We start from the raw sequence: 72,089 nt of genomic DNA on the forward strand, positions 1-72,089 counted from the left end.
GAGAGCTTTCTCTAATCTCAAATAGTCTGTTTAGTTACATAGATTATGTCACCACTAATGCTTCCAGTACACCACTTGTCTGTCAGTTTGTCATATTGTGGTGGGCTGTGGGTTGCTATGATGCAGGAAAGGATGTCGCTGATATTTCATACACCAGCAACATCACTCATCCTGAACAGATGAGGAAAAAGGAATGGACTATCCATTTCAGAGAAATTAGTCACTGAAAACCTCATGCATAGTTGAAGACCATTGTCAGTTACTGAAAACCTTATGAATATAAGCAGAAGATGACCGCCTCAGGTTGGAATGCATGAACAATATCACTGCTGAAAGTTTGGCTTCTCAATAATGGAGTGCCAGTTGTAATAGTTCAACAAACTGATGAAGCACTCATTCCTTTGTGCCAAGAAATTTGGAAGACCGCTACTTGGCCAACTGACTGGAAGAAATCTATACTTGTACCCATTCCAAAGAAAGGTGGCAATAATGAAAGAGAAAAGTATAGAAAATATCATTTATATAACATGCAATTAAAAGTTTGTTGAAGATCATCATACAATGGTTACAGGAGTGTATTGACATGGAGCTTCCAGAAATTCAGGTCAGATTCACAAAAGGACATGACATAAGTTATATCATTGCTGAGATCAAGTAGATCTTGGTTGAAAGCAAAGGATACCAAAAAGAGGTGTACTTGTGTTTTATGGATTGTACAAACACATTTGACTCGGTGTGTGGATCATGATATACTGTAGATCACCTGGAGAAGAATGGAAAATCTAGAATACTTCGTTCTCATGAAGAACCTGTTTATAGATTGAGAGACAGTTGTGTGGACAAAATGAGAAAATACTGTGGGTCTTAAATCTTGAAAGGTGTGCATCAGGGTTGTACACTCTCACCCTACTTATTCAACCTGCAAACTGAGCAAATAATCAGAGGAGCTGGAAGATGAAGAAGAATGTAGCAAAAGGATTGGAGGAAGGTTCATTTAACAATCTGTGATGCACAGAAAATGCAATCTTGCTAGTTGAAAGTGAGGAGCACTTGAAGTACTTGCTGATCACAAGGATCCCAACCTACAGTACTGTTTACAATGCCATGTAAAGAAAACCAATGTCCTCACAAATCATCAATGGAAAAAAGATTGAATAAGGAAGACTGAAGAATCAATGCGCTTGAATTATAGTACTGGTGAAGAATATTGAAAGTACCTTGGATGGGCACAAGAACAAACAAATCTGTCTTGAAAGGAGCACAGCCAGAATTCTCCTTAGAAGTGAAAATTCCACCAACTTTGCATGTGATCAGGAGACACCAGTCCCAGCAGAAGGACATCATGCATCATAAAGAAGAGGGGTGGCAAAAAGGAGGAGCCTCCTCAACTAGATGACTTTACATACTGGCAGCAACAATGGTCTCAGACATAGGAACAATTGTGAAGATGATGTAGGACGAGGCAGTGTTTTGTTCTGGTGTGCATAGAATCACTGTGTTAGACCAGGTTGACTAGAGAAATAAACCCAAGGACACTCATACATGTGCAAGAGAGAGGTTTATATCAAAGAGTAATTGTATATTGTGTAATCATCCCAGCCCAGTCCATAACAAGTCTTTATGTCCAATATAAGTCCATATGTCCAATACTAGTCTTTTACTCTTCAGACTCACACAGCACATGCAATGATGCCAAATGCAGGAAGATCACAGGCCAGTGGGTGAAAAGTCTTATAGAGCCAATGGCAGTGGAAGCATCTCAGTGCTAGCACGGCGTCTCTACGTGGGCACTCCTTCAGTTCTCTGAGTGTGGCACTTCAACAGGAAGATGAAACAGAGAAAGAGAGAGAGGCCTGCCTCTTCTGATCGCAGAATCAAGAGAGAGGACGTTGCCAGAATCCTCAAGAAGGCCATGCCCACAAGGAGAGATCATCAGGCTGTGACCTGAATGACAGGCTAGACTCCACCCCTACACTTATTTATCAACTTGACGTGAAATGATGTAACTACCACAGTCCCAATGTGTTGGAACAGACTTGATGGCACAGAACAACCTCAACAACATAGTGGTCTCATTCTCTTTCCATGGCCATCAACTGTCAACATTCACACATACGACAAGCACACACAAAAGCCCAGCCCCATGCTCGTGATAAACGGATGACGCTCATGTTTTTCACTTAATTCAGGACACAACCCTGCTTCACACAAACTCCAATGCAAATGTTTACTTTTATTTCTGATCCGCCAAATCTTGTCCATCCTCCAAGTCCATTTTTTCTGGCAACTTCAGATTTTTTTTATCTCCTTTACTCTTATGACATTGCTGGATTCACAGAGAGCCCAGAGGACTGTCATATTCCCAAGCAAATTCCAACTGACTAACTTGTTCTTTATTCCCTTTTTGTGTGTATTTCTTGCCCCTGACTCCCTCCAGCCTACCCTCATGATTGGTTTCGCCACAGTCAACGATTCCAGGAGTTTTATATCTACTCTTTGCTTAACTTTGGACATTTACTCTTTTGCACCATCAGCAAAATTCATTTATTTTATATATACAGCCCAACTGCCAGTACTTATGATCTAAAGCCTTATTAAACCCTGCCTTTCTCTAACTATTAGCAAAATTTGTCTTCTCTTCCTCTGGCCTTTCAGGCCACAGATCCATTACAACACATTTCTCCTTTTTTAAGATTTTTCTCCTCTCTCTCTTAAGTGGACTGTAAGCTCCAGAAGAGTCAAGATAATCATATTGACCTTCATTATCCTTTTCCAAACATATGCCTTGGAGATAGTAAATACTAAATAAACATTTGATGAATTAATTAGGCACTAACAAGAACTCTGAGAATACTCATGATTGCCTATTAAATATTGGGAATAAGCTCCAGCATAGCACATTCAGGAAATATGTGTATTATATTAAATGCAAGAAACTCCAATGTGATAGAGAAATTTACATCATAGCTTCAAAAATATCAGAAATAAAAGTAGAATTTTAAAATGAAGCTCAGCTTGGAAATTATGGGTAAGACATTTTAATGGGAAGGAAAAATACAATCATCCAGAGGTTATAATACAGCTGGAAAGTAGTACTACCATCACCATATGGTAGAAAGCAAATTAGATAAAAGATTATAATGCTCATCAAGAAAATAAGTTTAAAACTTCCTGCAATTTTGTGCTAAAATCAAAGGTGTAATCTCCCCACCCACTTCCTGTCAAGGCCATGCTTGAAGGACATATTCAATATGAAGAAAATCATATCAATGAAACCTCTCATGATTTTGAAGCTTTTTCTTTTTTTAATTAATAAATCTTTTTATTGGGGCTCATACAACTCTTATCACAATCCATACATACATCAGTTGAGCAAAGCACCCTTATACATTCGTTGCACTCGTCATTCTCAAAATTCTTCTTCCACTTGGGTTCCTGGAATCAGCTCGGTTTCCCTTTTTTCCCCCTCCCTCTCCCTCCCCGCTCCCCCCTTCCCCCTGGTGTTTATAAATAATTAATAGTTTATAAATAATTATTTTATCTTATCTTACACTGTCCGGTGTCTCCCCCACCCACCTTCCCATTGCCCATCTCCCAGAGAGGAGGTTACACATAGATCTCCAAGATCGGTTCTCCCTTTCTACACCCCCTTCCCTCCTGGTGTCGCCACTCCCACCGCTGGTGTTGAGGGGTACGTCGGTCCTAGATTCCCTGTGTTTCCAGATCCCTACTGCACCGCTGTGCATCCTCTGGTATAACCAGGTCCACAGGTAGAATTGGGGTCATGATAATTGGGCGGGAAGGAAACATTCAGGAACTAGAGGAAGATTTTGAGTTTCATTGTTGCTACACTGAACCCTGAGTGACTCATCTCCTCCCCACTACCCCTCTGCAAGGGATGTCCAGCTGTCTACATATGGGCATTGGGTCCCCATCACGCACTCACCCTCATTCGCAGTGATGTGATTCCCACCAACCCCCGCCTTTGTTGTTTGAGACCTGGTCTCCTCTGCCCTTCACGATCACCCATGTTGGTGTGCTGCTTCCGTGTGAGTTTTGTTGCTTCTGGGCTAGATGGCCGCTTGTTTGCTTTCAAGTCTTTAAGTCCCCAGATGCTATATCTCTCAGTAGCCGGGCACCATCAGCCTTCTTCACCACACTTGCTTATGCACACCTTCGTCTTCAGCGTTTATGTGAGGAAGGTGATCACACAATGATTGTTTTTGTTCCTTGGTGTCTGCTACATGGTCCATTCAACACCTTGTATTCGCTTAGGCCGTGTGCTTCTTCTCTGTGGGTTTTGTTGCTTCTGAGCTAGATGGCCGTTTGTTTGCCTTCAAGCCTTTAAGACCCCAGACACTATATATTTTTGATAGCCGGGCACCATCAGCTTTCTTCACCATGTTTGCTTACACACACATTTGTCTTCAGTGATCATGTCGGGTAGGTGGGTATCATGCAATGACCGCTTAGCTGGACGAGGTGCTATTGTATTGGGTGAGTATGCATGAGGAGGCCCAATGTCCATCTGCTACCCTACTACTCAACCTATAAATATATGCACATAAGTCTATTTCCCCCATAATCATAAATATATTTACATATGTACATGTCTGTATTTAGGCTTCTCCATATGCACTTTGCCTCCTATTCCTTTCCTCTATTTCCTTTTGCTTTTTCTGACCAACCTCACTTCATTTAGTCCACTCCTGATTCTACATTCAATCAGTGTGTGTGTGTGTGTGTGTGCGCGCGCGCGCGCGCGCGCGCACATGCACCCACACATGCACGTGCAGTATAATGGATTTCTCTTTATAGATGGCTTTGGTTTGTAATTCGGTGAAATGATTTGCTAGGACACAACCTTGCTAATATAATGGACAGTTTACCATGAAACTAATTTGACTGTGGTTTACCAAGGGGACTGGTGAATTTGTGACACTATTGGAATAGACAATGGGCTTATAAAAATGCCAGTTCTACTAAGGTTGAGATGGACTCACTACCACAAAGAAGAAAGTCTTGGAGACTGAACATAGTCTTTAGATCCAGGGTCCCTGTGATAAGAACTTTGTAGATATAGGAGACATAAATTTGTAACACTGGAGATAGCATGAGACAGCACAGGATGATGGTACAAAGCTATGAACGTTATTATGAGCAGTAAAAATCAGGAGACTGACACAAGAGGGTCTGTGGTGGGCTTCCCATTCCGCAAAGCAAGGTAGCTATAATAAGCTCACTAACTGCCTTTGGACCAAAGGCTTGGTGGTTGAGTTGAATGTTGCCAGGAACTTAGTGGGGAAGCAAAAGAGTTATAACATTTGCCTGAGCAGGCCCAGCAAGAGGCCAAAAGGTGGCTTGCCTGGGCACACAACTAATAATAAATTGAGAGTTGTCTTGGTGGGAGAGAGCCTGCTTAAAGAAGTGTGTCTTAAGCTTTTCCTGTGAGTTCTGGGGGGACAGACCAATGAATTATCACACCCAACAGAGAATGAGAGTGTTACAGGGAACACAGTTGGTGCCAGAACTGGTAGTCCAACTTCCAGGTCATAGGAATAAGCTTTGGCTTAATAGTGACTCTTGTCATCCCCCCTCAAGAAGTAGAAGACCTCTGGCATTGCTGCAATACAGTGTATGTGTCTTTGCTTTTGGCTATGTGGATGCACTCCAATTCATTCAGTCAACAGTATATTTTGTATGGCCATGGTGCCTGCTTCTTGAGGTTACAGAAAAAATTTCTCAGAAGAAACTCAAAGATCCAGGTGTAATTTAAATTGGGAGTAGGTTCCCCAATCTAACCCAGATGAAGTCAAAATACCACTGGATTTCAATAATAGTCAAAATGTAGTCACAGCATTACTTGCTTGAAGGTGTAGCAAAAGAACTTCCGTTTTTAACAATCCCTTGTCCCTCGACACTTCCTAGATTGTTAGAAGACATTGAACTAACATATTTTTAGGGAGCATTTATTTTACAAACCCTTTTGCCACGAGTCACTGCAAAAGGAAATCAGCATGTGGTTTCTGCTATCAAAATGTGGTCAGCTGTCGACTCCGGCTAACCCTTGACGTGTGTGTCATATCCGGGAACAGGAGTCAGCTACAGAAGCAAGGATCCTCAGAATAATCACAAAACATCCTTGAGCATTTGTCCGACTCCAAGTTCTCCCAGAAAATAATGTTTGCCTTTATATAAAATGAATGCCTATAAGATAGATGACTATATGTAATAGATGTAAACAAAAATTAAAAAGAGTCACATTTCAGAAATGAATGGACCTGCCACAAATTTTCCCATTACAGAATGCTCAAAACTAATCCATTTCTCAAAGTCATCTCATGAAATTCTTTAAACATTTACTGATCTTTGGGTTCTCAGTCATAGTTCTTTCTTCTGAAGTCCATCAGCAGGTATGACTAAGTTTTGAGGTTAATTGCTCACAAGCATATAAGGCCTACTCATTTTTCATGTCTTCTGCTTCAGCATAGTGTTGAGACTGCCCTACTAACTGAAGGTTAACATTTCTCACCCATCCCCTGCACTTGAAGAGAAAGAGGCCATGGTGCTTCTTTAAAGATTAAAGCCTTGGGGATTCTATGAGGAAGTTCTTCTCTTATGCAAGGCCACACTCACCTGTATGGCAATGGTTTTATGTTTGTTATTAGAGGGTAAACGCCCTGAAGGAAATCATTCTGAAACAGACACTTCTCTGTCTTTTGAAAAAGTCATTCAATATCTCACAATCTAGTTGTTCATCTCTAAAACTGGGAAGTTCCATGAAATATGTCTCAAACCTGTTCCTGATGGAAACTCTGCTCCTTCATCTTCATAGTTATCTTCAAGTACATAGGAGGCACTCAGACTTTATTTGATATTCTAACCCAGGGTCACTCAGTTAATTCCAATTGATGACGATTCCATGTGTGCTAGAGTACAACTGAGCTCCCTAGGACTTTCTAGGCTGTACTCTTTACAGAAGCAGATTGCCAGTATTTACTTCTGCGGCACTGTTTTTTGGTTAACAGCCAAGCATAAACATTTGGTATCACCCAAGGACCCTTGCTCTTTTTAAAGACTTGTGCATGGATATGAGGTGACTGAAAAGTACGTAGAATGAATCAGCTGCACCTCAATCATCAAAATAGCATCTTTGATTTTAGAACTTTAAAAAGATATTTTTACAGTATATTTGTGTAATGAGACATATCATTGGATGTCTCGACTCCCACAAGGCACTGCATGAGGAAGAAAATACAAATATACTGCATGGTTCACCTGTAGGAAAAAAATAAGCTAAATAAAAGTATTCATTGTCAAACCCCAGTATTCTGATTGTAGTATGATTAGGAGCAAGGATTCTGAAGTCAGACTGTTCAGGTCCCCATTCTAGCTCTGCCACTTATTAACTAGATTTTTCACTTAACCTCCCAGGGCCTCAGTTTCTTCATCTGTACCACCTGAATAGCAATAGTGCCTTCCTCATAGGATTATTGGGAAGATTAAATTAACTAATATAGGCAGAGCACTTAGAAAAGACTTATGGTTATGTGTTCACTATTAATAGTTTTACTTTTATTTAAGAATACAAATCTCGAGGAACTTTAATCTAAGGTAAGTCACAACAAAAATATGTGGCACAATAGAAATCTGAAAAGGTTGATAAATGATCACAGGGGAGAGTAAGGAAAATCACCTAGAGCTGGTAACCTGAAAGCAGTGACTTAAAGGTGGTGGAATCATCCCCCAGAACAAGAACAAGGGATCAAGACAGATCTAGAAAGGTCAACACAAGAACAATGTCAGTGAGAAGGATACTTCAGGGAACAATTAAAAGATGGTTGTGGGTTGTTGTATAGAGAAGTGAACCAAAGCAGATGAGGCTGGAATGTCAAACCGTAGAAGAGCCAACATAGGAAACTTAGAGACCAGGACAAAATCAAAACAGATCTATGGAGTATCGGAGTCATGGAAGCTGAAGGAGGAAGGACTGTGGCAAAGAAAGAAAGCAGTAGTGGACCCATAGGGTCAATGGCACCTCGCTATGTGTCCATGTAGAACTGGGCTGCAGAGGGTTTTCACTGACAGATTTCTCAGAAATAACTTACCAGGCCTTATTTCTGATGTACCTCTGTATGGACTAGAACCTCCACCCTTTGAATTAGTACTGAGAGCATTAACTGTTTACACTATCTCAGGACTCCAGGGATCAAATAAAATAAAGGCTAAAACTGCACACTGGATTTAGCTATTAATGGTGGAAACTTCAAGCCTCCCAACTAAGCTCCATTTTGATCTTGTTACTCCTTTCTCTGTATTATAGTTAGCCTAAGCCTTCCATTAAAGTGGAAATTATTTCAGTTCCTTAAAATTACACTGTTTCCCATGTCTTTGCATGTGCTATTCCCTCTAACAGTATTATATTTTCCCCCCTTTCACCGGGCTCTGTCCCTGGACTTCAACTTAACAGTCTTCTCCTCCATGAAGCCTTTCCAAACAAGGTTAAAGGGACCCTTCTTCATGCTTCCACAGCATCCTGTGTCACCCATCCAATTGTGTTTATTCCCTTTGAAAATACTTGTTTAATTGACTTATTTTATTTATTTACAATAAATTTCAGAAGGGTAAGGATTATCTTCTCTTGTTAAACAACAAGCATTAAACTTGTAGGACAGTTCTTGGCACACAGCAGGTGATCAATAAATATTTATGGAATAAATGAATGAACTAATCAGTGGGAAAGTAAGGGTTAATCAAGAACAATTATATTGATCCAAAAATTTCAACTTAGGAGCAATATTCTAATCAGTTAATGATTAATGAATATTTTATTTATTCATTTAATATTTATTAAGTGCCTACTATGGCAGGCAGGAGGAATACAAAGATGAATGAGACACAATCCCAACTCTCGAGCAGCTTACAGACAAGTGTTTGATAATTAATGGACATCCACTTCAATATATTCTCACAGAGTAACATTCACTTCCACAGCATCTAGACACCCCACGGCGAATTTAGCGCAGTTGAGGGGTCTCAAATCAACTTGGGCTGAGCAGCATGGGCAAGACAAGTGTCACACACACTTCAAAAGAGCCTAAGTCAACAGGGAATCCCAGGAACACAGTTTTCACCAAAAACAAGGCTCATTGAGGATCTGGCTATGCCTGCTCCTACAGAGCACCTGTGTTTTTTATCTTAACAGTCTCTAATCCAGACACTCACCACAGGCTGAAACCTGCTTAGCTTCAGGGATCTGATGAGCTCACAGCTGGAGGAGTTTGCCTTCATCAGCCTTCACTGATAAGCCTTGAAGAATATGTTTCCCTTTTTACCTCATTACTGTGCAGCCCTACCACTGTCAAGCTGTTGGCATCAATATGAGCTATTTTTCCCTCACTTATAATAACCTCATTCTAGTTTCTTCTTCCTGAAGTAGTTATAGTGTAATGATGTCATGTATTTAAACTTGATAAACATAATTACTATCAACATTTAATTGATTCTTGATTACAATCAATTATATTTCTGAAACAATCAAGCATCCTACAATTAAAAATAATTGATTCATTAGCACACCCCTTACTTGACAATTACACAAATGCATTATTTATGTAATTAGGTACATTTACAGTTCATCATTCCACATTTTATGCTATTGTTACAAAGCTAGTAAACTCTCCATGTTACTTTTTAATCTTGCTTTGGCTAATACTAAGAACACTAGGTTTATTTGAACAGATCCAGTTAAAAATTGGAAGCTACCTAAAACAGTAAAATTAAGTTATAAATCAAAACCTTGAATAGCATTTTGATTCCAAATAATAATTAACTAATTTTCCTTCCATATTTTCTAGGATGATATAGAGACCTATATTACTTTGGATGCAATCATTTGTTTTACCAGTAAGGCCCAATAATTACTTTATTGGGGAAAAATCTTCATAATATGGTAAAAGGTAAAAAAATATTGAAGACAAAAAGAAAAATATTAGCCATTACTAACCTAATACAAACCAAATAGAATTGATTCCAATTCACTGTGACCCTATAGGACAGAGGAGACCTGCCCCACCTCATTTCCAAGACTGCAAATTACAAAAGCGCATGACTGCTGTGATGAAACTGGCAACTTTTTAGTTAGTAGCTGAGCGCTTTAATCACTGTGCCTTCTGGATCCCTTCGTTATCCATTAGTGACATTGTATAGGTCTTTGAAGGCTTTCCACACTGTTTGCAGAGCCCTCTGGCTTCCTTCCCCAAATGGAATGCCCCATTCTACTGAAAGGCTATATTGAATGTTGAATTCTGTTGAATGATGACTCACCTGCCTGCATTACATCCACATCCACACAATTGTTTGTTTCTAAATGTTTTCTTCCCTCTATCTCTAACCCCATTCAGTTCACTTTTCAAAATGGTGCAAATGGCATATGAATTCACTTCTACCTTTGAAAATTCAGTTACAATAATAGAATATACCATGTACATAAATCCACACTAGAACTAAGAAATACCAACAAGAACCATAACTAATATTTCAACAGATTTCTTTTTTTCAATCTTTTTATTGGGGGCTCGTACAATTCTTATCACAATCCATACATACATCCATTGTGTCAAGGACATATGTATATTTGTTGCTATCATCATTCTCAAAACATTTGCTTCTACTTGAGCCCTTAATATCGGCTCCTCATTTTCACCCTCTCTCCCCATCCCCCCTCACTCATAAACCCTTCATAATTCATAAATTATTTTTTCATGTTACACTGTCTGACATCTCCCACCGCCCTCTCTCTGCTGTCCATGCACCAGAAAGGAGGCTATATATAGATACTTGTAATCGGTTCCCCCTTTCCACCGCACATTCCCTCCACCCTCCAGGCATCACCACCTTCACCAGTGATCCTGAAGGGGTCATGTATCCTATATTCCCTGTGTTTCCAGTTGCTATCTGTACCAATGTACATCCTCTGGTCTAGCCAGATTTATTAGATAGAATTGGGATCATGATACCGGGGGTGAGGGGGAGGAAGTATTTAAGAACTAGAGGAAAGTTATATGTTTCATCAATGCTACCCTGCACCCTGACTGACTCATCTCCTCCCCACAACCCTTCAATAAGGGGGTGTCCAGTTGCCTACCGGTGGTTTTTGATTCTCCAATCTGCACTCACCCACATTTACAATGATATGATTTTTTTGTTCTTTGATTCTTGATACCTGATCCCTTCAACAGCTCATGGTCACACAGGCTGGTGTGTTTCTTCCGTGTGGACTTTGTTGCTTCTCAGCTAGATTGCCGCTTGTTTATCTTCAAGGCTTTAAACCCCCAGATGTTATATCTTTGATAGCCAGGTACTATCAGCTTTCTTTTTGCTGATGCACACATTTGTCTTCAGTGATCGTATTGGGAAAGTGGGTATACACTGATATGATTTTTTATTCTTTGATGTCTGATAAGTGGTGTCTTCTACACCTCGTGGTCAGACAGGCTGGTATGCTTCTTCCATGTGGGCTTTGATACTTCTCAGCTAGATAGCCGCTTGTTTATCTTCAAGCCTTTAAGACCCCAGACACTATATCTTTTGATAGCTGGGCACCATCAGCTTTCTTCACCACATTTTTCTTCAGCAATCATGTCAGGAAGGTGTGCATCATGGAATGCCAATTTGACAGAACAACGTGTTCTTGCATTGAGTAAGTACTTGAGTGGAGTTCCAATATCCATCTGCTGCCTTAATACTAAACCTATAAATATGTGCACATAGATCTATTTCCCCACCCTCCTATATATATTTACATATGTATAGGCCAATATTTAGACCTCTATAAATACCCTTTGTCACCTAGTTCTTTCCTCTATTTCCTTTTACCTTCCTCTTGTCCCACTATAATGCTCAACCTTCATTTGGGTTTCAGTAATTTCTTTCGGTTACATTGCCCTTGCTGATTCCCTTCCAGGCCTCTCACACCCTCCTTGCCACTGATTATAAATAACTTGTTGCCCCCCAGTCCCTGGGTTGGTCAGCACCACCCCCTTACCCCCACCTCCCCCTCTCCTGTGTTTCCCCGGAACCATTGATCCCATTGTTTTCTCCTCCAGACTATTCATCCAGCCTATTTTATCTAGGTAGATCTGTAGAGATAATAACATGCACCAAAAATGAAGCCACAGCAAGATAGGCGATGAATGAGAACACAGCAATGACAACAAAAAATAAAATCAATAACGTATAAAAAATAAATTAAAAGAAAGAAAAATTAAAAAGAAATAAAAACCTGTAAATAGATCAAGGTCTGATTTTTTTTTTATCTCTAGGCATGTCCTTCAGTCAGGTCCCATGGGGTGCCACACTCTGTCCCCAGAGTCTGTCCTTTGTACTCCCTCGCGGGCTCCCTGTCCTGCTTCCACGGTTGCTCTGCCACATACCTTTAGTGGTTTGCCTCAGTGTCATGGGGTCAGTCCGGTCCAGTCCAGACACCGAGTCTCCAGTGTTGCCGTTCTTAGGGCCCTTGGCCAGCAAGGGATAGCATGTCTTGTCATTGGATCAGCCATATGGTCCACTCAGTTTTTCTACCAATGTGGCAAATAATGCTGATGGTCTTTTGTATGTTGAACCATCCCTGCATCCCTGGCGTAAATCCCACTTGGTAACGGTGAATTCTTTTTTTAATATGCTTTTGTATTCTATTGACCAGTATTTTGTTAAGGATTATTTTTATTGATGTTCATTAGGTATCAGAGTTATAATAGTTTCATAGAAAGAGTTTGGGAGTTTTCCATCTTTTTCTATGCTCTGGAAGAGTTTGTACAGGATTGGTGTCATTTATTCCCTGAATGCTTGGTAGAATTCTGTGAAGCCATCTGGCCCGGGGGATTTTTTGTTGGTAATCAAGGGATTACCTTATCTACTACTTCCATTGCTATGCGTCTGTTGAAGTTCTTGACTTCCATCTTGTATAGTCTAGGGATTGTGTTTCCAAATATTTGTCCATGTCTTCCAAATTGTTGACGTCATTAGAGTATAGACCTTAATAGTACTGTGTAGTTATCCTTTTGATTTCATTAGGGTCCGTTGTAATGTCCGTTTCATCCCTCATCCTTGCAAATGCCATTTGTCCCTCCCTTTCTTTGGTTAGGTTTGCCAGTGGTCTATCAATTCTGTTAATTCTTTCAAAGAACTAACTTTTAACAGTATTACTTTGTCTCATAGTTTTCTTTTTTTCCCTCTCCTGTATCTCGGCTCTGATTTTTATTATATCTATCTTCTTGCTATTACTAAGGTTGTTCTGTTGACTCTGCTCTAATTGGTGTAAGTTTTGTGCCACTATATCATCCATGAGTCTCTCTTCTTTTTTATGTGTGCATTTATTGCTATCAGCCTTCCTCTGATAAATCCCTTTGCTGACTCCCACAGGTTTTGGTACATCGTATTTTCGTTCTCATTGGTTTCTAGAAACTTTCTGATTTCATCTCTGATCTGGGTCAACACCCACTCCTTTTGTAATAAGAAATTGTTCGTTGTCCAATTGTTTGCTCTTGTTTTCTTCAGTTTCCTTCTGTTAATTTCCAGCTTTATGGCACAATAATTGGGAGAGATAACCTCTATGTGCTTGAATTTACTCAAGTTTGACTTGTGTCCCAGCATGCTTTCTATTTTCAAATAGGTGCCATGTGGGCTTGAAAAGAATGTGAATTTTTGCATGTGGGTGGAAAGCTCTGAAAACATCTATCAAATCAAGTCACCCAATTGTGCTATTTATATCTGTAACCTCATTAAGGTTCTTTCCCAATGATCTGACTTTTTAAGAAAGTGGTGTATTAAAGTCAACAACTATAATTGTTGAGTTGTGATCTCTTTTTTCCTCTTTTGCAGTGTTTGATTTACAAATTTCACAGGTCTCTCGTTAGGTGCTTATATGTTTATTTTGCTCACTGATTCTTAGTCGATTGTTCCCTTGAGCATTATATAGTGCCCCTCCTTGTCTCTTTTTATGGACTATCTTGAGGTCAATTGGGCTAGATATTAAGATCGCTACCCCCTGCTTTTTTTGCATCGCCATTTACTTGGTATATTTTTCTCCAGCCTTTAATTCTCAACCTTGAGATGAGTCTCCTGGAAGCAGCATATTGATGGGTTATGTTTCCTGAGCCAGTTAGCTTCTACATTTAATGCCTGAGTGCAGGCCACTGATATTCAGTGTTATTATATCCATCTGTGGACTCTGTGACTCTGTGATGTCATCTTGTATATTTTCCTATCTATCTATCGTATCTCCTTGTGTTATGTGTGTGGTTTATGTTTGCCTTCTTTCCACTATTGAGCTGATGCTATCCTGGGGACTGTTACCTCTTTGTCACCCTATGAGTGGAGTTGTTCTATGTGATGGTCTCTTATTTGTCCTCAGTTAGTGTTGATCTTCTGCCATACTGGATCAGCAAGGATCTTTCATAGGGCTGGGTTTCTTTTCATGTGTTCTTTGAGGTTGGCCTTGAATGGGAAGGCTCTTACTTCTCCATCTATCTTAATAGATAATTTGGCTGGGTAAAGTATTCTTGGGTTTGTGTTGTTTTCCTTGATTTTTAGAATATGTTACTCCATTCCTTCCTCTTCTTCACTTCCGCTGATAGGTCTGAACATACTTTTATTTGGGTACCTTTATCCGTGACTCTGCTTTTCCCTGGCTGCTTTTATGACCTTCTCCTTTTCCTCATAGTTGGATAATTTGACAATTATGTATCATGGTGACTTCTTATTGGGATTTAGTCTGGCTGGTGTTCTTTCAGCCACTTGAATGGTTGCCCGAATTTCATTTATTAAGCTGGGTAAGTATTCCCTTGCTATTTTCACTGTTGAATTCTTTGTTGTATCTTGTTCTGGTAGTCTAATTATTCTAATATTGTTTCTTTTCATAGCATCAGACATGACTCTCAAGTTTTCTTCAGCTTCTTTGATTGTTTTATTTGACTGCTTCTCTCATTTGCTGAGGTCTTCTTCATTATCCTCTCAGTCACTGGTGTGATTCTCTGCCTCCTCAAATCTGTTGGCAAGGTCTGTCAATTTGTCATTGGATTTTGTTATTTCATCCCTTAACTCTTGTATTTCCCTTTGGTGCATTGCCTTTATCTCCTCTATCATTTCATCTTTTTTTCTGCATTGCTTCCCTCATATCATTTATGACACCAAACAGCATTCTAAAAATTTCTTTTTGTGGCAGGTCAATATCTGCTTCTTCTATGCCCATCGCTGGGTTCATGACTTCTTCCAGAATTGTCTTCTGTTTCTCCTGATTTTCTTTGAAGCTGTTACAACTAGTTGCTGTTTATGCATTGTTTTAGAGGAGCCTGGAGCCATATTCCTGAGTTGAAGAACCTTGGGCTCTCTCTTGGGGGATTCATAAGAGTGCTCCTATGAAGTACCTGCCTGTAGCTGTACTGAGGGGTCAGGCTATCGCTTTATCTTCCTGTGGTTTCACTCTTATCCTAGCCATCCAGTATTCCATTATTTGGAATGTGTGTTGTATATTCCTCTCACGTGATGCTGGTCAGGTTGTTATGGGCCCACGAGGGCGTCGCTTCCCTGGCTAATATCTAAGTAGGCTTCATGGTTCTTGGAGCACCTCGGATGGCCTGTGGTGTTTTCCTCTGCAATTGGAGTGCTGAGGAGGGCATGTGGGTATACCCTCAATGGTATAGAGCTCAGTAACTGACAGGGGAATTACCGTAGACAAAGAGATTGACTTGGAGATTGGGTGGATGTACCCACACTAGTGTGGAGCCCCACCAGTAGTGGTCAGTAATTTCCCCCAGTCACTTGCAGGGCCTCGGGATTTAGGCTGGGGATGCCCCCACTGTTTTCAGGGGAGAACTCCCTGGTGCTTGGTGTATGGAAGAGTAACAGCGTGATTTCCCCAGATGCTTGCAAGGCCAGTAAATGCGGGTGGGAGCTCCCCCAGTTGGGCCTTTAGAGTTACTCTAGGCATAGGGGAGTGGCCTGGAGGCCACTAGTGGATTGTGACAAGAAAGAAAGTTAAAGGAGAGGGAAAATCGAGAAAGAAGATGATACAGAGTGGAGCAATAATTCCAAGCAAACTGAAACCCACTCACACACACATAACTAAAATGCACAGAGTAAACAAAAGTGAAAAGAGTAAAAATTTAAAAGAAAGAAAATAAAACAACAAAAATGGAGAACTGAATATGCTAAGGTTGGGATAAGAAAGAGAAAAGAGCTAGGAGAAGAGGAGAAAAGAATAAAAGTGAAAGAGGAATACAAAGAAAGAAAAAAGAAAGAAGGAGAGCAATTTAAAAGAATAGATAAAGAGATAGCTGACTCCGTGCTGTGCTGTGTGTAGCACTGACTCGTGCTGTGTGCAGTACTGTCTTAGAGGCCAGGCTGCCCACTAGGTTGGCAGAGTTGCCCTAGGCAGAGGGTAGGGGTCGGGGAACCAGCAGTGGCATGTGAAAGGAAAGAGAGGGAGAAGAGATAATCATATAAGCAGAGAGAGAAGAAAAGAAAGCAAAGAAATAGAGAGGAATGAAAGAAAAAGAGAAGAAAGAGAAAGAAGGGGAAAAACTCAACTGTGTTCACTAAGATTGGCTGTAATGGTAAAGAGGGAAGAGAGAGAGAAGGAGAAAATAAAGAATAAAGATTTAGCTAATCCCTGATTGCTTGAATGTGGGGCCAGAGGGGTTGAGACCCTGACCCACAATGGCAGGCTGGTGTGCACTTTTCATGCAGGGCCCCAGTGGTGCTGGGTATAATTGCCCTAGTTGAGGTCTGATGGAGGCTTCCTCAGTAGTGGAGCACGGTGTACCTGGCTCACAGCTGCCTCGTGTGGTGTACAGCACTCTCATGGAGGGCGGGCTGGAGTTCCCCCTGCTATTTGGGTTGATTTGCCATAAGCGGAGGGTAGTGACCTGGAAGCCATGAGTGGCATATGATATGAAAGAGTGGGAGAGAAGAGGAGAAAGAGGGAAAAAGAAGAAAGAGAGAAAAAAAACACAAACCTGAGCTCATTGAGACTGACTGTGGTGGGAAAGAGCAGGGCGAGTAAATAAAGAGAGAGAAGAAATCGAGTGGTAAATAACGAGATAAGTGGGACTTGATCCCCAGTCCATGAGGCTGGAGGAGTTCCAACTCTTCCTCAGCGTAACGGGATGGTATACACATTTGATGTAGGGTTCCACAGATGCTGTGTGGGATTACTTTCAAAGGCAAGACCACACCCATGGCCAGGCGTCAGTTCCCACTGCGTTACTGAGCGCTGGAGTTCACTGGTATATGGAGTTCACTTGTGCTGTTTGTAGCACTGCAGCAGGGGTTGGGTGTTCCCACAGCCCTGTCTAGGGCCCCAGAACAGGCAGGACATCCCAAGCTATGTGTAGAATCACTAAGAGGGAAGCTGGGCTCATTGCCCTATCTAGACTGCTGGTGCCCTACAAGCTCACAGGATTTTATTTTTTTATCCCCCTGGTCAGCTAGAATACAATCAAATTAAATTGTCTCCTACATTCTCTGGGCTGCAGCTCAATGCTGTTTGAAGCTGAGAATTGCTACAGCGAGTCTTTGTTATGCAAAAAGCCACCAGACCTTGTAGCTGAGTTCTGGAACTCCTTAGCTGGGCTTCTTCTTATGCTGATTTATGTTAAGGGGCCCCATATATGTGCTCCTTGGAGCTGAGCAACATGACTGGGGTTTGAGTTTTTAACCAGTAATTTTATATTATGCTTGTGATGTGCTCTGATTTCAGGGCTGTCACACTGACCCCCAGAAGGGGAGATTCAGCTTATGCGGGGGGAGGGGGGGGGTTGTTTCCTTCTTGGCCAATTGGAACTAAATTCGCTCCCAGGACTCTGACTACTCACCTATTTTTCTCCCACACCATGATCTGCCTCAGGTAAAAATCTGCTTTTTCTTCTACTCCAAATTATGGCTACCCGCCACCCCCACTCCCCAGGCAGTGAGCTCAAGGCAGCCAACTGTGCGAAGAGCTCCAGCGTGCTGTTCTCCTTGTGTGTGGGATTCTGTCCCCTTTAGGGCGTCAGCCTGGAGAAATCACTGCTCCCGGCAAGGGCGCGAGGAGCTTTCCAGCTGGCACCCGCAGGCTCGCCAAAGTTAGAGCGCTTTAGAGGGTTCTTAGTTTGCTTTGTGAGTGGAAATCATACACAAAAAGGGGGTTCAGAAGAGAACCTAATACCCTAGTTCTAATTTCAGGGCTCCACCTCCCATTTCCTTCACCTTGGCTCTCAATTGTCTGGTCTGGCAGCAGGCTCTCCGGACGGGTGAGTCCTATTGAGTTGCCACTTTCCTCGGAGTCCAGCTCGATAGATTTCTTGATGACAAAGAATAGGTGGGATTTCATGGGAAAATGAGCTAGAGAAGATGGAGCAATGGGTGGGACCATAACTGAGAGAGACTGCACTGGAGGTAAAAAAAAAAAAAGTCATCGTTCCCAACAAAGTAGCAGAGGCTCCCAGCTGGTATAGTGATCTGGATTGTACTTAGAGCATTTAATCGAAGGAATGTCTATAGAATCAATAAACCACTTCTCGCCATCTTCATAGTAACTAGCACCAGTGTTATTTGACTCTATGATAAAACTAAAGAGTTAAATAAATAGAACCAACTAGACAGAAGTATCTAAATCAACTATTCCTATTATACTTAATGGCCCTGTAGAACTTCTCCCTAGAGTTTCTGAGACAAAATTTTTATTGGTGTAGAAAGCCTAATTAATCTTTCTTCTATGGGGTGACTGGTAGTTTGCAACCCAACACCTATCCCACAGTACTACCAAGGAAATGCTAATCAAAAACTCAGTTAGATACCCTTGCACCCTCACAAGATTGGCTTGAATTTTAAAGGCAGACTAAGTCAAGCATTGGAATGAAATGAAGTTGGATTCACATATAGTAATGACAGTATTAAACTGAGCAGCAACTTTGGAAAGCTTTCTGGAAGTAACACAAAATATTGAATAGAGATAACATGAAACCCATAAATTCAGTCTCTAGGTATATAAGAGAATTGTATGCAATTCTGCAAAGTGCATAGTGCATGAAGTATATAAAATATCATAGCACTATTATTTCTAATAGCCAAAAATGGAAACAACCTAATGTCCATCAACCAATGGATTGAAATATGATATAGCCATAAAATGGAATATTATTCATCCAAAAATAAAAGGACCGAAGTAGTGTTAAAACATGAGTTAAGGTTGAAAACATTGTCAATTTAAGGAAGTCAATCATAAGAGTGCAGGATGTACTTCATATATTTAGGAATTCCTAAATATGTAAAAACAAATGTGCAAGAAACAAAAAGAAATAGCATTACTTTAAAAACAATGCAGGGCCAGCAATTGCTTTCTTCTGTTGTTCATGGAGTTGCTATAGGTCAGAACCATCTCAATGACACTGAACAACATCATTCAACATTTTACCCATTACCAAAAAAACCCACTTTCATTGAATTTCTGAGGCTTTAAATATTTACAGGAATAAATAGCTACACTTTTCTTCCTAGAAATATCTGATGGGTTTGAACCACAGATCTTACAGTCAGCAGTCTAAGGGTTACCAGAAAGTGACACTGCAACTCAAAGCTTTTTTTCCTTTATTTCTTTCAGCCAGAGATATACTGAGTTTGTTCTTCCCTTTGGGTTTTTAAAAAGTTTTAAGACTTTACCCATTTTATTACAATACTTTACTATGTCTTCTCCAGCTGCCCTTTGAAATTCTCTGTTCAACACTTTCACGTCATCATTTCTACCATTCACGTTGCTACTCTATGTGTAAGAACAAGTTTTGGAGTCACTTCTGGTGTTCATTTTGGCCTTTTCTTTCTCTCATGTCTTTTCAAAGATCTTTTATTTTTTAATTTTTATATTCTTGATGTTATCCTATTACCTACAGCATTGTGCTTCAAGATAAATTTTGAAATGCTCTATTAGAAAATTAATCTGATAGCATTCCTCCAGAATTTGTCATTCTTGGCACAGTGTACCTTGTCTGATTCAAATTGACCAATACCAATACAGTTCACCTCAACAGTGCCTAGGATATTTATCTTTATGTGTTCAATTTAAGTTTTGATGACTTCCAATCTTCCTAGATGCATACATCACACATTACATGTGCCAATTACTAGTGGATGTTTATAGCTGCTGTTCCCATTTTGAGTTGTGCCCAATGAGTAAAGGAAAGTCCAAAAAGCTTTGATTCATCCATTTTATTAAGATCAATTCAAATCTGTAATAGGATTTTATCTATCTAACATAACTTCTCTGTCACTTTGTCATACTGTGTTAGCTTATGTGTTGCTGTGATGCTAGAAGTTATATCACTGGTATTTCAACCCCAACAGGGTCACCCAAAGTGAAAAAGTTTCCGTGGAGCTTCCAGACTAAGAAAAAACTACACAGAGGGATCGGCTGCTCACTTTGCTGAAAACCGTATGCATAACATGGAAGCATTGTCAGATACTGAAGGCCTAATGAATGGAAATGGACCATTGTCAGAGACAGTGCTGGAGGATGGGCCTCTCAGTTTGAAAGGCAATCATAATGTGACTGAAGAGAATCTGCTCTCTCAAAGTAGAATCAACCATGGTGATGCGAATGGAGTAAAGCCTGTGGGAGTAGAAATTTTGATATCTTAATTTGCTGATGGGAATAACCAAGGGTGAGAATAAACAGCTGCAAAAAAATCTACTAATAAACAGAACTTGTAATGTATAAAGTATGAATCTAGGAAATTGGAAATTGTCAAATATTAAATGAAACACTTAAATATCAGTACTCTAGACAACAGTGAACTGAGACAGGTAGTATTATCCATTTTGAATCAGATAATTATATGGTTTACCATATCAGGAATTATACCATCTAGAGGAACAGTATTGCATGTATTATCCAAAAGGATACTTCAAGATCTGTCTTGAAGTACATTGGTGTCTGTGATAAAATTATACCTTGTTTGTGATAGAATTACATGACCCTTCCAGGAAACTCAATCAATACAACTAGTATTCAAATGTATGCACCAACCACAAAAGCTAGTGATACAGAAATTGAAAAATTCTACCAAAGTCTTCTGTCAGAAGTTGACCAAACACTCAGTAAAGATGCATTGATAATTATTGGTAATTGGAATGCAAAACTTGGAGACAAAGAGAACAGTAGTTGAGAAATATGGTCTTGGTGATAGAATGCAGATGATAAATTTTTGAAAGACCAATGACTAGTTCAAAACAAATACCTATTTTCAAAAACACAAAAGGAGATTAGACACAATAACTAATCTCATAATGGAAAACACAGAAACTAAATTGACTACATCTGTGAGAAGACACATTGGAGAAGCTCAATAACAGCAGCTAAAATAAGAGGAGGGACTGACTGTGGAATAGATCATCAATTGCCCATTTGTAAGTTCAGGGTGAAGCTGAAGAAAATTAAAACAAATCCACAAAAGTCAAAATACAACCTTGAGTCTATGAAACCTGAATTTCAAGAACATGTTGCATTGAACGCTAATGACAGAAAACCTGGTAAACTGTATGAGGACATCAAGACCATTCATGAAGAAGTCAAAATGTCCTTTAAAAGACAAGAAATAAAGAAAAGATCACAGTCAGAAGAGACTCTGAAACTTGCTCTTAATTGTACAGTAGCTAAGGTACATGGAAGAAATGATGAAGTTAAAAGTTGAACATAAAATTTCAAAGGCAAGTTTGAGAAGATGGGCAAAGACCTAGAACTAGAAAACAAAACAGGAAGAATCCACTCAGAATATCATAAATGGAAATAACTTAAGAAATATTCAAGCCTCAAGTTACAATATTGAGAGATTCTATGTAAAAATATTGAATGGTGCAGGAAGCATCAAAAGAAGGTGGAAAGAATGCACAGAGTCACTTTACCAAAAAGAACTAGTCAACAGAACAATTTTAGAAGAACAATTTCACATGAGCAAAAACCAATGGTGCTGAAGGAAGAAGTTCAAGCTTCACTGAAAGCATTTGTCAAAAACAAGGCTCCAAGAATTCATGGAATACCAAGTGAAATATTTCAGCAAGTTGAAGAGACACTAGAAGTCCTCATTTGTCTAAGTCAGAAAATTTGTATATTTCTTTCAGCAGTCAAGAGATTAAAACATGCATTGCATTGGATAAATCTACTACACCAAACCTCTTAGAGAAGTGGTTCTCAATTTGTGGGTCGTGACCCCTTTCGTGGTTGAACAACCCTTTCACAGGGTCGCTAAGATCATCAGAAAACACATATTTCTAATGGTCTTAGTAATCCAGCCACCTCTCCTCTATCATATTCAGGCGGGTCTGCCCATATACAGATACACCCACATACAAGTACCTGGCGTGAAGATTGTTACCCATGCTACACCATGCTTCAAGAAAAATTTTCATTTATTTTTAATTAGAAATAAATATATCACAATATATAATTTCATGTTGTTTTTGTATTAATCATTATGTTTTGATTATGTTCTATTTGTAACTATGAAAATATATCCTGTATATCAGATACTTATATTATGATTAATAACAGTAGCAAAATTACAGTTATGAAGTAGCCATGAAAATAATTTTATGGTTGGGGTAACCACAACATGAGGAACTGTATTAAAGGGTGGCGGCATTAGGAAGGTTGAGAACCACTGTCTTAGAGTATTGAAAAGCAAGGTTGTTATTTTGAGGATTAAGGTGTGCCTGACCCAAACCACGGTGTTTTCAAATTGCCTTGTATGCATGTGAAAGTTGGACATTGCATAAGGAAGATCAAAGAAGAATTGTTGTGTCTGAATTGTTATGTTGGCAAAGAATATTGGAAGTGCCATGGACTGCCAAAAGGGAAAACAAGCAAATCCGTCCTGGAACAAGTATGGCCAGAGTGCTCCTTAGAGGCAAGCAGGAGCAGCCTCCATCTTACATACTTTGTACATGTTGTCAGGAGAGACTGGTCTCTAGAGAAGGACATTGTGCCTGGTAAAGTATTGAGGCAGCAAAAAGAGGAAGACCCTCACCAAGATGGGTTGATACAGTAGCTGCATCAATGAGCTCACACACAGGAATGATTATGAGGGTAGGGCAGGATCCAGGAGTGCTTCTTCCTATTGTGCACAGGGTCCCTAGAGGTCAGAACTGACCCCGTGGTCCCTAACCATGGCTCGACTTCGAGAGCCTTCCAACCACAAAGGCTCTTGTCTGGCATGTTATCAGACAAGGTTCTACCGCCATTCAGAGGGTTTTCAGAGCCTAATCACTCAGAAGTGAACTACATATTTCTTCTTCCTGGTGTATCTTTAGACTGAAAGTTCTGCTCACACCTGCACACAATGGATAACTCTATTAGTCTTTGAAATAGTGGTGGAATAGTTTCAGCATCCCAACAACAATCAACCCACGACAGTATGACAAACCGGCAGATGAAAGGTTGTAGATGTACCTAAAATATCTCATATTGAAATAAGTTGTAATAAGTAACTGGGTGAAGTACTAAGGGGATAATACACGGTGCTCATTAGAATAAAAAAGAAATTCAGAAATAGACTTAATACATTCAAGTTATTAGCTTTTAAATAAAGTTTACACTTAGCTTCGAGGGAAGCAACATGTAATGATTAAGAACTGCTTGGAGTGGCTTCCAAGGAGCACTGATGGTGCCGTGGGTTAAGCATTTGTCAGGCTTACTGAACTGTGGAGATTTGATCCCACCCACTGATCTCTGGGAGAAAGATCTATGTAGCATTCTGGTAGAATGATGTAGCCCTCCACTTCTTCCTAGCTTTACAAGCCTCAGAAATCCTATGAAGCAGTTCTGCTCCACCTTTATGGAATCAATGGCAGTGGTATTTGGGGAGGTGGGATCCTGTTTCCACCACTTAATAGCTGTGACGTCTTAAGCAAGTTACTGAATGGCTTTCTTCCTTAGATTGCTCATCAGTAAAATAAGGATGATAATAGTAGCTACCTCATAAAGCTATTAAAAGAATTAAAGGAAGTAACACATAAGAAGCGCTTTAAAAGACTCTCAAACCTAGTAAACTCTATAGAATAAGATAAAGATAAAAGTAAAGCAAGATTTATACATGGGTCACACCCACTTAAAAGGCAAAGTAAAAAAACAAAAACTCACTGCAGTCAAGGTGATTCCAATTCATAGTGACCCGATAGGACAGGGTAAAACTACCCCCTGTGAGTTTCAGAGATGGTAACTCTTCACTGGAGTAGAAAGTCACGTCTTTCTCACTCTGACTCTCTAGTGGTTTTGAACTGCTGACTTTGAGGTTAGTAGCCCAACACATAACACTCTGCTACCAGGATTCAAAAAAAAAAAAAAGATAATAACAGAAAATACAATCACTAGGTAACTGGTAGAAATTTTAAAGACACACAGGAAATGAATTTTCCTTATACACAAACCCCATATTTGAGAATTTGCCTACTTGCTAAAAGTTACCATATATACTCAAATATAAGCCGACCCCAGTATAAGCCGAGGTACCTAATTATTACCTGGGAAACCAGAAAAACTGATTGACTCGAGTATAAGCCTGGGGTGGAAAATGCAGAAGCTATTGGTGAGTTTGAGACATCAGTGGGGAAATGTATTTAAATATTTATTTTAAATAAAAGACGTAAATAAAATGACAAGCCATTTAACATTAGTAAACCAGAACAGTAAGTGGAAATTAGGTTCAACGAAAACAATAAGATATCAACAATGATAACTTAAGGGTACTGTTCCTTGATGCACGTCATAGGACAGCTCTGATTGGTTAGATGTGAGTAAACAAACAGTGGAGAAATGGCAATCATCTGCGAGATAACAGGCGCTCTTCCTGTTACCTCTGAGGGGAGGGGGGGACAGCAAGATGTTACACCTCGCTGGCGTACCACTGACCCCTGTGTAAGCCGAACCCCTTTTGTGCTGAAAAACTCGACTTACACATGAGTATATATGGTATTTATAACACCAAAATTAATCAATGCCATTTTCACACTTATTCACACAAAAAGATGAAACATCTTTGAGTCCCCCGATGCATGCATCCTCAGCTGAGATCAAATAAGAGAATATTTATTTCAGCCCTCATTCTGTAATCAAATGTTCTTTTAGTAGTCTATCGCAATGTTTGTGCTTTCATTAGTGATTTCACTGCTTCTAAGAGACCCCAAGTGTTGTTCTGAAATGCTAGCTAGTGTCCCAGGAGCAAAAAGAGCCTAAGGAGATTATAAGTGTGTTAGATAACGTTCCTTCAGGGATGAGCTTTAGGGCTGTTGATTGAGTTTAATTAGAATGAATCAACAATCTGTCTTATAAAAGTTACCTTAACAGAAACATATATAATATATAAAACAAGGGTATGTGCTGATCACTTGTCAAAAATGTTGTGACCAGTGGCTTATAAGACCCTAACTCTGCATTTTCTCTGGGATAGCAGGCAATAATTTATAATTCAGTGTTTACAGCAACTTTACAGAGCCACAGCTGTTGACAATTGACAGTGTGCAACCTTAAGATAGTTAAGCATTTGTAATCTGAAAAACAGAGTAAGAGAGAAATAAAAGTAAGGAGGGAAGAAGAAAGATGTGTTGTACAGATTTTAAAATACAAAATTATGATATACCATGCATTTTAAAATGAAATTTAAAGTTTATTAACATAAAAATGCAACATGTCTGTGTCACAAAAGTGACTACCAATCTTTTCAAATAAGTTGGTAAAAATTGGTAAAAATATAATAATGGGAAAACTGGGCTTGGCATACTAACAGGGAATGTATTGTAATCTAGTGACTCACTGCAGGATGCAACTCAGAGCGTGGCTCTTTCGTCTCCCATTACAGCACCTCCTGGACTAGCAGCAGCTAGTGGAAAACTCCCTGGTATCACCAACATCAACCAAGGAAACTTATAAATGGGAATCAGTGAACGGAGGAAAGATTACAAGCATGCCCACTCCCGTGGCACTTACATAGCAAATATGACTTGGAAAAGTTGCCCCCAGATTTTTGTATTCCTCACAACAATATATTGTAAAAGAACACATTTTGATGATCAATGTAACATCACCAACTGCTTATTACGCAAATGAAATAGTTTAAAATTGAAACAAAGATCACATATTGCATAGATCAGTCATACATTAAAAGTCAAGATGTAGTAAGATACAATCTCAGAAGAATAAATGGTATAAATTTACCTTACCAATAAAAAATTGTTAACCCATTCTAAGTTAGAAGATTCAAAAGTGATAAAATGCAAAATTCTAGAAACTTGGCAGTGATAGTCATTGTTACTATCAGCATTTCTCAAAAACAGCCAAGAGAGTCCAGTTTCAGCTTGAGGTTAAATATGATAGGAGAAAGCCTCTATGCTTAAAAGGAAAACAAACAGGTGGGAGCAAACTAATTTCTGGCACAAGAGTTGTTATTGGTACATTCTTAGCCTTTTATTTACTGCACCTTAAGAAACAAAAATAAGAAACCTAAACTGTCTCCAATAAATGCCATATTTTTTCTTTCCTTCTTATTTTCTCTTTCCTTTTCTTTTTGTTATATTTAAGAAGCATTTCCTAAGAAACAATCTCTCCTCGTTACAGCTACAAAATCCTCGTGCATAGCAAGGAATATATGTTCCATCCAACAAGAGTATACGCCAGAACACAAATTCCGTCCATGCTGTGATAGCTGCGAATGCCATCGCATCTTTGCAGATAGCTGCTGCTTCAAAGACAGGAGGAGCTGGGAATCCTAGCAAATCAAATTGCACAACATGAAGCACTGTCACCATCGCACTGTTAGCTTACTGCTATCATTTGGAGGAAATATGAGGCACTAAAATTCTGACACCACATTCCTTAGAAAAAATTGCGACACGAAGAAGAAATGGCACAACATGAATCCAGTCTCTCAAATGAGCCGGCCAAACCTTGACAATTGATCTAGTGCTGCAGTGATTTATCCCATGAGACGCTGACCCTAAAGTCAAGTAGACACCCAAACATTCTGAGCGTGCCGTGCGCCTCCATTACAGCAGGCATCGGAAAGGGAGACCGTGCCCTTGGCGAGGACTTGAAGGATTTTTAAAATGACTAAATAGCAGCAACTCTCACAAAATTTATCCCTAGGCAAAACGGAGAAGTAGGAAAAATTTGTTTCTAGTGCCTTCCGCCCTAGCCCAATTCAACACCTTCCTCCTTCATTCCCCTACCCATGAAGTCACTCCTTTTTTACACTCACAATAACTCGCACTGCAATTGAATACTTGGCACTAGGAAGAACATGATGTGCTTGTTGCCTTATATAAATGATCACACAACTAGCAGCTCAGCAGGAGAAAGACTGGGCTTTCTACTCTCATGGACACAGTCTTGGAAGCCCACTGGGGTTGCTATGAGTCAGCACTGACTCGATGGCAGTGAGTAGTATTCTGAAAACAGTGTGACTGCTTCAGAGCTCAACTACTAGCCAAAAGGTTAGGGGTTCCAACCCACTCAGAGGCACCTCAGAAGAGAGGCCTGGAGATGGGCTTCTAAAAAGGCACCGCATTAATGACCCTGCTCTGTACCACGAATCCGAACCAGCTCCACAGCAGCAGACTGAAGGATGAATAGTACAACCATTCCCCTTTTGTAGGTAAGGAAACTGAAGCTGTACAGATCAGTATGTTGCCTCAGCTCTAAGCCCGGGGTTTGTTGTGTCTTGGGTCTCTGCTTTAGAAGGCTATGCTAAGGTCAGCAAAACCATCAGTTGTGGGTGACAAAAGAAAGAGGGCCCCGTGGGTCAGTTCCTTTATGGCCTCTAATCTTGCACACAGATTGGCTGCACGTGAGATGCAGCATGGCCTGGCAGAAGAGAAACCCAGCTCTTCCCGTACGAAAAGCAAGAACTCTACCAGAGAATCATTGCTATCCCCATCTTACTGCCTAGAAGACTTTCTCTGAGCTCCTTGAAATCTCTGAAGCTCAATTTGCTCCTCTGTAATGTGGACATCCTAGCCCGTCGCTTTCTGGTCTTACCAGGGTAGTGAAGATGACAAGGCGCACTGGTTAAAGGACAGGGTGCAGAGAGAAAATGAAAGGTTACTCCAGGATGTTTGAGGACCAGAGACATAAAGCGCACAGTTCGTGTTGGAGCCTGGGGTACATATGATTACAATATTATTTTCCTGGAGATATGACTCTTTTTTAATTTCACTGTAATATCCAGCTCTGGACAGGAAATCAATTGCTTATTGTTATCAGCCTTCGAGAAGAAATAAAGGGCCCACATCCATGCTCCGCCGTCCTGGAACATGATTTAGTTGAAACAATGGCTGATTCATTGATGGCAAAAACAACTGAAATGTAACCCTTGATGCTGCCTGGATCCCTGTAGCAGAGGAAAGTAGCTAAGCAGTCGTGCCCGAGAGCTGCTAGATAGGGTGCAATGGCAGTGGACAGCTGACAGAATACAGCCTTGGGCCCATCAGGTCCAGTCAGACACAACAAACCAAATCTCCCCAGGCACGGCAGGGGCTCAGCATCCTCACCTCTTCATACCTGGACCAAACCCCTTCAGGCTGTGGAATCACAAAGACTGATTCAAATGCCTTTCAGTCCAAGTTAGGGACACTTATAGTAGGAAAAAACCTGTCACGGAACCTAAATGTGAGCACATTGCCAGCTGTTGATCTTTGCTGAGCTTTTTAATAGATCCTAAAATCAGTGAGAAACATGGACACTCTTGGGTTGACATCTGCCACTATTGTCATCATTAGCACTTCACAGACCTGCTACCACCCCGCCACACACACACACACACACACACACACACACACATAAAATATACATATTTTCTCAAGCAATTTTACTTAGGTCTTCTCGATGGTATAGACATTGTATTTTAGCTTTTGTAATTTCATTTTTGCAAGACAAAATCATCCCTCTTCAGAATTGTTTTTTGATTTTCTGGTGTTTGCCTGACAGGAAGCATCTCCCAAGAAGAAATAATACTTTATTCTCTGGAGCAGCAGTGTCTTGTCTCTCATAAGTTCCAAACTTTATGCTTTTTTTTTAATCCCATGGAGACAGTCCAGCTACTAGACATTACTATATCTCTGCAATTATTCCCTTGGCAACCTCGAATGGAACCGGAAAGAAAAACCTGAGCAGAGCTACGATCCAAGAGGGAGGGTGGGGTGTGGTGACTGGGCGAAACACTTAGGCTGCAATGGAGGAACTAAATCGTGGCACTTACAGGAATGACCTGGGCTTCCAATGCCCAGCAACATTGTTCAGCTGTGCTCCTTCAGTGAAATCTCTGCAGCAATAAGAAGCAAAGGACAAGTAGTAATTCCTTTATTAGTGCAAAAAGCATATGAAATCCCACCCTACTTCCAATGGTCTGCAATTACTGACCCCAAAGGAGCAAATTAACAAGAACTTAAAGGAACTAAGATCCCCGAGATCGAATAATAGTACCCGTGGGATATGTCACAGCCTCCATTAACTCGGTCCAGAATCTGTCCAAAGGAAATACTCTCCACTGGCAGACCAATCTGATAAGAGTTCTGGAGAGTTCTGAGAACAAAATGAGTGCTCTGGTCACCAAGGACCACATAACTGGCCAATGAATGTCTCTCCGGGGCCTTCTTGGTGAGCAATTTGGGGAACAGAGGTCTTAATGTCAAGGTAATTGTCAAGGTCAGGGCTTCCTTCTCACACCTACCATAAGGCAACTTACTAAGGAACTCATGGAGATGGTGATGGTCTTTTATGAACCAAACATTGAAACCTAAGTTTTCCCAATAAATTAAACAAATAGGTTTCTGACTGGTGAATTTGGGATGTGAGACAGAGGTTTTATGAATTATATTTATATACATGTTAATGATTTACATGTATTTGAATTGCGGTGCTGGAGAAAAAACATTTAAAGTACTATGGACTGCTAAAAGGACAAATAAAACCTGTCTTGGAAGAAATATAGCCAGAGTGCTCTTTAGAGGCAAGGTTGGTGAGACTTCGTCTTCCATACTTTGGACACGTTATTGGGAGAACCCAGTCCCTGGCGAAGAACATCATGCTTGGTAAAGAGGATGGCCCTCGAGGAGACTGATTAATACAGTGCTGCAATAAGCATGGGAATAATTAATTGTGACGATGGAGCAGGACTGGGCAGGGTTTTGTACAGTTGTGCATAGAGTCGTTATGAGTTGGAACCTCAAGGGCACCAAACAACAAAATGAATCACATTTTTATTTTATAAAAATTAAATGTTATGAAACAATAAAAAGGTCACCGACTCTTGGACCTGATCAATGTGTATTTATTGTGTGCTTATTCTGCACGAGGCACTGGGGATAGAGCAGTGCACAGGACAAACAAGTCATTAAGGAGTAATCATTTTAAATTTCAGAAAGTTTTTCATTTCAGTGAGGAATGACTTGGGAATAACAGGAAGGCTCTAGTCCTTTCTATTGCTGGTCTAACAAAGGACAACACCTTTAGCAGCTTGCACAGCTGTGACTACCTTACAGTTTTGCAGGTCAGACTCGGGTCTGTCAAAAAGCCTTGCTTCCTACTAGAGACTCTTGGACTGAGTCTGTCATCTGCTCATTAAGATCTTTCTGATAGTGAGGTCTGAGATCTCCCTTTCCTTAGAGCCACTCCCAGCTTGCCACCTCCATCAGCAAAACCAGGAGTGTGGAATCAAGCTCCTCTCGTTTTTCAAATGTTCCCTCTTTGTCTGCTGCATCTCATGCCCCCACACTTCTGCTTTCCTCTTCCACGTTTAAGGACTCATATGAATACACTTGACTTACCCAGATAATCCAGGAGAGCACCTTTCCCTTAGCTTCAGTGACACTTATTTCCTCTGCAGAATCTCTTTTGTCACAGAACATATTTTCCAGTTCTGGGGATTAGAGCCTGGATATCTTTGGGAGCCACTATTGTGCCTGCCTTAAAGATCTCTTTTCTATCAGATGGTCAGGGAAGCCCTCTTTGAGGAGGTGATAGATATCACAGTAGAGTTGGCCCCATACAGAACTGGAGTATAAGATGCTTCCCAAACGGAACAGCAAGTTCAATGTTCCTAAGACCAGAATGAACTTGTTACAGGGACTGCCGAAGAACGGTGGCTGAAGGCAAGCAAGTCGGTTGTGCTTGTAGGGGCGTAAAATGGGGAGGTAGACAGGGGTCTTGTGCATTAGATAAAATGCCTTGGAATTTATTGAAAGTGCAATCATAAGCCATTAAAGGTTTTAAGCAGAAGGATGACATGATCTGATTTATATTTCTAAAAGATCACTCCGTTGTTTGACATTTGAGATGATATTTGAGTTGTGCCTTGAAAGAACAGGTAGGATTTAGACAGATAAAGATGGGCAAAAATGTTCTTTCAGGTAGACGGAAAAGCCAGGGCCTGACCTGGGGGCAGGAACATAGGTGCAAAAAGGTGCAGAAGTGTGAGTGAGTAATAGAGTCAGAGCTGGAAGGGTGGGCCTGGAACCCCCCAAACTCCTGGGCACAGAGCCTGCAGGGATATTGGGCAACTGGAACATGCATTGGCAAGGTTTGTCCTGTGTGGTTCTCTCAGGCCCCCTTAGCTATCAATCAATAGCACTGAAACTCTGAACTGGCAGCTTCCTTACATCATCATTAGATGCCATTAAAGAATCAATAATTGGAATAAAGGGCAATCTCTGTGAAAGGGCAAATTCAGAGCTGCAAGCACCTATCAGCACCATGAGAAACCTGCCCAGACACATAGCGGATTCTCTCACACTCTCTACTTAATTCGAGTATTAAATTGGAAATTCATTAACGTGGGAATCCTGAAGAAAAAATGCAAGCCACTCCTTTTTATACCTGCCCTTTCTTTCCTTTATTGCCCCTTGTTTTCAACCTGTAGGAAATTTCAACTCAGAAGATTTCATTCCTTAATCTCTGTGGGCTACAGGTGAGGTATCTTTCCGACATCAGACTGATTCACAGTGTGCTGGGGAGGCAGCTGTGTACTCCCCAGATAGGAAGCAGGTCCAGCCTCACATGGTAAGCAGTATGATAAATCCTCATCCAAGGTCATGAAATCCCTCATTCCCTCCCTGCAAGAAGGCAAAATAAAATGTGGCCAGAAGGAAGTCAGATCCTTGATTCATGTTTTTGCCGTTCGGGAGCACCAAATCTCCATAGGGGTTGCATTTGTCCTACTTGGTTAGCATCCAAGCAATTTAGGCCCCAGCCTGGCACTGGTAAAATGGGAAATAAGGAGAAAATGGCAGAATAAAAATGCGAACACTTCCCCTTTAAATTCTGTCCTCTCTAATAACCGTTAGTACGAACTTCACATACACAACACTGTTTGATCTCTCTCTGAATTATTCCAGTTTGCTCAGAGGTGTCAGCCATCTAGCCCCATGATACCCACCTGATTTGGAGAGGAGGGGAATGAAATTCCCCGCTATGATCTATAGGCTTTTGTATATTTCACAGAGCTGTTTAAATCTTAAATTAAATGAGCAATCTAGTGTCTTACAACGTCTTATGAAGGCTTTGCACCTGCCTAGCATAGGAATTCATCTGGCTGGTGCACAATGTTTGTCTTTCTTATTAAATAGAGAGCTAGAGGAATGACAAAAAACGGACTGTCTTCTCGGCTGACAAAGGTATATTTTAACCCCTTACTTTCCTCTCAAATGCTTAGATAACAAACAAAGCCTCTAACAATAATCTTCCCGGGGCCCTGAAGGATTTCATGCTGCCAACAGTGTGGGGTGCGTCTAAGTGTGCCTTCTTTCTCAGGAAACTGGAAATTAACTTGCTCTGCCCTGGCTTGTGGGCCACTCTTCCTCAGCTGTGAAAAATGTGTCCTAACCAGACTCGTTGATTCTTGTTTCAACTCCTCTAATCCATCTTCCACACTGGCACCAAAGCAATCTTCCACACCTTACACTTCACAAGACCCTATTTGTCTTTCGAACCTCCCCCACCCCACCCTCCTTCGCTTCCTCCAGCTCAGCCATTGGAAAATTTAAGTAGCTTGGCATTGGTGACAGGGAAGCAGAAAAGTACGGGAAGTAGAAGGCAGAATCTGGCAGAGTGGCAAGATCAGGGTGAACTTTAAGTGTGGCTCCTGAGCAACAACTGACTTACATCTTGAAGCCTCCAGAATTCTGGAGAGATGAAAAGGAGAGAAATAAACATTGGAAGGGCAACTGCCAGTAGCAACCATGCCCAGTGAAGTACTAGTTTCCTTACAAAGCAGCAGGACCTGCCGTGACTCGTGACCTTGAGCTGAAACGCTGCATCACTACTCTGTTCTGCTCTCACCCCTCATCCCAACTGTCATGCAAGGAAGCCTATGAGTCTTACCCTGGGCAGCAAGTAGGGTGTCACAGAATTCATCTGAAAGGACCCTGTGGGTCCTTGAGCTCATATAGCTGATCTCTAGGTATGCAATTCAGCACACTTTTATGTCCATGGTTGTTACCTTTTAAATCCACTTTTTTTCCCCTAACATTAAGATTTAATGTTTTATTTTGGGGAGGGGGGAAAAACACAACACATGAAAATTTCTGATTGTTCAGAGCCATATAAACAAACTACAAAAGAACAGCAAGAGGTGGATCAGTGATGAAAGAGACGGAGATTGGTATGAGCCAGGATGATCCCCAGTTCATTGCAGGCCTCAATCACAACTTGGTCAGCAGCAGAACCGGAAGGAGCGGCAAATGTACGCCACACCACTCCTTTTAGCTCTGTCTACATTGTCCCTGAAAGGAAAGCAGGCATCAGAACTGATGGAAACTTCACTAAGCGTGTCCACCCACTGCTTCTTCTCGGCCTCGGTCAGTGGTTCAGGGACTTCCTCAAACAGTGCCTTCCACTTTCTCAGAACTTCCTCCTCGCCAATGGTTCCAGTAGCATATTGATCGATGGCATTAGAGATTTCCGCCCTCTTCACTCCGGGTTTAAACTTCGTGGAAAGCGCTCGCGGGTGGTGTCTAAGCCACCAGGAGTTTGCCTTGTCCCCTGCAAGGCGCGTGCAGTGAATGCGGGACTGCTGCCCAGCGCCAATGCCGATGACCTGCCCGTTCTTGGCGTAGCACACGGAATTCGACTGCGTGGACTTGACCGCGATGGTGGCCACGATGAGGTCTCTGAGAGCAGACTCCGGCAATTCTTTCTTCTTGGTAACAACATTGCTAGATAATGACCCGTCGATGGTGCTGTTGTTTCTCTTCTGGCTTAAACGCAGACCAAAGAGAGTTCGAACTTCATTTTCATCTGGTTTGTAGGAAGGGTCCATCTGAAGCACACAGTAGTTTCCATTTTTCTTTTTAGAAAGAATTTTCAAGGCTTCTGCTTCATATCCTGGAGCAACAATGCCATCAGATACCTCTCTGGAGATGATCTTGGCAGTAGGGACATCACAAGATCTGAGATGCACCAGCGTGTAGTAATTTCCCCAGACTGATGTTTAAGGGTGGTCATAATCTCAGGCCTGTGGAGAGCCTAAGAAACTAGCCACAAGAGCTCACTCTGATGTTCCCCGTCTCTGCTCTCCTATCCCATCATGCATTCCTGGGATTTGTCTCTACATAGGAACAGAGCAACCACATCCATCACCCTTCACCCCAGTTCCACAGGGGCTGCCAGCATGGGCACACAAAAGACAATTTGTCACTAATTTACTATAATCAGAGAGCCCCTGGGCTATTTACCCACGGCAGATTGCAGATCCCAGGAGCACAGCCCACAGAGCCGCACAGAAGTGAGCCAGTAGGGCAGCTGGGAAAACTAAGACCCAGTGAGCTCCAAACCCATTTGGTCAATAAAATCCCTCTTTCCTGGGGGACAGTGCAGCACAGCTCTGGTACCAGGACACCCTAAAGCTGAGGCTGTGTTCCTTTACTTAACTCTGAATATAAGCCACCACAAGTCTGGTTCATTAACAAAGTTTAACATAACAAAGCCACAAAAACCACCAGGAGCTAAAGTATAAGAGCTCAACAACAACAAAGAAGGTTTTACCAGTTTGTGCTTGACAAATAGCCTTTGAAAGACTTTTCAAAGACCACACAAGTAAGTCAGCTAAACAAGCCTTCCACATAAGACACCTGCTGCCGAGTAAGACATTGCTATAATCCACCCCATAGGCTATGGAAGTAGGTGATAAGGATAGACCCCATTCTCCAACACCCACTTGGTCACCTCCACCACACCCATCCCCTCCAACCTGGTTGACCAGGAGTACAATCGCCCAAGATAATTGACTCAATCATAGCAAAAGAGTTCTCACAGCCACACCAGACACCAAATCATGCCCCTAGCATGAATCTCACCTTCTCTCTGAAAGCCTACAGGACAACAAAGCAGCAAAGCATCATACAACCAAACATACTCTCTACATAATATGCAGGGCCAACAAGGGACCCTGGTGGATTCACTATATTCCTGCTTTAGCCCAAACACAATAACCTCTGGAACTTGTATTCTTCATGTCAGCAATACAAACACACCAAGTAAAATTGCAGCTTTCCAGGGAGAGAGCTGGCCCCCAGGGAGACAGAAACAGAACTTAAACTCATAGCTAGTTCCAGGTAGTTGATAGATTTACTCACATTACATTCTGAGGGAAAAAAACACAGGACTCCTTTCCCCACCACAGGAATCAGGACTCATCACTTCAGGGTTACTCAGAGAATTCCCCCCACCACCACCACCACAGAAAGGTATCCAGCAACCATGGGGTTCCACTGACCTTACCCAGACCATCTTCTGAACAGAAGCCCCTCTTCAAAGGGGCACCCACAAAAATAGCCTACCGTATATACTCGTGTATAAGCAGAAAATGTACTGAAAAACTGGGGTTCGGCTTATACATTGGTCAGTGGTACCCCAGTGAGGTATAACATGTTGCCCCCACCGTAACTGGACAAGCGCCCGTTATCTCACGGGTGATTGCAATTTCTCTGCTGTTCATTCAAAACCCCACTGACACTGCAGGGCTTTGGATGTTTGTTTACTCACATCTCACCAATCAGAGCTGTCCTATGACGTGGATGGCTACAATTCACAGAAGCACCTGTAGTGATTCACTTACACCGGCAGCTGAACTGGTAAGGATGTGTCTATGGCTGTGCTCCGTCTCTCCCCTCTGGTCTCTGTGTTAATTCACATCCTGCATCCTCTGCCCTCACAGACTCCCCCCTCCTCCTGGCTAACACGTTGTGGGGGGGGCGGAGGGGGGAAAGGGCATTACCATGAAAGTTCTTTTTCAAAGTCTTGTTTTTTTATCCTATTAGAAATGGATACACTTGACCCAAAACAAAAACGCAGGTCATATGAGGCTGGTTTCAAAATGAAGGTGTGTCAAGGCAGACAAGAGCAATAACAGTATTGCAAGTAGGGAATTCTGTGTTGACGAAAAGCAAGTGAGGGAGTGGTGGAAAATGAAGGCTGACTTGACACAGATGTCAAAAGCTGAAAAAGCTCATTGTGGTTTAACGTCTTTTTATGGGGCTCTAGAGAGTGAATTTCATAAATGGGTTATGGAGTGTCATCAAAATGGTTACTGTGTAACAGACATGGGAATCTGCATACATGCTCTACAAATGGCTAAGTTTGACAAATATAAAGCACGAGGCATTGAAAAAGTTACTATGTCAGCAGGATGGAGTGCCCATTTCATTAATAGGTTTGGCCTACTATGTGTGAGACAAAGAACAAAGATTTCCCAGATATTGCCACAAGACCTTAAAGAAAAAATTATGTCATTCGAGTCATTTATTATAAAACAAAGAAGGATTTATAATTATGACCTCGCAGATATTGGGAATGTGGATGCAAATGCTATGACTTTTGATCTTCTAAGCAACAGAACTGTGGCAAGTTTAGGAGAAAAAAACATTTTTCTCAAAACCACAGGAAATTAAAAAAAAACACTACAGTTGTTCTATCATGTTTGGCTAATGGAACTAAGCTGCGTCCTGTCATTATTTTTTTAAAACACTTTGCCTAAAAAGATCAATTTTTCCACCAAGAATTACTATGCATGAACATGTTAAAGGCTGGATGGATGAAGACGGAACAAAATCATGGCTGGAAGAAATTTGGAACCGACTACCAGGAGCAGCCTTAAAGAAAAAGCCATCGTTACTTGTTTGGAATATGTTCAGAGCCCACCTATCGGATGACATAAAAAATTTGGCAAAATCTAGTACAGTTACTTTAGCTGTTATTCCAGGTGGGCTTACTTCTGTACTGCAGCCTCCAGATGTATCTTTGAGTAAGCCTTTTAAGGACCGTGTGCGAAGGATGTGGCATGAATGGATGTCATCTGGTCAAGCCCTACTAACAAAAGGAGAAAATCTCATGAAGCCTGACATAGAGTTAATAGAAAAGTGGGTTCGAGATGCATGGAAAGACATTCAAGAAGACATGGTGTGACGTGCCTTCCAGAAATGTAGCATTAGTTATGCTGTGGATGGCAGTGAAGACTGCGCTTTGAATGAAAATGACAGCAGTGATGGTGATGACGGCGATCTCAGTGAGGACAGTGTCTATGATGACCTCACACCAGCTGAAGCTCTGCATTGGGATACGGATGATGATGAAGAATCCAGTTTTGAAAGATTTTAACTCTTTACATTTTAGCTTGGTTGCTGATTGAGCTCAGGGAACAGTACTCTAAAGGTATCACTGTTGATACCTTATTGTTTTTGTTGAATCTGTTTTCCACTTACTGTGCTGGTTTACTGATGTTAAATGACTTGTCCTTTTATTTATGTTTTTATTTAAAATATTTAAATGCATTACCCCACTGATGTCTCAATTTTCAGTAATTTTATTTTCATTTGTTTTGATTATTGAAACTCACCAATAGCTTCTGCATTTTCTACCCCAGGCTTATACGTGAGTCAATCAGTTTTTCTGGTTTCCCAGGTAATAATTAAGTGCCTCAGCTTATACTCGGGTCAGCTTATATTGGAGTATATACAGCATATCTATTTTGGGATTGTATGGAAGGAGAGAAAAATGCAGTTGTACGGCAACCTACTCTAAAGGAGCCTTCTGTTATAAAAACCTATAATTAAAAGTCTGCACTCTCCCTTTCACAATTTACAGGGCTGATAGGGACCCTGGTAAATTTAACACACCCATCATTCACCCCAACTACCACAACTAAAACCTGCTTCCTACACATCAACAGTATTATTCTCCACCAATATGTGAATTAAATACATGAACACCGATCTGCCTGCACATGATTGGCCTGCCCAGTGCCACCTTCACTGCTTGTGACAGACCTGGTGCTGCTATTAGTGATTGGTGCCTCTGACTGGTCTGTGCACAGGTCCCTTGAGTAGCCCCCTACCCCAGTATAGCCCATGAGCACTTGCCCTTGCTACATGTGATTGCCTTGTCCAGCACCACCCTTTTTGCATGTGATAGCACTGAGTCCACCCTGCCTGAGAAAGCCACCCATGTCACCCTCCAAAGAGACAGTTCCGACTATCTAGGGAGAAAGGGTCAACCCCAGTGAGATAGAGACACAGCTCTAACCTACAGTACAGCTAGCTCGAGTAATCCTTAAAATCATTCCTACTAGCCTCTGGGGAGGGGGGGGGGCGATCACAGGGCTCCTGGACTCCTAGGAATATGGCACTGAGCTCCACCAAAATACCACACATCACAAAACAGCCCACATCAGCAGCCACCACAAGAAAGCTAGAGAAACAAAACACAATGTCTGATGAGGACCTGAAGACCTGAACCTTAGAGACATACATAGAAGAAGCAAACTTTGAACCACCACAGAAAGAAATCTTCAGTATGATGCTTAGAGTTGTGCAGGATATCAAGGAATCAATACAGAAAAAGGATGAAAAAATAGAGAATGGAGTCCACTTACCAAAGGGAAATATAAGTGTTGAGGGAAAATGAAACACAAGCAAAGCAAAGGATCAAAGATCCTACTAACAGGCTAGAAGAGGGGAAGAATTATATCAGACCTCAAAGATAGCCAAGCAGAATGCAACAAACGTGAAAGACAATCCAACAAGATAATCAGAGAGGCTAAATAAAACCTGATAGCAATAAGGTATGCTATTAAGAAAAACAATATTAGAATATTTTGTATTCCAGATCAAGATATAATGAAAAAATCAACAGGCACGATATCTATGGAATTCCTGTAAGAAAACATGTCCAATTTAATGAAGGAGAAACAGACAATCAGCCAGGAAGCAGAGAGGTCACCAATTAGACTGAACTCCAAGAAGAACACACCGAGGCATACAGTGCCAAATTATCCAACTTTGAGGAAAATGAGAAGATCATATAAGCAGCTAGAGAAAAAATGCAGTCACCCATAAGGGTAATCATATAAGAATATGCTCAGATAAATCAGCAGAAGGCATGAAAAAGAGAATTAAGCATCTTCCAAAGTTGGAGAATAATAGTAACCCAAGAATTCCCTATCACACCAAACTCCATCAAAATAGACCGAGGGGTAAGGATTTTCCTAGATCAGAAAATTTTTAGAGACTACATAAAAAAACAGCACTTCAACATTTACTTTCCAACTCACTTTAGTCAGAAGACCAGCATCCACAGAGTACAACCATGAGCCCACATAGTGTAACACTATCCAGAAGTCAGAGCACTGAAAGCCATGCCCAAGATGCCTTTGTGAAAAGAAGGCAAGAATGAATCCACACACACATATATAACATAGTCTGTCTCTTCTCTCACAACTTTTGTTCAGCTTCACCCCCCACCTCCAGTTGGTATTCAATCTATTTATCAATCTTTACATTCTGAAGTTCAGTGTGAAGGATTTTCATGCATATCTGCTGCATTTGATCTCTAATTTCTTTGTTGTAGAGGGTCTGTATCTACCTCACTTCTATCTTTATATGATTATTTTTTCCTCATCTTTAGCCATGACAATTTATTTAAAATTAAATCAGGATAATTTGCCTTATAAACACAAATCAAAATAGGAGTTATATTTTTTCCTGTATTTCCCTTTTATGAAACTTTAAAAATGCATCAGATTCTGAGAGTTAACTATTAAAATACCCAATAAGTTTAAAGGAAAATCTACAAGTCTAGGGTCTTACCCCTTGGAGATGGATCTCACATAGTAGGTATTTTTACTTGATGGCTACTTAAACCAGAAGAATTGATTCCCATATGTTGTATGTTTCTTTTAAATCTCAATTCTCTACAGGCTGATGACGAAATATCTCTAATCAGAAGTCTGAAATAAACAGAAACAACACACATTCAAGCTAAGAGTGAAGAAAGCATGATAGGAACAAAAGAGAAATTAACATCTGTATAGTGCCTGCTATGCTCCAATTACTATGCTAAGTCACTTATCAGAATCCTCACAACCCTGTCATGGACTATCATCTCCATTTTGCAGATTGGGGAACCTGAGCTTTGAAAACTTTGAATAATTTCTCTAGAGATGAACACCAGCAAGCATAATGTTAACCACCTTGATAATTTTATGGGCTCATTTTTACCCACTTTCAGACATACATCCATTTCATAGATTGTACTTAGGGATAAGGATAATGGGAGAAAGGACTGGTGAGAGGTGGGGTGGGGTACAAAACTTGAGGAATCCTGAAAGAGATCATGGGGAAAAGCAAAGACATCGTAATCTACAGGAATGCCCAGGAACATTCTCAACTCTAGAAAGGCTCAAGACAAGTTTATATTTTGAGGGCTTAGGTATTTTTTTAAATTGTGTCAAGATTGTCTAAGTCAATAAATGGCAGCGGTAGTGGGAAACTTTGGCCTTTGGGGAACTGTGTAGTGATGGGCACAGGGCAGAGTCTGAAACAGAGTTGAGGACACCTTATGGCATAGTGGGTTACACACTGGGTTGATAACCAAATGGCCAGTGGTTTGACACTTCCAGTCACCACTCTTCAGGAGAAAGAGGAGGCTTTCCACTCCTGGAAAGAGTTAGTCAGTGCTCAGGTAAGCCGCATGCGTCGAGAGCTCCATGGTGATCAGGGAATTCACCTATTTGGAGAATGATTCAGGGATTCAGGTCAGTGCATTAACTCCTGTAGCAATCCAGAGTACTCCCTAGGCAAAGGAGGTGACCTTCCCCCCTAGCTGGCCACAATCTCAAGCTACTAGGCTCTGCCTGAAGTTCACTAGCACTGTGAGCAGCCCCTTTCTCCCCACAAGGTGTCCCACTGCCACACCTGGTACCTTCCCACTGCCAGCCCGTGGCCCCAGTGGCCACAGCTAGACCCCATGCACGGTCTACCTGAGGTAAGCCTTGCAGTGAATTGCCCCACACACACTATCAGCTCATGGCTGTACCCACTGTGGTTGCAACACACGCTTACCTGTCACCACATGTAGCTCAGGCACCTAATCCCATGTTCACTTGCCTACCAACCATGGCCCATGCCTCTGTGGCCAGAACCAGCCATCCATCCATACTGGGCTCCAACAGCTGTGTTTGGAACAATTCAGTAGCTACACAGAGTCCAACCACAACCCATGAGCCTGAGGCTGGATCCCTCTAAAGCAAGTGACTGCAGCTCTTAAAGCCAGTCAGAATTCATCTCCCATCCTCTGCAGATTGAACTGCACGGCAGACCCATACATTGCAGCCCTCTGGTGAGTCTGACCTAGACTAGTAGCTTCTCTGCCGGGCCACTTCCAGCCCTTAAGTATTCACATGCAGCAGCTACAGCCCCATAGCTTCTCCACCGGAGCACACACCCAACACTGGGGCTTTCTTGTGGCACCACCATGACACTGCAGACTCTCCACTGGGCAGCGACCAACTCTAGGATTACACACAGTATCTCTGAGGCCCTGCAGCTTCTGGCCCAGATTTGCAGCCCCTTCACATCTCAGCCCAGCCCAGCAGTGTCCCAGTCAGCCCAGACTAGTCCCATGGACACACTGTAGGCACAATATGGCCTGGTCCAGAATCAAACCCACAGTCACCAGCCACAGGTCATCTTCTGAGGACCCTTGCTGCTGCCAGCCACAAAACTACCTCAGTACCTCTGTTACCTAGAAGGATACCCAAATACAGTAGGACACAGATAGGACCCACAATTATTTTACCAGCCTCATGAAGAGAAAGCTCAGGGAACCCGTGTCTTTTGGGAATATGGCACCAACCACTACCCAAACAACTCACAAACAGCAAACTACCTCATTATCATCAACAAGAAAACAATTAAACAAAATGCAGCATTGGAGGTAGTCCTAAACATAACAACACTCATAGAAGAAGCAGGTGTTGATCTGCCACAAAAATAAATCCGACAAAGTCGGAGGCCTTGCTTCTCCTGACTTTAAAACATACTACACAGCCACAGTTGTCAAAACAACATGGTACTGATAGAATGACAGATACTAAAACCAACAGAAAAGAACAGAAACCCCAGAAATAAAACCAGCAACAAATAGACAACTGATCTTTGATAAGGGCCCAAAAAGCATCAAATGGGAAGCAGATGCTCTCTTGAACAAGTGGTCCTAGAGAAAATGGATATTGATTTACAGAAAAATTAAGCAAAATTCTTACCTCACCATATGCAAAAGAACAAACTCAAGGAGGATCACAGATCTAGAAGTAAAACCCCAGACTATTAGGACCATCAACAAGGCAATCAGGACAAGCCAGAGAACCTTAGGCTAACCGAAATAGAGAATGACACACAGAGAGAAGAATATGAATTTGATAAATGGGATACACTAAGGATGAAACACCTATGTGCATCAAACGACTTCATTAAGAGAGTAAGAAGAGAATCCACAGAATTGGAGGATATCTTTAGCAATGACATATCACTGACAGATAAAAGGTTGTTTACTAAAATATAAAATACCCTATTAGCCTGAAACAAGAAAAAAAACAGAGAGCCCTCTGAGGAAGAAGACAAAAGACCTGAACAAAAGTTTCACCAGGGGGGAAGCCCAAATGGCCAATAAACATATGAGAAAATGCTCTTGATCATTAGCCGTCCGAGAAATACAAATTAAAACAATTATGAGCTACTACCTAGCATCCCTGAGGATAGCCCAATTCAAAAACCAGAGTAACAAATGTTGAAGGGGATATGGCGAGATAGGAACTTTCATCCAATGCTGGTGGTCTTGTAGATATGTACAGCCACTGTAGAAAGTGATCTGGTGATATCTAGAGCGAATGGAAATTGAGCTACCTTGTGACCCAGAAATCACTCTATGGAGCATATACCCAGAAGACCAGTCATCTACGCCCTGTTTATTGTGACACAATTCACAATCACAAAGATCTGGAAATAACCATCGATAGATGAGTAGATTAGAAAATTCTGGCACATATACACAATGAAGTACTATGCATTCCTAAAAAACAGTGATGAACACATGAAGTACATTGTCTCATAGGAAGAGTTATGCTAAGTGGAGTTAGCCAAGCATAAAAGGACAAGTAGTAGAGGAGTCCACTGAGGTAGGTACAATGAACACAATAGGAACAGAATAAAAACTATCTAGTACATCCTAGGTTGAGGGACAGGCACACAGGTAGGGGACAGACCAAGGCCAATGATGCTTACAGCATACCAGCATAAAGAAGGGGAAAATAGGGGTGGGGTAAGAAGTAAAGGGGGGAGACAAAGGCATTGAGAGGAATAGGATAATAATCCACCACAGGGAGAGTACTGTTTATGTTTCCACAGGAAAAAGAGAGAACCAGACCTCAACCTGGTGCACCAAACCTTGAGGGTAACATACCACCATGAAGCAGTGAACTAACAGGTCTGCGGGGCAGGCCCCTATCCCAGTTATGTCAACTTGCCTCCTCAGAACAATGCAATATAGACAGCACTGAAGATACAGCCTGGGGAGAGTGGTAGGTCTGCCCAGACCACACAGGAACAAACTACAAGGGAAAGAGAGACACACACACCAAGCTTTGATGATGAAGTTCCCACTTGGAACAGTCAATGCACAGAGAGGACAGGAGGGTCAGCCTCACACAAGATGTTCCCTAACTGATCCACAGCACTATTGGGGGTAGCACCAGAGACACAGTGCAGAGACTGTGCCCGGTCTGGAACCCCCACACCGGGCATGACATGAAGTGAGCACAACAGAGAAGCAAGGGAAATAATGCAAAAAAAGACCCCGAGGCATTCTGACAGTAGAGTTTGGAATCCAGGCACAGGACTTGGCAATGTATCAGACCCAAACTGAAAACATTCATAAGGGTCAGCAGACAGCCTATTCATAGGCTATTTTTATTTTGTTTTATTTCATGTCTATCTATATAAGCTAGGCAGGATACTCAATCCCGAGGAAAAAAACAATGGGACTGATGGTTCCAGGAGCGGGTACAGGGGATAGGAGGAGTTGGGGGAAAGACAGTAGTATGGTGAGGGTGGGCAACAAACCCAGGGACAAGGGAACAACAAGAGATCTAAAATCGATAGCAAGGAGGGAATAGAATGCCTGGTGGGGTTCCATGAAGTGCAATGTAGCCAAGAGGAAGTACAAAGAGCCAATAAAGGTTGAAAATAACAATTGGACAGGAGGAAAGTAAAGGGAAATAGAGCAGTGGTTCTCAACCTTCCTAATGCTGTGATCTTTAACACCGTTCTCATGTTGTGATGACCCTTCAACTATAAAATTACATTCATTGTTACTTCATAATTGTAATTTTGCTACTGTTATTAATTGAGTGACCCCCAAAGGGTCGTTGGACCTCCAAAGGGGTCACAACCCACAGGTTGAGAACCAATGAAATAGAGGAAAAGACTAGGAGGCAAAAGATATTTATAGAGAGGGAACTTTAACACAGCTGGAATGCAGGAGGAGCACCATAAAGAAAAGTAGGCACAGACCCATGGGGTTTTGAGAAGCTGGGGGCTTTGGCTTACCTCACTGGAAGCCAGCTGGGGCTTGACCTTGGCCCCACTACTGTCTCTGCAGGAGACAGGACCATTTGGAGACCATGGGGGGCTTGGTCTCAACACAGCCACAGTTTGCTCTTGCCTACCTCACGGCAGGGACAGGACCCTTGCAGCTCTACGGGCAGGGATCAGGGTACAGCTACATTGTTGCTTCTGTTTACATCTCTGCTCTCTGTTCCCCCACAGTCCTGGAGGGCTGCTCAGGAGCTTTTTCTCCGCATAGCCACAGCTTTCCACCAACACCTTAGGGTGGGGCCTAAACCCTCACAGGGATCGGGGTTCAGCTACAGTGTTGCCTTTGTTTTTATCTCTGTTCTCTGTCCCCCCACGGCCTTTGAGGGCTGTGCAGGACTTTTTCTCAGCTCAGCTGTGGCTTCCTGCCACTACTTCAGAGATGGGACTAATTCCTTGCAGCTCCACTGGGCATAGAGTGGCTATCAGCTACTTAGTTCTTTTGTTTCCCTCTCTTCCCTATATTCATGCACAGTCTAAGCGGTCTTACTTTTTAAGCTTTTTTTCTCTTCTTTGTCTCTTTCCTGTTCTCTCACACTCCACTGCTGACCTACAGACCCACCACTTCTCTTAGCCTAGGGTATTTATGCCTTCACCACACCCATCTAGGTGGGCTCCACCCTGTGTAGCTATCATGAGGCTAGTGAAAGCCCTGATTTGCCTCCAGGGGATACTCTGCACAACTTCTCACAAGGGAATTCCTGCCTGTGTACCTGGGGACATAAGGCAAATAGGCCAACATTCATCAACATTCCAAGCTGTTGCAGGTACCTCTGCCCAACATCTGCAACACCAAAGCAGGCAACCCATCAGCCTTCTGGGGCACCCCCCTGATAGGGAGGCCACAGGAGGATAAAGTGGTAGGTTAATCCATAGTAAAATTAGCTGTAGGCAGTTTGAAGAAGCATTCCTACAAGTCTCCAAGAGAGAGCCCCCTCTTTGACTTCCTGGAAAATGGTACCTGCCTCCTCTAAAACATCGCAATGCAAAGAACCATCAGCCCCAAGGACCTCAACGAAAAAACAGGAGAAGCAAGAGGCAATGGAAGAAGATGTTCCGAACATAACAACATACATAGAAGAAGCAGACATTGAGATACCACAGAAAGAAATTTTCAGAATGCTGCCTGGAGTCATACAGAATATGAGGAAAACAATACAGAAAAAGGATGAAATGATAGAGGACATAAAGGCCATGCACCAAAGGGAAATACAGGAGCTTAGGGAGGAGATAACAAAAACCAGTAGAACTAACACAGACCTTGAGAATCAACTGGAGGAATGAGCGAACTGCATCAGTAACTTGCAGGACAGCCAGGCAGACTTAAATAAACGTGAACAAAAATCTAATATGATCATCAGAGAAGCTGAAGAAAACCTAAGAACTATGTCTGATGCTATGAAGCGGAACAACATTAGAATTATTGGCTTACCAGAGGAAGACACAGCAAAGAAGTCATCCACAACAATAGTGAGAGAATTCTTGGAGGAAAATTTCCCCAGCTTAATGAATGAAAACCAGGCAACCATCCAGGAGGCTGAAAGAAAACCAACTAGACTTAATCCCAAGAATAAGTCACCAAACACATAATAGGTAAATTATCCAACTTTGAGGAAAAGAAGAAAATCATGAGAGCAACTAGAGAAAAAAAAAAACAATCAAATATAAAAGTTCCCAAATAAGAATATGCTCAGAGATATCAGCAGAAACTATGAAGAATATGACAGAGTTGAGTAACATATTCCAAAAATTCAAGGAAAACGATGCAAACTCAAGAATACTTTACCCAGCAAAATTATTGATGTAGATGAAGAAGTAAGAGTTTTCCCAGACAAGGAAAAACTCAAAGAATATGTTAGAAGAAACCGAGCCCTACAAAAGAAACTTGCTGACCCAGTATGGGCAGAAGAACACACTCACCGAGCATAAATAAGAGACCACCACATAGAACAACCTCACTCAGAGAACAGGAAAGAGAAAACGGACCACAAGATAGCATTGTCTTAAGGATTGAAAGAAGTCAAGAATGATACACATGTACACACCTGCACAACACACTAGTGAGAAACGAAAGTAGGAAAACTCCCAACACAAAAGTTATAAGATGACATCACAGAGTCCACAGATAGAGATAATAACCCTGAATATCAATGGCCTGAACTCAGGCATAAAAAGACTGAAACTAGAAGATTGGTTTAAAAAATACAACCCATCAATCTGCTGCCTATAGGAGAACATCTCAAGGCTACAGACAAAAATGGGCTAAGAATCAAAGGCTAGAGAAAGTCATACCAAGCAAACAGCAATTCAAAAAAGCAGGGGTAGCAATCCTAATCTTGGATAAAACTGACCTCAAAGTGCAAACCACAAAAAGAAATAAGGAGGAACACTATATAATGCTCAAGGGAATGGTAGACAAAGAACCACTAAGCATTGTAAACATATATTCCCTGAATGAGAGACCCGCTAAATACATCAACCAAACACTCCAAAAGATTAAAAAAGAAACCACAGCCTCAACAATTATAATGGGTGACTTCAACACACCACTCTTTGATAAAGATATATCATAAGAAAAGAAAGTCAACAAGGAGGCTAGAGATCTAAACACCACAATTAGACAATTTGACCTGATAGATATTTATAGAGCTTTTCATCCAAATACAAAAAAATTCACATTCTTTTCAAACCTACATGGCACATATTAGAAGATAGATCACATGCTGGGGCATAGGGTAAATCTACATAAATTTAAGCATATTGAAATCATACAGACCTCTCTCTCTGACCACTGTGCCATAAGATTGGAAATCAACAAAAGGAAGACGAAGAAAACAAGAGCAAACAACTAGAGGATGAATAACTCTCTACTGCAAAAGGAGTGTGTACTGGCACAGATGAGAGATGAAATTAGGAAATTTCTAGAAACCAATGAGAATGAGCACACGACGTACCAAAACTTACTGGACACAACAAAGGCAGTCATCAGAGGAAGTTTCATAGCAATACATGCACACCTGAGAAAGGAAGAGAGACTCGTGATTGATACGCTGGCACAAAATTTACAACAACTAGAGCAAAGTCAGCAAGAAAATCCTACTATTAGCAAAATAAAAGAAATTATAAAAATCAGGGCTGAGATTCAGGAGAGGGGAAATAAGAAAACTATGGGAAAAAATTAATACTGCTAAAGGTTGATGCTTTGAAAGGATAAACAGTATCGATAGACCACTGGCAAACCTAACTAAAGAAAGGAGGGAACAAATTTCAATAGGAAGAATAAGGGATAAAAGAAGGAACATTAATGAAATCAAAAGGATAGGTACACAGTACTATGAAGGGTTGTACTCCAATGAATTCAACAATTTGGAAGACATGGACAAATTCTTGGAAAACAATTCTAGACTATCCTCAGTGGACATCAAGAATCTTAACTGACCCATAGGAATAAAAGAAACAGACAAGGTTATCAAGTAATTACCAACCAAAAAATCTCCTGGACCAGATGGCTCCACTGGAGAATTCTACCAATCATTTAGGGAAGAACTAACACCAATCCTACACAAACTCATCCAGAACATAGAAAAAGATGGCAAACTCCAAAACTCCTTCTATGAAGCTAATATAACTCTGATACCAAAACTGGGCAAAGATTCCACAAGAATCGAGAACTACAGACCAATAACCCTAATGAACATTGATGAAAAATCCTTAACAAAATACTAGCCATCAGAATACAAAAGTATATAAAACAAAGAATTCACCATGACCAAGTGGGATTTATACCAGAGATGCAGGAATGGTAAAACATACGAAAGACCATTAGTATAATTCGTCACATTGACATGAAAAACTATAAGATCCACATGATAATATTGATAAAAGCAGAAAAAGAATTTGCAAATATCCAACACCAATTCCTGTTTAAGCCAATTGAGAAGATAGGAATGGAAGGAAAGTTCCACAAGACAATACAAACTATATATGAAAAGCCAACAGCCAATGTGATAGTCAATGGAGAAAAGACTAACACAATCCCACTGACAAAGGGAACCAGACAAGGATGTCCCTTGTCCCCACTCTTATTTAATATCTTGCTGAAGGTTTTAGCTAACAGCATAAGGCAAAGGTATTCATCTGGAGAAGAGGTGAAAACATCGTTATTTTGAGATGATATGATTTTATATATGAAAAATCCCAAAAGTTCCACAAGGGGAGTACTGGAAGCAATAGAAGACTTTGGCAGAGTGGCAGGATACACGGTCAACAGACAGAAGTCCATCAGACTGTTATACACATCGTATAAGACCACAGAAGTGGAGATAAAAAAGGTGGTACCCTTCACAAAAGCCAAATACAAATTAAAATATCTAGGGATATACCTAACTAAAAGAACAAAAGATCTATACAGGGAAAACTACAGAACACTATTACAAGAAACCAAGAGCAATCGCAACAAATGGAAGAATATCCCATGCTCATGGATCGCAAGACTCATATAGTCAAGATGTCAGTTATGTCAAAGGCACTACATACATTTAATGCAATTCCAATACAAGTACCCTGATATTTCTTCAAAGAAATGGCAAAATTGATTACCAACTTCATATGAAGAGGGAAGAAGTCCAGAATTAGCAGAGAACTCCTCAAAAAGAAGGACACAGTGGGAGGGCTTGCTTTACCTGACTTCAACACATACTATACAGCCACAGTTGTCAAAACCTCATGATATTCATACAATGACAGATACTCAGACCAATGGAAAAGAACTGAAAACCCAGAAATAAAATCATCAGCATACAGACAACTGATCTTTGATAAGGGCCCCAAAAATATCAAATGGGAAGCAGATGACGTCTTTAACAACTGATTCTGGGGAAAAAAATGGATATCTACCTGCAGAAAATAAAGCAAGACCCTTATCTCACTCCATGCACAAGAATAAACTCAAGGCGGATCACAGACCTTGAAGTTAAACCCCAAACTATTAGTGCCATCAATGAGGGAATTGGGACCAACTTGAGAACTTTGGCTCAGGGAATACATAGACTATCATAAATAGGGAAGGACACAAACACAGAAGAGGCACAAATTGACAAATGGGATATACTGAAGATAAAACACCTGTGTACATCTAAAGAATTCACCAAGAGAGTAATAAAAGAGTTCACAAACTGGGAAAACATCTTTAGCAATGACACATCAGACAAAGGCCTTATTAGTAAAATCTACAATACTCTGCTAGCTTTCAAAAAGAAAAAAACTAATTGCCCACTTGAGAGTTGGGCAAAGGTCTTGAACAGAAGTTTCACAGAATCTGTAATCCAAATAACCAATAAACATATGAGAAAATGTTCACGATTTTCAGCCATAAGAGAAATGCAAATTAAAACAACAATGAGGTACCACCTAATACCCTCAAAGGTAGCCAATTCAAAAAATCAGAAAGCAACAAGTGTTGGAGGGGCTGTGGGAGACAGGAACTCTCATCCACTCCTGGAGGTCTTATAAGTATATAGGACCTCTAGGGAAATCAATTTGGCGATATCTAAAACAGATGGAATCGAGTTACCATAAGACCCAGCAATCCCCCTACTGGGCATATACCCAGAAGAGGTAAGAAAAAAACCAAGGCCAGACATCCGTGCTCCAATGTTCATTGTGGCACAGATCACAATTGCAAGGAGTTGGAAGCAACCCAAATTTCCATCAACTGATGATTAGATTAAAAAACTGTGGTATGTACATACAATTGAGTACTACACATCAATATAAAGCAGTGATGAACGTATGAAGCACATCACTGCATGGGAAGAACTGGAGGAAATCATCGTAAGCGAAGTAAGCCAGGCACAAAAGGAGACGTACAACATGAGTCTGCTGAGGTAAGCATTTTTAAAAATTGCAAAAGGGGCATAGGGAAAAAAGCTACGGTATACAAACATTCTTGGGGTGAGGACCGTGTAGTATGGCAGGAACCAGATCAAATTCAGGGATGCACATAGTAGACAACTGAGGAGGAGATGGGGAAAGGGGAAAAATGATGAAAATAAGGAAGAAATGGATAGCGGGGGCACTGGGCACTAACCCACTCAAGGGGAGGGTATTGTTTATCTTTCCACAGGGAAAGAGGGACCAGACTTCAACTCAGTGCCCCAAGATGTGAATGCAACATTCCGGCATGGAGTAGGGAGCCAGTGGAGACGTCTGGGGGCTGGCCCCAGTCCCAAAGACCAATTGGACCCCTGCTCCTCCCCTCCGAAAGATTCATTTCTAAGGACTGCATTGAATCTGCAGCTCCAGGAGAGGGACATATCTGATTGGAGCACACGGGAGCATATGAAAGGGTAGGAGAGGAGAGTGGAGCACATCCTGCCCCACCAGTCCTTGAGGATGATGATCCCAATTAGAGCAGCCAGTACACAGAGAGGACCCCATGGTCAACCCCACTATGAGACATGACGCCCCTCACTGACCCATGGCCCTGCAGGGGTACGACCAGAGACACAGTGTGGGAATTGCTTTCCCAAGGCAAAGCACTGGGGTAGAGCAGCTGAACAGCAAGGGAATGGACTGGCAAAGTCCTCAGGGAATGCTCAAAGTGGACCCTGGGGCCAGAGCGTGGTACCCCAATCGACTGGACTGGAAAACACTCCTAAATACCAACAAATGATCCTTGAACTAACTACAAGCTTTTCTTTCTTATTGTGTTTTGTTCTTTGTCAGTGGTTTGTTGTTGTTTTGTTGTATATTGTTGCTTGCTTTTGCTGTCTTGTTTTTTGCATGTTATTATCTCCGCAGATCTGTCTAAATAAGATAGGCTAGATGAACAATCTGGAGGAGAAAACAATGGCACTGACAATTCTGGGGGGACATGGGATAAGGAGAAGTGGTGGGAAAGGGAGTGGTGTTAACAAACCCAGGGACTAGGGAACAACAGTGATCCAAATTGGTGGTGAGGTGGTTGTGGGAGGCCTGGTAGGGCATGATCAAGGGTAAAGTAAACAAGAGGAATTACTGAAACCCAGGTGGGGACGGAGCATGATAGTGGGACAGGAGGAAAGTCAAGGGAAATATTGGAAAGAGCTGGAAGCCAAAGGGCATTCATAGAAGTCTAAACAAATGCATGTACATATGCAAATATAATTATATATGAGGATGGGGAAATAGATCTATGTGCCTATATTTATAAGTTTAGTATTAAGGTAGCATAAGGACATTGAGCCTCCACTCAAGTACTCCCTCAATGCAAGAATACTTGCTTCTATTAAATTGGCATTCTATGATGTTCACTTTCCCGACACAACTGCTGAAGACAAAGCGGGTGAATAAGCAAATGTGGTGAAGAAAGCTTATGGTGCCCGGCTATCAAAAGATATCGCGTCTGGGGTCTTAAAAGCTTGAGGGTAAACAAGCGGTCATCTAGCTCAGAAGCAACAAAGCCCACATGGAAGAACAAACCAGCCTGTGTGATCATGAGGTGCCAAAGGGATCAGTTATCAGGCATCAAAGAACAAAAATTCATATCATTGGGTGCAGACCTACATGATATGATTGCTAAAGACAAAGCGGGTGCCTAAGCAAATGTGGCGAAGAAAGCTGATGGTGCCTGGCTATCAAAAGATATAGCATCTGGGGTCTTAAAGGGTTGAGGGTAAACAAGCGGTCATCTAAGTCAGAAGCAACAAAGCCCACATGGAAGAGGCACACCAGCCTGTATGATCACGAGGTGTCGAAGGAATCAGGTATCAGGCATCATCAGAAGAAAAAAATCTTACCATAGTAAATGAGGAGGGGAGTGCAGAGTGGAGACCCAAAGCCCATTTGTCTGCCATTTGAGATCCCCTTGCAGAGGGGCCTAGGGGAGGAGACGAGCCAGTCAAGGTGCGATGTAACGCTGATAAAAATACAACTTTCCTCTAGCTCATAAATGCTTCCCCCTGCCCACCGACTATCATGATCCGAATTCTACCTTGCAAGTCTGGCTAGACCAGAGGATGTACACTGGTGCAGATAGGAACGGGAAACACGGGGAATCCAGGGAGAATGATCCCTTCAAGACCAGTGGTGTGAGTGGCGATACTGGGACAGTGGAGGGTGAGTGGGTTTGAAAGAAGGAACCAATTACAAGGATCTACATGTGACCTCCTCCCTTGGGGACGGAGAACAGAAAAGTGGGTGAAGGGAGACGTCGGACAGGGCATACATGACAAAATAATAATTTATAAATTATCAAGGGCTCATGAGGGATTGGGGAGCTGGGAGGGTGGGGAAAAAATGAGGACATGATGCCAGGGGCTTAAGAGGAAAGCAAATGTTTTGAGAATGATGAGGGCAACGAATGTACAAATGTGCTTTACACAATTGATATATGTATGGATTATGATGAGTTGTATGAGCCCCTAATAAAATGATTATAAATAATAAAAATAATTATATTTCATTTAAAATTATATTTATAAGTATAAACATAGGCATGTACATATTTAAATATATAATTATAGGGATATAGGTCTATGTACATTTATTTTTAGATTAAGTGTTAAGGTAACAGACAGACATTGGGCCTATACTCAAGTCCTCCTTCAAAGCAAGAATATTTTGTTCTAATAACCTGGCATTCTGTGATGCTCACCTTCCCAACACATTCACTGAAGACAAAATGACTGGATAAACTAATATGGTGATGGAAGTAGATGGTGCCTGGCTATTACAAGATAAAGTATCTGAGTTCTTAAAGGCTCGAAGTTAAATAAGTGGTCATCTAACATGGAAGCAACAAATTTCACACAGAAGTACACTAACCCATGTGATCACAAGGTGTCCACAGGATCAGGTATCAGGCATCAGAAGATATAAAGCAAACGACCATTTTTATGTCATCCAAGCTGTGAGGGTGAGGAATGGAGACCAAAAACCCATCTGTAGACAATTGGACATCCCCTTATAGAAGGGTCACAAAAAAGGGACTAGCCAGCCTGGGTGCAGTATAGCACCGATGAAACACACAACATTCCTCTAGTTTAATGCTTTCTCCCCCTGGGGCCCCACTATCATGACCCCAGTTCTACCTTACAAATCTTGATAGAAGGGTAAGAGCTCTGAACACATAGAATCCAGGACAGATAAACCCCTCAGGATCAATAATGAGAGTAGCGATATCATGAGAAGTGGGGCAGAAGGGGGAGAAAGGGGGAACTGATTGCATGATGGATGTACAGCACCCCTCCACACACACACCCCTGGGAACAAACAACAGAAACGTAAGTAAAAGGAGACAACAGATTGTTTAAAATATGAAAATAAACATAATTTATAAATTATTAAGGGTTCACAAGGGTGGGAGGGTGGAGAAAGGAAGGGAGAAAAGAGAAGCTGATCCCAAGGACTCAAATAGAAAGAAAATGTTTTGAAAATGTTATGGCAACAGATGTACAAATGTGCTTGGTACAATTGTTATACAGATTGTTATAACAGCTGTGAAAACCCCTAATAAAATTATTTATTAAAAAAGAAAAAAATCATGCTAAAGTCTAGTTTAAACATGGTAGGTTTTTTTAATGTTTATATTAACCATTGTTTTAACATGCACACATACAAAGATCCAATATGATAATTCGCTATTTAAAAGAAAATTATGGATTTTCTAAAATATTATATAATAAAACACCGACAGAAATGTGGACTAATTATGGGGCACCCATTTAAATATAGCGACCATTTTCTTTCTTTAAAAAATCATTTTATTGACATAATTCACTGAGCATAGAATTTAGTGATCCAATCATATTAAAAAGAGTTGCGCAATGACCTCGACAATCGATTTCAGAACATTTTTTTCTTCTTAGACTCATTATTGGCTCCCCGTTTCTCCACAACCTCCTCTCCTATGTCCCTAGGTAATTATTGATCCAGTTACGGTCTCTGTAGATTTACCTATCCAGATTACATATCAGAAAATCATACAACACACAAAGAAGCAAACAAAAATCAACAATGACCGGGGGAAATCTCTAATGAAAAGAAAGCAGAAAATATTAAACATTGAAAGAACTTTAAAATGGATCAAAAAGGAGATCAAATGATAAGGTGTTACATTTAACCTAATTACATCTACCATGATCCATTTTATATGCTCTCTGTCTGATAGCAAGGCTTTTTACATCCCTGGACTAGAGTCAGAAAATAACTCACCAATCCATGTGGGAAATGTGCTTCCACTGTTAGCCATGCAAGCTGGGTATTCAGAATTTAGGCTCTAATACCATTCCCTCCTTCGGATTAGGATTTTATTTACAATTCTTGGATCACACAGGCTGGTGTCCTTCTTCCATATGGATTTACTCAATGCTTCGCTTAGATTGCTGCTTGTTTTAACACAAGACTTTAACCTGCCAGGTGTTATTCTTTCTGATAGTCAGGCACCATTTGACAACCATTTTCTTTCAATGCTGAGTGTAGTACTACAATTTTTATTTAACCATATGTGAAAAAGATATTAAAGTTCTAAATTAAGCCTTTTTAGATGTCTGAGGCTGAGGTCAAGGTACCCCCTCTCACCTATGCCACACATACAGTGCATCGCCAGTAACAGACACTATGAGATATAGCATCACATTAGGTCTTCTAAATTCCCACAAATGCCTCGTGCAATATGACATGTGGAATTGACACCAGTGCCACATGTCCTATTGCATCCTGATATTAAGACTTGAAAATGTCCAACTTATGATAGGTGATGAACAATTTCCAGCTGTATTAGAAATTTTCTTAAAACAATTGCGTAGTGTATGAGCAAGGAAACCCGGAGTGCCTTTCCTATCAGAGATGACAATCAGCAAGACAGTCGGGAGAAAAAAATGCTAACATCATGACGCCCATACATTTCATAGGATCATAAAGAGCTCTTAGGAAAATGTTGAGCTCTGCAGAATCTTCAGGTTTCAACTTGTCTTCATCATTGATAATTTTATTTCTTCCCCTTTTGGGTTGTCACATGAAATGCATTTTTTATGAGAGAAAAAGAAAAAAGTTATAGCTGAAATCCTCCCATTGGTTGAAATGAGAGTCTGGTTTTCTCCTCGCTGATAAGCCCATGAAAATGTCAGTGGATGTGACCTCAGCAGATTTCTTTATTTGCCTTTTTATCTTTTTCTAGTATGAGGATTGCTCTGACAAGATCAGTGGTAAAAGATTTAAATCTAAGACCTCCTTTCAGGCATAATGTGAACCATGAACCATGCTTTCAGTTTCTTAGTGCTGCGAACTAAGGAGCAAAAACTGGTTCTACACGTGTGGGCTGCTATAGAGTCAAACTTCAAGCAAACTTTTTATTCATCTCTCTCTTCTCTTTTTAGACACAGGACTACATGACTGGTATTTCCCCTGAGTTTTAGGAGGTATGCAAGTAGTGAGATACAAATGGCTTTGTATCTATTGTAAACCACTGACATTTGGAGTTGTTTAACAGTGGTATAGCAGAAAACCCATATTTACACTACAATAACAAGAAAAACAGCACTAATTGGCTTAATTTTATAAGCCTCATAGTAGCTTATGATAAAGCAATTATTATTATCCTCATTTTACTGATTAGAACTGTCCTGAAAAGAGTTGCATTCTTGCTCAACATGCCAACCTCATCTCAGGGCAAATGTAGATGCTAAGAGCAGAACCCAGACTCTGAACTACAACACTCTCACCTCTGAGGTAAGAAGGGCTTTGTGATGATGTATTAAGGAAGAGTCTGAGCTAATTCTCCTTGAGATGCTGTTGCAGGAAAACACGCATCACAAAAGGTGTTGGTCTTGAATTCCTGGCAAAGAAAGGTAGGAAAAGGGCCTAATGTGCTATAACAACAACAACAACAACAAAACACCCTTGAGCTCTCTATGAAATCCATGTCTAAAACACTTGTAAAATGGTAATGGGTTTCACTCAGTTAAAACAAAATGAAACTCTAGATAATTCTGACATCAATTAACTCAGGATTCCTTCAAAAATTTGAGTTATTGGCTCAAGACATTTGAACATCTTGTTCAATTTCACCTTCAAAACTATACCTCGCCGATAATGATCACTTTAAAATAATTCAATAGCCCCCTTTCAAAAAGTGTATGCCTCGCATGAGAACAAAGTAGCGTGAATCCTACAAACCTCACCGTTGTTTTTGCTCTTCTCTAACCCACGGCTGGCAGCACCTTGATCAATTTCCAAATTCACCTAGGTGACAGCCCTATCTACACAGTCTTGCACTTGGCAAAGCTTTTATTCAGACATCTCTGAAGTTCTCTCTCACATAATCCACCTCCTGCTGTGACATCAAATTGTTTTCTTCAAGGAGGGTAATTTACATGTATAGAATTTTATCCCTACAGGATCTCCATAGTTAGTGAGCAACAACAAATTTTTAAGAAATAGTGTTTTACATTCAACAATGTTCACTTCAAGCAAAGGATTCTTCCTCCTTTATAAATAAAATTACTTCTCACCTGCCTCCAGTCACATTGTCCAATGCATACAGCCCCTAAACCTTGCTGACTGGGGACAAAGTTCACAGAGCTAATATTCTACCATCTTGAAGAAAAGGGTCTGAAAAGGGACGGTGGTAAAAAAAGAAACAGGGCCATATTTTCTTTGTGCTATCTCCCACGCCACAGTGCCTGTGTCCTCTTGAACCACTTCAATGATCACTTAGGTGCTGGATCTTTCCCAATCTCCCTTCAAGTCAGACCCTTACAACTGCTAATAGACCCTTTTACCTGTTATTCACCTGAACATGCTTCTCCTTTGTACTTCCCACCTCACTTAATCTTTCAAGCAACTAATCAGAGTCAGCACCACACTTTGTTGCTCAAATCAAACATGTACTGCAGCCTCAGAAATTTCTACTCCAATCCCGCCTATATCTTTTGCTGATGCCCCCCTATTTCAGCCCTTGTCATGTCTCCCAGGACAGTGGCAACATACTCCCACCTGGTCTCTGTGTGCATCCTCTCCTCTCTTATCTTAGGCTGAATCCTCTAGAGGAGCAGAACTAGGGAAGTGTATATATAAATATAGAGACAAAGATTTTGAAGTAAATGGCTCGTGCAACTGTAAAGGATGGCAAGTCCCAAATCCCTGGGTCAGGCAGCATACTGAAAGTGTCTCCTGACTCTCACGTGTTGCAGGAACTAACTAAACCAAGTCTTCACATCAGACAGCAGACTGATGGCTTACAAGGCTGCTAAGGGCTGGAAAGTCCAAAATTGGCAAGCCAGGCAGCAGGCTAAAGATTTTTCATATTCCAAGACCAGAAGGCCAGAAGATAATGAGACGGATTCAGCCTGAGGCGAATAGGCAAGCTTTGCCAGAACATCCATCTACCTTCACTGGATGCAGGTCACACCACCAAGAAATTCCTCCCCCAACATCACAGCAGATCGCAGGCAGATCACCTGCCAAACCACTGAGAATCATGTTCTAACCCAGTTGATGCGCATTATCAACCACAACACATAACATTCCTTAAGTCTCCACAGCTGTCATCCAAGGAGAATCCTGATCGCACAGACTATGCTTACTGTTGTTTGTGTTAGTACCCACTTCCTTCTTGATAGGAAGCTCCCTGTCAGCCGGGAAATATCTTGATCACCTTCATGTTCTCTCATTCTAAGTACACGATTGGTTCTCAGTGATTGCCGTGGTTTGTTGTGATTCCTGTCATTGTTTCTAATTCCTGAAGAACACTGCGAAACGTTCTAAGTAATTAATTCTAAATAAAACAAATAATAGTTCTAGTCAAGATTAAGTTAAACATTTGTATAAATACCCTAGTAATATGTCTTCATATTCTACATATCACTCCTCTTATCACTTCAGGAGACCTGGAGGCATAGTGGTTATGGGCTGGGCTGCGAACTTCAAGGCCAGCAGTTCAAACCACCAGCCACTCCATGGGAGAAAGATGGGGCTTTCTACTACTGAAAAGAGTTTCCGTTTTAGAAACTCACAGGGGCAGTTCTGCCTGTGCCATAGGCTGGCCATGAGTTGGCATTGACTCCATAGCAGTGATTTTTGAGGGTTTTTTTGTGTGTGATTTCTGGATGATTGCCTTTGCAAAATTTGCTGGAAGAGACTAGTTGATCATATTGATTTACTAGAAAGATCTATGCAACTCAATCATCTGAATATGAGAATGCATTTAACAACTGCTTTTAGACAATTCAGTTGAGATCATCCAGGCATTGGTGAAAAGGAGAGTCAAGAAGACCATATGAAGTGTCCATGAAGCTGTTATGAAGAAGAACCAGTAGTCCTAAATGTGATTCCAACTCATGGCGATGACATGCATGCACAGTGGAACTTCTTCTGAGAGTAGTCAGGGCTGTTGCTTTCCAAAAATCAGACCATCAGGACTTTCTTTTGAGGCAGCTCTAGGTGGACAAGAACCACTAACCCTTTAGTTATTGGCCGTACCATGTAATCAATTGCACCGTTCAGTGACTACTAAGCAGAAATGAGAGGCTTACTTCTAAGACTGCTCTGAAATCTGTCTTGTATGAATTTGACAGAGGACTATCCAGGCCTGAAAGAAAAGTGCCAACTAACGTGATTAGATTCCCAATAGGTTACAAGAAAAAGAAACACATGAGTTTAAGGAAGTCCTTTTTGGCTATCCACCTCTAATTACACCAGGGGTAAAATGAGAGTGACATATTTTAATCATGTTAAAAGAAAGTGCTACCCAATCCAAAGGAGTGGATGACATTAAATTGCAAACACCTGGTTTGCTGCAAGCTATGGATGGCTGTAGAAGCTTAAAATCAATTTGCAGTGACCATATGTAGATTAATCCTCCAGTGATTAAGCCGCTCTGATTGCAGTTGAAGGCTGTGAAGAGCCTTGGTGTCAGACAGAGAACACTGGAAAGTGGATTATTGCAGATGAGGTTAGCTTAAATTAAGCACCTTATCATTTGACCTCCCTTATGATACATTTTCAATTGGTTATAGCTTTTAATCTTTTTCATTTTCTTTTCAATTGAGGTTTTTAATTTGTTTTTATTTGTTATAGTTATTTGTTTGTTTAATGTTTTCCTGTATATGAAACCCAGGATAGGCAAATCTATACAGACAGTAATTAGATTAGTGGTTTCTTAGTGGTGTGGCAGGGGAGTTTGTGGGGAAATGGTGATCTAATAATGATGAATAGAAGAATCAAGAAAATATTCTAAAGCTCATTGTGATAATTACCCAATTCTTCTTGATGTGATTGAACTATTGAATTAAATAACATATTAATTATATACTAATAAAACAGTTTTTAAAACTTTTGTTTGGTAAACTTTCACGGAAATCAGTTAAATGAATAAATAATTTATTATTAATATTATTTTTTAAATACTGTACTGAAGACTTGTCATAAATTAGCCAAACCATGAATAGGGAGTCATCTTCATAAACCAGCAAGTAAGGGCAGTGGCATGTGAGTGGGTGGACCTACAATGCCATAGACTAATTGGTTCTTATTCTCTAGGAGCTTTGAAATAGAAGTTAGGCAACAAATGTCATTGTTCAAGAGATTCTAAAGATTTTCATGACACGAGAAATGAACTAATAAGTACAGTAGCTTGTATTATTAAATGCCTGGATTTCTGACCAGAGAGAATAGTTCTGTTGCAATTTCCAGATCATGTGACTTGATGAAGGCATTTCCTAAATAATACCCCAAACTCTGCCAAGAAAGCCATGTACCTTAACACTACTCAATGCTTATGACCTTAACTATTCAAATCTAGAATCTCCAGGTCTGCAATGTTTCAGTCAGATGAAGAAGTGGTCTTTGACCCTCCACCTTCATACATAAAGTGTTGATTCATTCACACACACACAGTACATAAAGGGGGGAATTTTATGCATAAAGGCATGTACAAATGGACAGGAGACCCAGAGACTGGTCCCACTACAACGAAATTTCCAACCATCAAGTTGATTCCAACTCGTTGGGACCCCATAGGACAGAATAGAACTGCCCCCCTTTGGTTTCTGAGACTTGAAATCTTTGTAGAAGTAGGCAGTCGCATAGTTTTCCCTTGGAACCATTGTTGGGCTTGAACTACCGATGTTGCTGTTAGCAACTCAGTGTGTATGCAGCCCAGTGTAGTATGTATCTGTGATGGTCCAAATTCCAGCAACCTCACAGGTTCATGGCTCAACTGCCTTCTTTGTAGAATGAGATGAACAATGACCATTATAGCTTCCTTGAAAACTGCCATCAAGATGAATTGAAGCAAGAGTCTTGAGAATAGCCTTTGAACTCCTGTGACCTTTGTAGAATTAATATTATAAACTTGTTTCAAGAGACATTTAAGAAAACATGACTCTAATTTAGGAAACCTTGCTTATAAGACTATTGTACAAGTATACTTTGTTCTATTAAACTGGCATTTCATGATGCTCACCTTCCCAACACAATCACTGAAGACAAAGCAGGTGCATAAGCAAATGTAATAAAGAAACCTGATAGTGCCTGGCTATCAAAATATAGAGCATCTGGAGTCTTAGAGGCTTGAAGATAAACAAGCGGCCATCTAGCTCACAAGCAACAAAGGCCACATGGAAGAAGCACACCAGCCTGCATGATCATGGGGTGTTGAAGGGATCATTTAGCAGGCATCAAAGAACAAAATATCATATCACTGTGTGCTCACCTCCCCCATACAATTGCTGAAGACAAATGGGGGCAGAAGCAAATGTGGTGAAGAAAGCTGATGGTGCCTGGCTATCAAAAGATATAGAGTCTGGGATCTTAAAGGCTTGAAGGTACACAAGCAGCCATCTAGCTCAGAAGCAGCAAAGCCACATGGAAGAAGCACACCAGCCTGTGAAATCACTAGGTGTCGAAGGGATCAGGTATCAGGCATCATCAGAACAAAAATCATATCATTGTGAATGAGCAGGAGTACAGAGTGGAGACCCAAAACCCATCTGTATGCAATTGGACATCCCCTTACGGAAGGGTCGAGGGGAAATGAGCCAGTCAGGGTACAGTGATAGCAATGATAAAACATACAACTTTCCTCTAGTTCCTAAATGTCCTCCCCGACCCCCCCACCCCCATCATGATCCCAATTCTACCTTACAAATCTGGCTAGAGCAGAGGATGTATACTGGTACAGATAGGAACTGGAAACACAAGGAATCCAGAGCGGATGATCCCTTCAGGACCAGTGGTGAGTGCTGATACTGGGAGGGTGGCGGGAGGGTAGGGTGGAAAGGGGAAATTGATTACAAGGATCTACATGTTAACTCCTCCCTGGGGGATGGACAACAGAAAAGTGGGTGAAGGGAGATGTCAGACGGTGTTAGATATGACAAAATAATAACATAAACTATCAAGGATTCATGAAGGATGGGGAGCGGGGAAGGAGAGGTAAAATGAGGAGCTGATGCCAGGGGCTTAATTGGAGAGCAAATGTTTTGAGAATGATGAGGGCAATGGATGTACAAATGTGCTTTACACAATTGATGTATGTATGGATTGTGATAAGAGTTGTATGAGACCAGAATAAAATGATTTTTTTAAAAAAGAACTAAGAAATGGGTGCATAAGCAAATGTGGTGAAGAAAGCTGATGGTGCCCGGCTATCAAAAGAGATAGTGTCTGGGGTCTTAAAGGCTTGAAGGTGAACAAGCGGCCATCTCGCTCAGAAACAAATAAGCCCACATGGAAGAAGCACACCGGCCAGTGCGATCACGAGGTGCCCAAGGGACCAGGTATAAGGCATCATGCAAAAAAAAAAAAAAAAAAAGATATAAGTGTGTGTATGTATGTGTATTTATGTGTATATGTATATATGTATGTGTATATATATATTATATTAAATGAAGGGGGAAGTGCAGAGTGGAGACCCAAGGCCCAAGTGTCAGCCAATGGAGATCCCCTCATAGAGGGGCTTAGGAGAGGAGATGGGTTAATTAGGGTGTGAGGTAGTATCGATGAAGAACACAGCTTTCCCCCAGATCCTGGATGCTTCCTCCCCCCAACTACCATGATCCGAATTCTACCTTGCAGGGCTGGATAGGACAGAGGCTGTACACTGGTACATAGGAGGGTTGGAGATACAGGGAATCCAGGGTGGATGATACCTCCAGGACCAAGGGAGTGAGGGACGATGCTGGGAGAGTGGAGGGTGAGTGGGTTGGAAAGGGGGAACTGATTACAAGGAGCCACATGTGACCTCTTCCCTGGGAGAGGGACAGCAGAGAAGGGGGGAAGGGAGACCCCGAATAGGGCAAGATATGACAAAATAACGAGGTATAAATTACCAAGGGCATATGAGGGAGGGGGGAAAAGGGAGGGAGGGGGGGAAAAAAAGGAGGACCTGATGCAAGGGGCTTAGGTGAAGAGCAAATGCCTTGAGAGTGATTGGGACAGGGAGTGTATGGGTGTGCTTTGTACAATTGATGTATGTATATGTATGGATTGTGGTAAGAGTTGTTGGAGTCCCTAATAAAATGTAAAAGAAGAAAAAAAAAAAAAGAAAATGATTAGGGCAAAGACTGTACAGATGTGCTTTATACAATTGATGTATGTCTATGTATGGATTGTGATAAGTGTTGTATGAGCCCCTAATAAAATGTTTAAAAAAAAAAAAAGAACTAGAAAAAAATTTTTAATAAAAACTCTGCTGGTGACAAAGTAAAAAAAAGACTATTGTTTGAAAAGGGGGACTTATTCCATAGGTTTATTCCCAAGGTTGTAGAAACCCCTTTTAAGCTTCCACCAAAACATGCTGCTTCCTCAAGAAGTCTGGAGTCCACCCCTGGTAGGTCGTACATACCCATTTATTTGACTGTGGGCGAGAGAGAAAAACAAAAGGAAATATAGAAAATTGATCCCTTTAGAGGAAAGGAACCCAGATAATATACAGAGAACTGACACTTTAATATAATTGTCTTTGCTAAGAATTTTCATTTTTACACTAAGCTTGAGCCTTTTCTCTTACCTCACATATGTATTGCAGACACACACACACACACACACACACACACTTCAGCTATCTCCTGGCTGGAGAGAGACTCATTAATGGATTTTACCATGACTCTGCCCTGCTGATGACCTGTTGCCATGGACAGGACTTCCTCTACAGCCCATCAAAAGGAAGAAATATGGAACCATTATCACACTATTAACTGAGAGTTAATGGCCAGGTTCATCACCCCTTTTTCCTGATGAGATGTAACCACATGAACTTGCTCCATTCCAACTTTTACTCATCAGTCATGATTACCAGGCAGCATCAATGGACAAAAGGAGAAAGGGGGCAAATGCAGCCATTTTCCGGCATCAAGAAAAAGCTGTGGGTTCTTTGAGTTCATCAGAAACTTCAGCGTCACAGCTTCATAACAGTGCATCTATGGTAAGTCAGATGGCTCTATGTAAAGATTCCTGAATATGTATTTGAAACCATTAAAAATTCCCTTTCAGTGAAAACAGCATGGATCGTAGAGTGAAGGAGAAGACATGGACTGATAAATTAACCCCATCACCACCAGCTGTGTGAGCTTGGCGATTCTTTAAGCTTCTGTATCAACTCCAAAATGTCATTTAAAATGCCTACTGTGCAGAGTTGGTGAGGTTCATATATGAGGAAGCACACTTAAAATCCTCAGTACAACTTCTGTCACATCATTGATAGTGCTCAAGCTACTTCCATGCTCTTTGCAGGGGAAAAATGCATTAAGTGAAACTAACATTTTTAAAACTCCAACGTATGTATATGTATATATGCTTATATACACACACTTAATATTATTTCATCTGACTTTATACATGTTACATATGTGTGTTTCCGTGTATATATATTTAGTTCATATTACTTCATAAATACATATATATTCCCCTTTTTCTAAGCGCCATTCGGTCCAGCCTGTTGCATATCCTATCTCTTCAGCATGCTGTTGTTGGAAGGTACTGCCAAGTGGGCTCTAACTCACAGCAAGCCTATCTACAAAAGAATGTAATACGAGCCATTCTATGCCATCCTAGCAATGGCTCTCATATTCAGCTACTATGTCAATTCATCGAATCAAGGCCCTTCCTATTTTTGTTGACTCTCTATTTTACCAAGCATGGTGCCTTTCTCCAGGAATTGGTCTCACCTGACACCAAAGTACGAGGGATGAAGTCAGCAGCAGCATCACTTCCAAGGATCATTCTGACTTTACTTCCTCCAAAACAGAGTTGTTTGTTCTTCTGACCCTCCACGGCACTTTCTGGAATCTTCACAAATACCACAGTCCATCCAAATGCATCAGTTCTCCGGCCTCCTTTGTTCAATATTCAGCTTACACATCACATAGACTCCTTTTGTTTCTCACTTCACCATCCACGCACCCTCTCCAGTCTGGATAAACTAGGGAAACAAGTCCACAGAAACTCATATGTAGAAGAGAGAGTTTTATACAAAGGGTAAGTGAACAGTAAGAAAGCATCCCAACCCAGTGCTGCCCAAGCCCATAAGTCCAATATTAGCCCATATGTCTGATACCAATATGCGAAGTCATCCTCCATCTTACAAAACCCACACAATGATCCCGACTGCAGAAGGAAAGCTGAGTCAGTGAATGTGTAATCATCTCAGTGCTGGCAGGGGTCTCCACATGGCTGCTCCAGCCCGCAGGGCTGCATCAGGGTAGGTCCATGTGGCTTCTCCTTGGGGATGTCTTGCAGGAAATGAGCCTTGCCTGCTGACGTTGGGAGCTGGCTAAGGCAGCTGCACCCTGGTCCCACCATCAGAAAGTAAGAGACCCGAGGACTAGGAAGGCGTGCCTCACTGAGCCATTTATCTCGCTGCCCTTCAATTACTCCCACATGTGTATTGACCAGGTTGGCACAATAAACCTTAACTATCTCAGCCACTCCTTGTCAAACTCCATGATCCTCTATCCTAGTCCTCCTCCAAAAGCCATAAAAGAGATAGAGATAGAAGAAAAATAGAATGACTCTGTTAACAAATATTGAATGTTTAAGAAACAGATGACCAAGCTCTTCAGCATGAGGACATGTGTTTCTAAAGGTCTCACCTAAGGAAGTATGGCGTGCACTTGATAACATTATCAAAATGAGATGACACCAATATGAGCCCTGGGCCCACAGCATTAGCAGGGAGGTCAGTGGCACAGGGAGGTCAAGGAAGCTACGAAGGCAATAACGTCACTAGAATTAGGACATTCAATGCCAAGGTGCAGATGAACAATTCATGTTGCCCACTGTCGGGTAGAGAAGAAGATCTCTGCTTTAGCCATTGAGAGAGGGGAGGAGCTATGAAGAGCCCTGCGGGTAGCCAGGCAATGGCAAGGTCAGGAACTTCACCCACTGGGACTGGAGGAGCAGGGGACAGGCGGCTGACTGTATGACACCAACACTAGCAACATCACTGTCCCATCCCTATCTTTCCAATCCCTCCATTTCCAACTCCTACACTTGTTGAAAGTGCACATGTCTTTCAAATATCAATTCTGATTCATAACAGTCCAATAAGACACAGTAGAGCTGTCTCTTTGGGTTACCTGGGCTGTAAATCTTTACAGGAGCAGAAAGCCTCATCATTTGAACTGCTGACCTTGCTGCCCTCCATCAAAGGCAGTAACCTGAATACCTAACACAGTTTTTAATGTCTATCAAGAATATACCAGAAGAATAAGTGAATGAAGATGAAATGCTAGTGTCAATGATAGATAGATATTGTGATAGTTAGGATTTGTGTTAATTTGATTGGTTCAGGATTCTCAGGGATTTGACTACTAAGGCCTAATAATCCCCCATGATGGGACAGAACACAATGTAATCAATTACAAAAGGGGATATGCAGCCAAGGGATTGTAACATTAGGGTGGGATGCAACCCCTTTACTTCAGTCACAGTCCTGATGTAATTGAGAAGACGTGTCCTTAGGATGTGGCCTATGTCCTATTTCAGTGGGAAAGCTTGCTTGTGGAAAAGCTTGTTTGTTTCTTGGTGGGTCTAGATTCTGCGTCTGGCTCATCAACCTCTGGTCCTTTGTACTTGGGCCAACAGCCTGCCATATTGCCTTCCAACCCTGGGAGCCCTCAGTAGCCTGCCACTTAACCTGCTGGTTTTGAATTCATTTGCCTGTCCAGTCACCGGCCTGTGGTATTTTTGCAAATTTTGAGTTCTTCAGCTCCCAAAACTTCTCAAGCCAGGAGAAACCTCCAGTTTAGCATCTGACCCCTGTTATATTAAGAATCTAACATATGTATACACCTATGTTTATTGCAGGAATTTCCACAACAGCAAAAACATGGAAACAACCCAAACCCCAAACTATAGAGGACTCAATAAATGAGTTCTGGTACAGTCATGCAATGGAATTTTACGTATCAATAAAAAACAGTGAAAACTCTTATACGCTGCAGACTTGGACAAAACTATAGGCCCTTATGCTAATCAAACCCAGTCAGTTATACAAAGATAAATATTATCACCATAGTTATCAGGAAAAACAAAGAAGAAGGAATGTGGTTGATATACCAATAGACAAGACTTTACTGACTGCAAGGAGGCCAGGGATGGGGGTGGGAACAGGGAACAGGAAGAGGGAAGGGATGGGATGTAGGCCAAAAAAAGGGGAGGGGTTAACATAACATGAATAAAGAAAAAAAAATAAAAATTACTTAATGAAAAAGACAATCCTTCAGGTTCCCTACCCCTCAGATCTAAGTGGTCTGAGTGACTGAAAAAGGAAGAAAAGCAAAATTGAAGTGGACTTGGAGGCTTTAGTGACCTACAAGTTCATTTCAAACACAAAAAAATAAATAAATTTGACCCATGGACTAGGAACCTGTCTAGACTCAGACCAACCCACTTCTACAAATATTGTAGCCATTTTCTTGATATAAAGTTTTGCTATGGGCAGCCAAGTGTGTCTCTCTATAGATAGATAGATGATAGATAGATAGATGATAGATAGATGATAGATAGATGATAGATAGATAGATAGATAGATAGATAGATAGATAGATAGATAGATACCCTAGTTGTCTAACAGCTCCAAGCTCCAACTTTACAGTACTCAACAGCGAAGCTCCAAAGCATCTGCTTGGTGTTCTTACCTTTGCTCAAGAGTCATGTGAAAATACAACTTGGAAAACCCTCCTATGTAAAGAGATGAAGTTTCAGTCTAAATGCCACTCTCCATCAGACAGCACACGTATCTTACTTGCGTTACTGTTTTTAAAACATTTATCATTGGGCTTTTCTTTTTTTTGCACTTATTTGCATACAATATGGTAATCATGGCTACAGAGAAAGTTAGTGATTCCATTAGTAAAGCTAAGAAACAGCTGTGAGAACGACATAGACTTTTTAAAAAAGGGTGAGAGGTCATTGAGAAGTTTGAATCAGGTCTCCACTTGTCTGATTTGGCAGCTGAATACAATACGGTGAAGTCAACATCATAGCACCTTTTAGGGAATAAAAAATGTGATTAAAACAGCTATTGTATCAAATAGTATGAAATCATTAAACACAAAATAAAGAACTCAGACCACTGGAGGGGCTGAAAAGTTACTGTTAATTTGAATAAATAAGAAACAACTCAATGGTGATAGGTTATCTGAGACTATGCTATCTGAGAAGGCTAAAGCCTCCATAGTGATTTAAAGTCTGGGAAAAATGAATTTATAAGTGTAATTTTGGTGCCTCAGAACCAATCATTTTATTTTCCATTTTTTTAAAGGGAAAACTTTGTTGAATTTTCAAACTTTTCAGTATTCGAAAGTAAATTTGGAACTAATTGAGTTCAACAACTGAAGTATCACTGTAGTTGGTTTTACTTCCCTAGAGAATTCACACTAACACAAATACAAAGAAAAGTAAACTCATGAGATATTGAAAAATAAGATTTACATATAAAAAATGAAATTACCTATTTGCCACATATGTTGAAGTACAAAAACTATATGCAAAGAGAAAGATGCTATGAGTTAGTCAAGGAGAGGATCTGAGATTGAAGACCTGCATGTGCTATCAAAGGTCACATAAAATTAGCTATGAGCAGTACATCGTTGTTTTCAATTCCCTTTTCTTATCATATTTTTCCATGTAGCGTGTATATTCTATTCTATTCTATATTTCTTTGTTAACTTGTTTCTTCCCAAATAGAATGTAAACATAATGTTATTTGAATTTTTATAAATATATTTTCAATAAATGTATTAATTACACATAAAGAAGTAAGTGAGATAAAAAGAAAATAATCAATGTATCATGGACGATTACAACTTTTAAAAATCTTAAACCGTTTCAGCGCTTACAACCACAAACATTTGTTTTTCAGGCTTTCTCTATATCTAAGTAGGTGTGAGAGAAGACAGTGTGATCCATTACTCAGAAAGTCAAAGAACTTGGACTTTCATTCTCTTCATAGCGCCACCATCTCAACAGATGGCTCCGAGGTTTGTGAGTAGAGGTGAGGAGAAAGTAAGAATGATTACAGCACGTGTTTCTGTCTATAAATTGCACATGTCACTTCTGCTCCTTTCCATGGTCCAAGAACATCATACAGGCAGGAATACAACCAAGATAATGAACCCAGATAAGTCTCCCATTTGCCAAGAAAGGGAAGGGAGCTACAACATTGGTGGGTAGCATATGATCAAGAGCTGGCTATACTGAAGGAAGACGTGCAAGCTGCACCGCAGGCCTGGGTGACCAAGAGGCTCCACACGGTGGTGCACCTGACATGTTGGAGTGAACAGGATACAGTGCTAGAAGTGCTCCCCTATTTTTGAAAAACAAAGGAAGACACCCAATTGGACAATGTGAACAACCAATGGGATGAGATTGACATTTTTGCCCATTCCAAAGAAAGTAAAATTTAGTTATGGATAATTCAAAAACAGTTTGATCAACAGGGACATGTCAGAACTTTAAGCCAGATTCAGAAGAAGGCTTAAAATGAAGGATATCATTGCTGATGTCAGATATATCTTGGCTAAAAGTAGAAGAGAGAAGATGTTTATCTGTGATTTATTAGATATTAAAGGTATTCAACTGTGTGGATCACAACAAATGATTAATAACATAGTGAAAAATGGGAATTCCAGAACTCCTCATTGTTTTCATGAGGGACCTGTCCACAGACAAAGAGGAACTCATTTGAACAGAACAAAGGGAAACAGCATGGTTTAATGTCAGGAAATATTTGCATCGGGTTGTATCCTCTGAAGAGATTTATTCAATCTATGTGATGAACAAATACATAAAGAAGTTGGACTAAACACCCGCGTTAGGAGTGGTGACACCAGGAGGGAAGGGGGGGTAGAAAGGGAGAACCGATCTTGGAGATCTATGTGTAACCTCCTCTCTGGGAGATGGGCAATGGGGAGGCGGGTGAGGGGAGACGCCGGGCAGTGTAAGATAAGATAAAATAATTATTTATAAACTATCAAGGGACCAGGGGGAAGGGGGGACCGGGGAGGGAGGGGGAGGGGGGGAAAAGGGAAACCGAGCTCATTCCAGGAACCCAAGTGGAAGGTGAATTATGAGAATGATGAGTGCAACGAATGTATAAGGGTGATTTGCTCAATTGATGTATGTACGGATTGTGATAAGAGCTGTATGAGCCCCAATAAAAAGATTTATTAATTAAAAAAGAAGAAGTTGGACTATATGAAGAATGGAGAATCAGGATTGGAAGGAGATTCATAAACAAGCTACATATGTAAATGATTCAACCTTGCTTGCTGAAAATGAAGAAGACTTGAAGTACTTACTGATGAAGGTTAAAAAACTGGAGGGAGGGGGGAAATGAGGAGCTGATGCCAGGGGCCTACGTCAAGAGCAAATGTTTTGAGACTGATGAGGGCAATGAATGTACAAATGTGCTTGACACAATGGATGTATGTATGGATTGTGATAAGAGTTGTATGAGCCCCTAATAAAATGATTTTTTTAAGAAGATGAAAAAAACAGCCCTCAGTACACCGTAACATAAAGAACACAGAACTCCTCATAACTGAACCAATAAGCAACATCATAATAAATGGAGGAAAATTTGATGTTGTCAAGGATTTCATTTTACTTGGATCAACAATCAATGTTCATGGAAGCTGAAATCAGGAAATCAAATTGTATCCCATCCAGTAAATCTGCTGCACGAGAACTCTTTAAAGTGTTCAAGAACAAGGGTATCATGTGGAAGACTGAGGTGTGCCTGACTAAAACCATGCTAGTTTCAATTAGCTGATAAGCAGGTGAAAGCTGGGCCAGGCATGAGAGCAGAGAAGAATCGGTACGCTGGCACTGTGGTGTTGGTGGAGAACATGTAATGTACCATGGGCTGCCAATGGCAACGAAATGTCTGGGAAGAGGTACCACCAGAATGCTCCTTAGAAGCAAAATGCTTCCTTCACCTCACATGCTTTGGAATTGTTATCAGGAGAAGCCAATGCTTGCAGAGGACATGATGTTTGGCAAAGACGTTTAACAGTTGGACTCAAGCATAGCAACAATTGTGAGGGTGTCACAGGCTCCAGCATTGGTTCACTCTGCCATGTCACTGTGAGTCAGAACGGACTTCATGATACATAACAACCACACAACTAGTATTACATAGTAAAGTCAAAGGCCTTCATCACATAAATAAATTTTGGCTATCATGTGATGTGGAAGGAACTGAGAGAAAATAAGATCCAGGAGTGTGAGATGAATTAATCTTGGTTTGAGTTAAGTTATATTTGAAAGGAGATGTACACTTATTGAATGACCCAACAGACCCCTCAAGTTATCGTATAATATCATTGATATCACATCACATGCAAGTAAAATTTTGCTGAAGATCATCCAACCACAGGTATAGCAGTGCATTGACAGGGAGCTGCCAGAGGTTCAGGCTGGATTCAGAAATGGATGTGTGAAAAGGGATATCATTGCTGGTGTAAGGTAGACCTTGGTCCAAAGAAGAGAATATCAGAAAGATGTTTACTTCTGCTTTATTGATTATTCCAAGGCATTCGACTGTGTGGATCATTAAAAACTATGGACAACCTTGAGAAGAATGGGAATTCCAGAACACTTCATTATACTCC

Source organism: Tenrec ecaudatus, chromosome 8 (genome assembly GCF_050624435.1).
Source record: "Tenrec ecaudatus isolate mTenEca1 chromosome 8, mTenEca1.hap1, whole genome shotgun sequence".
NCBI lineage: Eukaryota > Metazoa > Chordata > Mammalia > Afrosoricida > Tenrecidae > Tenrec > Tenrec ecaudatus.